Source organism: Zootoca vivipara, chromosome 2 (assembly GCF_963506605.1).
Source record: "Zootoca vivipara chromosome 2, rZooViv1.1, whole genome shotgun sequence".
Classification (NCBI taxonomy): Eukaryota; Metazoa; Chordata; class Lepidosauria; order Squamata; family Lacertidae; genus Zootoca; species Zootoca vivipara.
In genome coordinates this window covers 13,262,006-13,332,539 of record NC_083277.1, presented here as the reverse complement: position 1 = coordinate 13,332,539, position 70,534 = coordinate 13,262,006, and the positions used below count along the sequence as shown (strand labels likewise).

The 70,534-nt window shown below is 45.8% G+C and overlaps 4 protein-coding genes across 6 annotated transcripts in view; all 4 read right to left on the bottom strand.

The window, feature by feature from the left end:
* Positions 1-14,324: 14,324 nt before the first annotated feature.
* LOC118080129 (butyrophilin subfamily 1 member A1-like) lies at positions 14,325-16,767 on the bottom strand. The gene is made up of 2 exons (XM_060270816.1): positions 16,739-16,767; positions 14,325-15,293 (listed from the first exon to the last, which is right to left on the bottom strand). The coding sequence occupies exons 1-2, from the start codon at positions 16,746-16,748 to the stop codon at positions 14,770-14,772; spliced, it is 534 nt and encodes a 177-aa protein (XP_060126799.1). The 5' UTR covers positions 16,749-16,767; the 3' UTR covers positions 14,325-14,769.
* Positions 16,768-30,177: 13,410 nt separating this feature from the next.
* On the bottom strand, positions 30,178-39,356 carry LOC118080128 (E3 ubiquitin-protein ligase TRIM39-like). Its single transcript, XM_060270990.1, has 7 exons — positions 38,949-39,356; positions 38,248-38,343; positions 35,584-35,814; positions 34,380-34,402; positions 33,961-34,079; positions 32,223-32,255; positions 30,178-30,695 (listed from the first exon to the last, which is right to left on the bottom strand). Exons 1-7 carry the CDS (start codon positions 39,354-39,356, stop codon positions 30,178-30,180), a joined length of 1,428 nt encoding a protein of 475 aa, XP_060126973.1.
* Positions 39,357-49,712: 10,356 nt separating this feature from the next.
* Positions 49,713-63,275, bottom strand: LOC118081056 (zinc finger protein 862-like). 2 transcript variants are annotated; one of them, XM_035107181.2, is made up of 8 exons: positions 63,090-63,275; positions 61,473-61,555; positions 60,700-60,826; positions 59,727-59,816; positions 57,452-57,637; positions 57,100-57,195; positions 55,726-55,773; positions 49,713-53,466 (listed from the first exon to the last, which is right to left on the bottom strand). In XM_035107181.2, the coding sequence occupies exons 1-8, from the start codon at positions 63,235-63,237 to the stop codon at positions 51,374-51,376; spliced, it is 2,871 nt and encodes a 956-aa protein (XP_034963072.2). In that variant the 5' UTR covers positions 63,238-63,275; the 3' UTR covers positions 49,713-51,373. The 2 variants fall into 2 exon arrangements, with proteins under 2 accessions (XP_034963072.2, XP_034963073.2); XM_035107182.2 differs by having other exon boundaries at positions 60,700-60,823.
* Positions 63,276-65,965: 2,690 nt separating this feature from the next.
* CSNK2B (casein kinase 2 beta) overlaps positions 65,966-70,534 on the bottom strand; it is a 5,340-nt gene continuing 771 nt past the window's right edge. The window contains exons 2-6 of one of the 2 annotated variants that reach the window (XM_035107179.2): positions 70,145-70,247; positions 68,676-68,791; positions 68,309-68,384; positions 67,845-68,034; positions 65,966-66,354 (exon numbers count right to left, since the gene is read on the bottom strand). In XM_035107179.2, the coding sequence (XP_034963070.1) occupies positions 66,264-66,354; positions 67,845-68,034; positions 68,309-68,384; positions 68,676-68,791; positions 70,145-70,247 (576 nt within the window). In that variant the 3' untranslated portion in view covers positions 65,966-66,263. The remainder of the gene's footprint in view (positions 66,355-67,844; positions 68,035-68,308; positions 68,385-68,675; positions 68,792-70,144; positions 70,248-70,534) is intronic. The other variant, XM_035107178.2, reaches the window with a different exon arrangement.

Genomic DNA, 70,534 nt, shown 5'->3' with positions numbered 1-70,534 from the left:
ATTCATCTAGTCCAGCCTTTCGCATGATGAATTCTGCATATAAGTTAAATAAGCAGGGAGACAATATACAACCTTGTCGTAATCCTTTCCCAATTTTGAACCAATCAGTTGTTCCATATCCAGTTCTAACTGTAGCTTCTTGTCCCACATAGAGATTTCTCAGGAGACAGATGAGGTGATCAGGCACTCCCATTTCTTTAAGAACTTGCCATAGTTTGCTGTGGTCGACACAGTCAAAGGCTTTTGCATAGTCAATGAAGCAGAAGTAGACGTTTTTCTGGAACTCTCTAGCTTTCTCCATAATCCAGCGCATGTTTGCTATTTGGTCTCTGGTTCCTCTGCCCTTTTGAAATCCAGCTTGCACTTCTGGGAGTTCTCGGTCCACATACTGCCTAAGCCTGCCTTGTAGAATTTTAAGCATAACCTTGCTAGCGTGTGAAATGAGCGCAATTGTGCGGTAGTTGGAGCATTCTTTGGCACTGCCCTTCTTTGGAATTGGGATGTAGACTGATCTTCTCCAATCCTCTGGCCATTGCTGAGTTTTCCAAACTTGCTGGCATATTGGGTGTAGCACCTTAACAGCATCATCTTTTAAAATTTTAAATAGTTCAGCTGGAATATCATCACTTCCACTGGCTTTGTTATTAGCAGTGCTTTCTAAGGCCCATTTGACTTCACTCTCCAAGATGTCTGGCTCAAGGTCAGCAACCACACTACCTGGGGTGTACGAGACCTCCATATCTTTCTGGTATAATTCCTCTGTGTATTCTTGCCACCTCTTCTTGATGTCTTCTGCTTCTGTTAGGTCCTTACCACTTTTGTCCTTGATTATGGTAATCTTTGTACGAAATGTTCCTTTCATATCTCCAATTTTCTTGAACAGATCTCTGGTTTTCCCCATTCTATTGTTTTCCTCTATTTCTTTGCATTGCTCATTTAAGAAGACCCTCTTATCTCTCCTTGCTGTTTTTTGGAAATCTGCATTCAGTTTCCTGTATCTTTCCCTATCTCCCTTGCATTTTGCTTGCCTCCTCTCCTCCGCTATTCGTAAGGCCTCGTTGGACAGCCATTTTGCCTTCTTGCATTTCCTTTTCCTTGGGATGGTTTTCGTTGCTGCCTCCTGTATAATGTTACGAGCCTCCATCCATAGTTCTTCAGGCACTCTGTCCACCAAATCTAAATCCTTAAACCTGTTCCTCACTTCCACTGTGTATTCATAAGGGATTTGATTCAGATTGTATCTTACTGGCCCAGTGTTTTTTCCTACTTTCTTCAGTTTAAGCTGGAATTTTGCTATAAGAAGCTGATGATCTGAGTTACAGTCAGCTCCAGGTCTTGTTTTTGCTGACTGTATAGAGCTTCTCCATCTTTGGCTGCAGAGAATATAATCAATCTGATTTCGATGCTGCCCATTTGGTGATATCCATGTGTAGAGTCGTCTCTTGTGTTGTTGGAAGAGAGTGTTTGTGATGACCAGCTTGTTCTCTTGACAGAACTCTATTAGCCTTTGCCCTGCTTCATTTTGAACTCCAAGGCCAAACTTGCCAGTTGTTCCTTTTATCTCTGGATTCCCTACTTTAGCATTCCAATCCCCTGTAATGAGAAGAACATCCTTCTTTGGTGTCATTTCTAGAAGGTGTTGTAGGTCTTCATAGAATTGGTCAATTTCACTTTCTTCAGCACCGGTAGTTGGTGCATAAACTTGGATTACTGTGATGTTAAAAGGTCTGCCTTGGATTCGTATCGAGATCATTCTGTCATTTTTGAGATTGCATCCCATTACAGCTTTTGCCACTCTTTTGTTGACTATGAGGGCCACTCCATTTCTTCTACAGGATTCTTGCCCACAGTAGTAGATATGATAGTCACCCGAACTGAATTCACCCATTCCCTTCCATTTTAGTTCACTGATGCCCAGGATGTCGATATTTATTCTTGTCATCTCATTTTTGACCACATCCAGCTTACCTCTATTCATGGTTCTTACATTCCAGGTTCCTATGCAATATTTTTCTTTACAGCATCGGACTTTCCTTTCGCTTCCAGGCATATCCGCAACTGAGCGTCCTTTCGGCTTTGGCCCAGCCGCTTCATCAGCTCTGAATCTACTTGTACTTGTTCTCCGCTCTTCCTCAGTAGCATGTTGGACGCCTTCCGACCTGAGGGGCTCATCTTCCAGCGTCATAACTTTTATATGCCTGTTGTCTTTGTCCATGGAGTTTTCTTGGCAGGGATACTGGAGTGGCTTGCCAGTTCCTTCTCCAGGTGGATCACGTTTAGTCAAAACTCTCCACTATGACCTGTCCATCTTGGGTGGCCCTGCATGGCATAGCTCATAGCTTCTCTGAGTTATTCAAGCCCCTTCGCCACGACAAGGCATTGATCCATGAAGGGCTTACCAGTATTATGTGTGAAAAGGATCTAGGGGTCTTAGTAGACTACATGCTTAATATGAGTCTACAGTGTGATGCTGCAACAACAACAACAACAACAAAAAGCTAATGTGATTCTAGGCTTCATCAAGAGAAGTATAATGTTAGCCAGGGAAGGAATAGAACCAGTGGTTTTTTTCTAGAAAAATATGTGCCTGAACTCACCATTAAGTTGTTAAAGTAAGTACCACACGTTATACAAAAAGAAAAGGGGGGTGCTGGTACTGCGTACCCTTGAGTACCCCTGAGGAAAAAAGCACTGAAAAGGACCACTCTTTTCTGCCTTGCTCAGGCCACACCTGGAGTACTGTGTCCAGTTCTGGGCTCCACAATTTAATAAGGATATTCACCAACTGGAATGTATGCAACCAAGATGATCCAGGGTCTGGAAACCAAGCCTTGTGAGGAACGAAGGAGGGAGTTGGGTATGCTTAGCCAGGAAAAGAGGAGAATGAGAGGAGATATGAGAGCCATCTTCAAATATCTCAAGGGCTGTCACATGGAAGAGGGACAACGCTTATTTTCTCCTGCTCCAGAGGGTAGGACTTGAACCAATAGTTTCATGTTACAAGAATGGAGATTGCGACTAAACGTCATTAAGAACTTTCTGATCATATGTTGGGCAGTGGAACAGACTCTCATGAGAGGTTGTGGAATCTCCTTCACTGAAGGTTTTCAAGCAGAGACAGAAAGGCCATCTGTCATGGATGGTTTAGCTGCGATTCCCCCATTGCAGGGGTTTGGGCTAGATAATCCTCGGGGTCCCTTCATACTCTACAATTCTATGATTCTACAATTCTGAAGCATCAAGCCAGATACATCAATGTTTGTGGATGTGAGTAATATAGGGGAGTTAGGATCGCAGCATATGCTATGGAAGCGTGATTTTGCTGCTGACTTGCTAGGACCATAGGATGCCTGGTCTGAGCTAAAAGAGAGTAAGGTGAAACTGATAATTTCCCCTACCTGTTTGAACCATCTGGGCCACACAATGGCATTCTGGTCAATGACAAACTTGATCATCTCTGGAGATGCTGCTCTCTCTACACTCCCAACTTTCAACCCAACAAGGGACTTATTGGGAAACGCCACCCAGTTGACAATGTCAAAGTCAGCTGCAAGCTCCCCATTCTCATCCCAATATGCTCCGTTCATGGAAAAGTTGTAAAGGTGGAAGTTTCTTAGGAGAGAGTGTAGCTAAAATGGTATAGAAAAACACACCCAATAAGGAAACGAGGGACAAAATTGCATACGTGAGCCTTGCCCACTTGGAACTCCGATTTCCAATAGCACAGTCCCTCAAAGACTCATTTGTGGCAGCGGCTCTTATTTGGAGGTGAAGTGTGTCTATTTCTGGTTCTTCTTTAGACTCATTAATGAAAGCAAGTTTGGTGTAATAATTATGGTGTTGGAATAGGATTAGGAAGACCAGGGTTCAAATTCCAGCTCTGCCATGAAGATCACTGGGTGACCTCAGGTCAGTCCCCACCTTGCAGTCAGGATAAAATAGGGAGGGGGGAGAGCCATGTGCTCCTTTTTGGGCTCCTCAGAGGAAAGGCACGATACAAATGCAGTCATAAATCAAATATAAACTTCATTTTGCATCCTGGAGGGATTAGGCAGTTGGGAGCAAAGTACACATAACTCTGCTCTTTTTTAAAAAGTGTGCTTCAGCCAGGCAATCTGATTTGGGAGGAAAAATAAAATGAAAAATTTCCTTCCAGCAGCACCTTAGAGACCAACTAAGTTGTCATTGGTATGAGCTTTTGTGTGCATGCACACTTCTTCTTATTTTGGAGGGAAAAGCAGCTGTGGGGCCTCGATCTGCAACATGCTCCTGCTCTGGATCAGGGCCACTTTAGTTTCCCATCAAAAGCCACCATCCCTCAGGTGTTATTTGCTCCAATGGTACGGCTGCTGGCAGCTCTTTCATGGCCCTGCGATGGGAGGTGCGCTCCCGTTGCTCTGTCCCAGCTCCTGCCAACCTAGCAGTTCGAAAGCACACCAGTGCAAGTAGATAAATAGGTACCACTGTGGCGAAAAGGTAAATGGCATTCCCATGCGCTCTGGCTTCCGTCAGGGTGTCTCGTTGTGCCAGAAGCAATTTAGTCATGGTGGTCACATGACCCAGAAAGCTGCCTGTGGACAAACGCCAGCTCCCTCGGCCTGAAAGCGAGATGAGTGCCACACCCCATAGTCGCCTTTGACTGGACTTAACCGTCCAGGGGTCCTTTACCTTTTTACCTTTATAGGTTGTATTAACATTCAAGATTGAGTAACTGTGAAAGAAAGGATCTTACCTGCCATGGTTGTAGTCTTTTAAGTTCCATCTTTCTATTCCCTACTGTTGCCTTTGGGCTTGGCTTGGCTACAGCACTGAGGACACTTGCCAAGGTTTGGATAGTGTTGTAAATACTGTAGCTGTCTTGAGATAGGATTCTTTCGATTAGGTATTGTGGCAGGGTCCCCAGTTCACCTCTCTTTCTACATCTTAACCGGACTCGCTCAGAATTCTTTGACAGGGAACACCTAAATGCCATCCTCGCAAACTGTTTGATTTCAAGGTCATGTGGGTCAAATGTTTCATATTTTGCCTTCTTTTTCATCTGGACTAAGAAAGACAAGGACGCAGGGACACGCTGGGGATCATAGTGAGATGCTTCACTTATACTGAGATCCTGCAAAGCTGTCGTGACCCAAACTTTCCCCATCGTTTTAAGTTCATTTTCAATTTTTATAACAGTTGTCATTAGAATTAAAGTAGATTGAAGCTCTGCGTGGTAGACAACTACATTGATTTGTTGCTGCAAGAAAAACAAAACCAGGTGCTCTATATTAGAATGAGTCACAATTTTTGTGATGCGTTCTGAGAAGGCCACACAAATATCATTCTTTGTGACCACAGCTGTGAAGGTCCTCATGAACCTTTCTCCATTGTCATTGTCTGAAGCAATGAGACCGATCCATGTCCATTTGAAATGCAAGAGCAATTTGACCAAAGCCAGGTGAGGAGGTTCTCGTTTTGGGACCATCTGGTAGAGGAAAGGGAACCGAGTTTTATCAGCAGATGCATAACTAGCAAAACTATAGCTGACCTAAAAGAGAAAGGAAGAGTTTCGTTTTTTCTTTTGTTTTCAGCATAAATATGCATTAACCTAACTGATTAATAACTAGGAAAATAGTTGTCATTACGATGAGTTGAGAGCCCAGATTTATTTATTTCTAGTTAAAAGATTTATCACCTGCTTTTTGTTCCACAAAGGGGTTCACTACGTCAGCTAAATGCACAAAGCGAAAAACAGCATGGAACCATTTCAAATATCCACTAAGAACAACAACAGTAACCCTGAACGCCAACACAGAAAATAAAATGAAACATCAATTATGAAAATTCACCCAGGTTATGATCCTAATTTATACTACACCCGAAAGGCTTTGGTGAAAAAGTATTTCTTCACAACCTGCTTAAAGACTACGTGAGGCGTGGTTCCTCCCTCACCTTAAAAAAGTAAAGGTAAAGGGACCCCTGACCATTAGGTCCAGTCGTGACCGACTCTGGGGCTGTGGCGCTCATCTCGCATTATTGGCCGAGGGAGCCGGCGTATAGCTTCCGGGTCATGTGGCCAGCATGACAAAGCCGCTTCTGGCAAACCAGAGCAGCACATGGAAATGCCGCTTACCTTCCCACAAAAAGTTGACAGAAAGTTTGTAAGAGGCAAACTAGCTTTTCACCATCTAATGCTTAGGCGGACGGGGGCAGGGGGCGGGGACATTGCACTCAATCTTCCACTGAGATGCTGTTCTCAATATGTAAGAGGGAAGAAGGCATGGGAAACGAAGCTTGGGGCTAGTAGAACATGATGGTGGAGTAACATTGGGCTTCCTCTTCTCAGTGGGAAGATGGAAATCAACCTTCTTCAACTGCATCCAGTGCAAAATTCACTGCAGTGTGAGCACCCCCTGAAGCACCCCTACAAAAGCCCTGTCAACTAGAGTTTGTAAGGGGTTGCTGGGAATTGTAATTCTAGGGGAGGTAAAATACAGTTCCCAGGATTCTTGGTGGTAGATGCTTTAAATATATGGGGTCTATGCAGCCTGTGAGGGTTGTAGCAGCAGCAGCAGCAGCAACAACAACAACAACTTATTATTTATACCCCATCCATCTGGCTGGGTTTCCCCAGCCACTCTAGGCAGCTTCCAACAAAAGATTAAAAATACATTAAAACATCAGTCATTAAAAACTTCCCTAAACAGGGCTGCCTTCAGATATCTTCTAAAAGACAGATAGTTGTTTATTTCCTTGACATCTACCGAGAAGGCCCTCTGCCTGGTAGAACCTGCTCCATAGTTAAAATTGATTATTGATCACAATGTACCTAATACTCAAGTCCATGAGACTTGCTTGAGGGGATTCATGAATCTGAGAAAAATGACAGTACAGTATTCCAAATTCTATTTCCAGCTATAAATCATCCTGTCTGACCCTCTCATGGACTAGAACAGGATGCATAGTGAAAGGGGCTCTTTATAGGCTACCAAATCTTTCCTACACAAGCACATCACCAATGTCTTTCCTAAGGATAGTATTTCAAACCATTTGAAAGGTTTAGGTTTTATAGGCAGGCTAGCCCCTTTGCTAGATGTTCCCATCAGCCCCAGCCAAGCAAAGGGCCAGGGATGATGAGAAAGGCAGTCCAGGGACATCTAGTGGCCCACAGGTTCCCCACTGATGCTTTGCATGGAAGCTTGCATGGACTCATGCCCACTTCCTCCAGGGAAGCAAGAGAAGTTATCACAATGCAAGGAAGCATTCTGGCTAGGCAAATGGACTCATGGAGGGTACGCAGCGGGGGCTTTTGAGGTGTGGCCAAAAGAAAATGCAGAGCCTGCAGAGAATCTCAGGAGGCATGGCCACATTTGTCCCCTAGGCCTGAGGTTCCAGAGCAGATTTGCCAATCAATGAAAAACAATCTAAAGTAGATGGCATAAAAGGAAAAGGGAATAGGGAGGCAGGAGGAAAGGAGCAAGCTCAGGTACTAGTTCTTAAAGGGATCATGGCATGGAAACAGTGCCAGGGAACTTGATAAATGACTGCTGCGAGGTGACAGTTGTGGAAAAAAGCCAAAGGCAGCTGTGAGCAGCAGTGACAGAATAACCCTGCTTCCTTCCTATCTCTTTCTCCTCTGCAGCCTGGTGGGAAAATTGGCATTTGCTCAGAACCATGTATGTCTTTTTCCAGCATGGCTTACTTTTAAAACGTAAGTAAGTGTTTTAGGGATGCTGCCAACAACATTTGGGGTGTGAGTATCTTCTAGGCAAAACACTCTGGACCTTGTTTTCTCAACCGGCCAGGAAGAGGGTGATCTAAAAGTGGGGAGGACAGAGTACAAGCTTACAGTTCTGGGAAAGCCCAGACAAAAAGATGCATTTTTACATCCAGTCTGATGCAACCAGTGGAGAGAAACTGCAATACGGAAATTGGCTCAGCACCCAACCCACCCACCTCCCCCCAATTCATACCTGTGGGATTTTATAAATGCTCAGAATGGTTGAAATCAGGTTGGAAATAGCAGAGTCGCCTCCTTCTAGAACGGCCAGCTGCTTATTCTGTTTTTCACAGATGTAGTTTGGACCATTCATCTGCCCACCAGAAAGCAGGTCTAGCACAGCTTCATAAGTTGTTATTTCATGAAAATAGTTCTCGTAGAGGTTGTAGCCCAGGGTGATGTTGGGCAGGAGCCTGGGATTCCGACTGATCTCTTGAATAGCAAACAAGAAGGGCAGGATGTGCCAAAACCTTTGATCGTACACGCTGCAGCAAAATAATGATACTGTCTTTCAGTATCAAATGAGGTGTTATAATGATAATTTCACTATTGAGCTAACTTCAGATCTGGGAAGTTGCTTTTAAAATCTTGCGGGAGATTACTTCATCTATAGATAGTGGTGGCTGAAATTACAGTTGAATAGACTTGCGAAATCTCCTATATATTTAATAAGGTTCACTGCCACGGCAGTGTTCAAAACTCCCATTGTTCTAGGCTCATATTGCCACGGGGAATTTCATTAGCGTGAGCAGTTTCTAAGCTCTGGGCACAGTACTGCGCCTAAGATTTCAGATTAAAACTGCAAAGTGAAAGGAAAGGAGGGCCCATTTAAGAATATTGGTGGGGTGGGCAGGGAAAGGACTAGACCCTGTGAAAAAGGAACAGGATATTTTAGCTGCAATTCATTCATTTTCAGCTCTGTATTCTTGTTACAAAAATGTGCACCTAGACATTCTGTTGTTACACCCATAACCTAGGTTTAAGGTGCCATTTCCCCTAGCTCTCATATCTCAGTTTCTTACACTGTTGCTAACACTGCTAACTCCACTATTCCAAATCGCTCAAGGTGTTTGTTTTTTTGCTGTTTCTACAATACAATTAATTCTTGAGTCATAAATTCACCATACATTCCTTGTTTTAAAAAGCAGAGGACAAAGTTTAATACCACATAGGAGCCAGTGGCATTTTCTAAACAGCATCAGCAGCACCTTAGAGCACATTCAACCACATTGAGTAGCCCCTTGGGCAGCTACACTACAAACCGTGGGGAAGCAGTGGCTGGTGTTTCCTGGCTAGGCTGCTGCGTGAGAGATGTCTGGCTGCGCACTACATTCCTCTGTGCACCCAGGAAATATGATTTCCCTGGAAGCAAGGAAGGACAAGTTTGAGCTACGGTGTATTTGGAAAGACACCAGAAAAATGGGAGAGTGTGAAATCTCGGTTGAGAGAAGCAGTAGTAAATTTTTATCTACATAATAACATACATTTCCAAAGCATTAGAAGGAGGCGTGAAGAAATCATGCAACTGGGCTAGAACAGTGCCTGTAGATAAGATACCAGTTATGCGGTGGTCCCCTGGCTTACAATAATTAATTGCATCTTTTCGATCACTTATCACACCGAATTGGCATTTCCCCTTCAGCATCTCGCAGGACGCATGAGGCAGCAACAACAATAGCAAAAGAATTAGGGAGAGGAGTGCCATCATTTCACTCTCTGCTGCTGTTGCATTTCTTTCTGCCCTGGCTGCTCTCAACTGCAGATCTGCTGCAGCACCTTCTTAATCCAGATGAGAGTCCAGCTGTGGCTTCACAATCAAAGAATCATATACTCTTGGAGAGTTGGAAGGGACCCATGGTTCATCAAGTCCAACCCCCTGCAATGCAGGAATCTCAGAATCCAGGACAGAGGGCCATCCAACCTCTGTTTAAAAACCTCCAAGGAAGGAGAGCCCACCACCCCTCGTGGGAGTCTGTTTCACTGCTGAACAGCTCTTAAGGGGCTAATATTAAACCTCACCTCTGCATGGTCCCTGCCTGCCCTGAATCTGAGACCAGGCTCTCAGTGGACCAGGAGATATTTATGCACCAACCCTTTCACAGTGGGCATGCAAACTTATTACATGTTCTTCTTGCTTCTGGCATTTTTGTTATTAGTTTCAAAACCAGTCTTTGGAACAATCCCCAGAGCTTTTAAAAATAACAATAATAATAAATAATTAGAATGGTTGTGATAATGATTAGGGACAGAGCACACTTCAGCATCCTCAATTCTCCCTCTGTGGCTTCGATGTGCAGGTGTATATTAGGAGAAAATATCATAGAATCGCAGAGTTGGAAGGGATCCCAAGGGACACCTGGTCCAACTCCCTGCAATGCACTGCAGGAAGAGCCTTCCCAATGTGTGTCCATGCACTGTCCAGTTTCATGGCTCAAATCTCTGAGGTTGGAAGGGAGAAAATATCTTCAAAGCTCCAGCAGAAAAACAGTCGCATAAGTTTATGAACATATCAATCTGCCTGGTGTGGAAAAAAAGCATTGGTTTCTTTCGCCCAAAGTTGTATATATCTTTCTAGAATCCCAGATATACTTTACTAGTTCTGTTACTTATGATGCACATAAAGACCTATAAGCTCAGCTAACTAGCCAGGCTAGAGGCCTTGTGCTAGGAGTAGCTTTAGTCCCAAGGTTGTAAACAACATTCCTAAGTGTTTATATTTGAAAGGAGATGTGCCTTGCTGTTCTGAGATGTATCTTCAAATGTGCAAACACCCTCAAGGTAAACCTGTTTAGGGAAAGCAATGCAAAGAGACCACATGCAGGGGGGCTGCTTAGAGAGAGAGTCCTTTGTTTCCTTGCCTAATTAATAGGAAATGAAGGAAAGACCATACATGCAGCGGCATCGCAACGGGGGGCGGGCGGGGGAGGCGGTGTGCTCCCAGCGGCACGTCTCCGGGGGTGACAAGGCGGCGCCCTGCCACAGCAGCGCAAGCAGCCATCATGCCGCCGCAGCCACATGTAGAGGATCCTCTGTTCAAGGTTGCAGCCAAGAGCAGAGGATCCCGCCCCTCCCAGCCTCCATAGAATAATAGAATCATAGAGTTGGAGGAGACCACAAGGGCCATCCAGTCCAACCCCTTGCCAAGCAGGAAACACCATCAAAGCATTCTTGACATATGCCTGTCAAGCCTCTGCTTAAAGACCTCCAAAGAAGGAGACTCCACCACACTCCTTGGTAGCAAATTCCACTGCCAAACAGCTCTTACTGTCAGGAAGTTCTTCCTAATGTTTAGGTGGAATCCTCTTTCTTGAAGTTTGAATCCATTGCTCCGTGTCAGCTTCTCTGGAGCAGCAGAAAACAATCTTTCTCCCTCCTCCATATGACATCCTTTCATATATTTGAACATGGCTATCATATCACCCCTTAACCTTCTCTTCTCCAGGCTAAACATACCCAGCTCCCTAAGCCGTTCCTCATAAGGCATCGTTTCCAGGCCTTTGACCATTTTGGTTGCCCTCTTCTGGACACGTTTCAGCTTGTCAGTATCCTCTTGAACTGTGGTGCCCAGAACTGGACACAGTATTCCAGGTGAGGTCTGACCAGATACAGTGGTACTATTACTCCCCTTGATCTAGATGCTATTGATGCAGCCCAGAATTGCATTGGCTTTCTTAGCTGCTGCATCACACTGTTGACTCATGTCAAGTTTGTGGTCTACCAAGACTCCTAGATCCTTTTCACATGTACTGCTCTCAAGCCAGGTGTCCCAGAGACTCAGATGGGACTTTTATTTGGGAAATAGCTGGGCTAGAGATGTTAATATATTGCATGTTAAAATTAGAATCACGAATGACAGCCAGTGCGGTTATGACGTTGTACTAGGATTACGTTGTGTGGTCCCATTCCAGAATGGAAGAACAATCTAAATTGGGGCACAAGGTGGCAGCCTTTACTCAATGTCCTTTAAATATATTGGGTGGAGGCTGAGAAAAGAACTCACTTGTAACTGTACCCCTTCAGCCCGGGAACAGGTAACATCTAGTCAGTGACCTGTCCCACTTTCACCACTTGAGCCAAAACAGGAAGGTGTCATCCACCCCCACCTGAAGCTTTGTTTCCCAGGGTTGCCTCAGTCCACCTTCATGGGCGCAATAGCCCAGCATCTAGTTTGTGAACGCCTCTCCCAACTGTAGTTTGAAAGAGGAGATTGTGCACATTTGGCAAAAGTGATTTGGGTGGGGACACTTGGGGGGAAGAAGAGTGGAAGCTGGAGGGCAGGGAAGTGCTGAGTGCCTCAGAGAAAGGATTTCGCTTTTCACACACAAGTTCCAGCATTGCTCTCCAATACTGTTATCAGATGGGAGGGGTATCATCATCATCATCATCATCATCATCAAAACAAGAGCAGATCGGCTTTCACTGGAAAAGGGGACGGTGAGAGGCCAGGCACCTCTTGTGGCCAGGCTCTCTCTTGTGGAGAGATTTGCTAATTGTATTATTGAGCTAAATCTGATCCTGCCTGCATTGTATAATTCTGATTGTGTGGCTTAGCCCCTATATTCCTGGGGTGCTTTTCTCCTTAAAATGCTTTTAGTGCCTCTGTGTTAAAGTGTAATGAAAACATTCAATAGCTAGACAGGATGGCCTTGCCAGAGAGCACAAGGTCTGCAGTCTGCATCAGGAGATGCTCAAGGTCTACACCAGGAGATGACGCATATATCAGGCACAAGAGGCAAGATAGTCAGGGACTCAAGCCCCCCACTCAAGGCTGCTTGAGGATGCTACTGGGGTAGCATGAGTCAGCATGTGTTTACAAGAAGAACCAGACACAGGAAGATCCTTATATGTACTTGTGATCCCCCTTGTGTTTATAAGGACAGGATATGGATTTTCCTTATATGGACTTGTAACCTGTGACCCCCTTGCGTGCGCACATTTACAGAGGAGGGGGAAGGAGCCCAAGAAGTGTATAAGAATCTTTGCAAATTTGTGTTTCTTTACTCTTGTCGTGAGCTGATCACCAAGAGTCTCTTAAATTTAAGAATTAAATTCTCTCTCTGGATTCAACCCTCGGTGTCGTTGTTGACCGTCTCTGTCCCTGCCTGGGCGCAACTTAAGGACCCTTATCAGCTAATAAGGCTCCACTCTCAGCTGCCGATCTGCTGCAGTGCCTTCTTAATCCAGATGGGATTCCAGCTGTGGCTTCAGAATTAAGGTGCTCATATTTAAACCTCACCTGTGCATAGTCCCTGCCTGCCCTGAATTTGAGCCCATGCTCTCAGTGACCCAAGAGATATTCATGCACCAACCTTTCCACATTGGTTATACAAAGGTTTTTTTACGTGTTGTTCCTGCTTGTGACTTCTTTGTTATGAGTTTCAAAAGTGATATTTGGAAAACTCCCCAGAGCTTTTCAGAAGAAAAAAAATTAAAATTGATTACAATAGTTTTGCTAATGATCAGGGGCAGAGTACACAGCAAAGTCTTGATTCACTCTGCGGCAGGTGTATAGCTGGGGAAAATATGTTTATGAAACACTGCGGTGTGGCTTTGGGCACTCAACTTTCACAGCTCAAATCCCTGAGGTTGGAAGGGATGTTCAATCCTCCACCGCATTAGGAAGGATTCAGATTTACAAAACATGCACTCGTTCTTTATAAATTTTATGAATGTATCAAGCTGTCTCGTAGGAAGTAAAAACACCCCAAAGTTGCCTATAACTTCCTAGAAAGACTCAAGATAGTCTTTCCCAACCCTGTTACTTGAGATACTTTTGGACGAAATAATAATGGGATAAAAATATTGCTTGGGGCACATTCTTCGTATGCAAACAGTTCCTGGGCCAATTTCTCACAGCCCCAGGTAGGCAGGGGCACAGTGTCGGGTGTGTGTGCCAGGGGTGCCATGGCTTCAGGCGCACAATTTTTGAGGGGCCTTTAATTAGGCACCCCCACATAGCCACAATACTTAATTGGGAACCATTGCTTTAAAGGGGTTCAAGACACACACTCGTTTATGCAGCTTCAATATCCTGTTCCTCAAACTGAAACTTGCCTAGAGAAGTGGCTGGGCGTTGCTTTTACCATAACAGAGCTTTGGTCTTAGAATTAAATGAGTGGCTGAGGAACACTGCAGGCACACCCTACATTTAAAGTACATTGGCTTCCCCCAAAGGATCCTGGGAACTCAAGTTTGCTACTTGCAGAGCTACAATGCCCAGCACACGTAGCAAACTACATCTCCCATGATCCTTTGGGGGAAAGCCATGCGCTTTAAATTTATGCCGCTCTGTGCATGGTAAGTGGTTACAGAAGCTGGTCTTCCCTTCCTCCTGCTCATTGCTTAACCTAGGTGACCCCACAAAGTTGTTGTGAATATATGCTGAGAGAACCACCACCCAGATCCATTACAGGAGCAGATTTATTTTTTGGGGGGGGGGAGAGAGGCTTTGTAGAAAGAAATGGTCTGCAGACATTTGAGCGTGAATGGCGAGGGTGAAAGAATTAAAAGAACCAACCACAAAAGTACAAACCTTTTATTGGATCAGTTCATTAAAAGTCACCCCAAGGCCATCATTCACATGCCCTAAACAAAGGAAAAGAGTGAATAGATGTGCTCTTTGTTCTTTAAAAAATGAACAGCTGGATCTGCTTCATTCTCAACTATAAAACAGATTATTGTGATTAATAATAATAATAAAGGAGTGTTCTCTTATGGAATACTAAACCCTGAATTTACTGGGTTCAACCCCCAACCCTCCTCACATCAGGATCCGATTCTCTCGCTGGGAAAAACGAAAATCTCACAGGGGGTTCCTCATCGGCTGAGAAACTCCCTTAAACATATTAAAGTGAATACAAAGATTCGGCCTACAATGTCACACGAGAACCGTCATTTCCATGGGTGGTAGAGTTAGGGGTGAAGAACAGTGGTAGAGGGAAATGTGAAGTGAGGAACAAGAGGCTGGAGGTCAGTGGGCAGGAGGGCCTATGGGGTGAAACATGGCTGCCTCAGGAGGGAAAAGAGAGCTTGGTGTCTCCTTCCACCCAGAAGATGGGGTGAAGGGGCTCCCCCAAGAATGAAGCTGCCTGGAACTTGGCAAGGACAGTGCCACTGTCAGCGTTGGCAAAAGACACCTGCTTCCCGTCGCAGTTCAAGGACACTCGGATTCTCTTCAGCACCTCGCCGTTCATGGGCACAGGTTCTTTGGGCGAGCTGAACATTGCATAGCCGCCTTCCCACTTGCCTATCGCCCAGATCCCTCCTGTGGGGCTAAAGACGCCCCTGCTTCTTCTCCCGTTCCTCCTCACAGAACTCCTGGCCACGCCCACAGCCCAGTCATCCTCACCGACAACCGTGACTACCCAGCAGTGGCGGCCTGTGGTGAATACATTACACCCCAACACATAAGGAAGGAGGTTGGGGACATCACCAGGCCCAGAAAGATCTATAGGGACATCTTGCTTCAGACGTATATCACCATCGGTTAGGGAGTACTGCGGGCTACCCATGTCTGGATCCAAAGTCACGCTTACTAGAAGGCAGAGAGAAGGAGAATGCAAATTATTGCGAAACCAGCAGTCGGGCTGTGAACAATTCATATCCTGAACTAGGGAGAAAAGCGGTCCAGCTGTGGCTGGCTCCAGAGTCTGTCTAAAGAGCACCCTCCACTCCTCATCCTTCGTACAGTGCTATTTTTTTTTCTAGAAAAAGAGGTGACAGAACTCACTGTGAACACTTCCCTTCTCCTCTTAGAATGGCAATGGTGCCCCACCTGAGAGGTGCCAGAACAGAGTTCCAGAGAGTTCCGGCTGAAAAAACAACAGCCTTATGAACAAGTTGGGGGCCCCAGGTCATTGTGCTGCTGTTCGGGGCTGCCTGGCTAATAATTTATCATAGGCCTATACATTGTTCTCTTTTTCTTCATAAAGGTCAACTCAAAGTGACTTGCAAGCAAGAGCAAGCACAAGCTAAAATGCACCAATAATCTATCTTAAAAGAGCAGATCAAACTCAACTAAAAAACAAGCAGAAAATTAAGATCCAGAGGCCTGGGTAAATAATAGTGTATTTTTGCCTGGCAATAGAAAACAGCAATGGCACCATAATGATGGTGTTGATTTGTGACCAATTTCTGCCCAATTTCTGGAATGAGGTACCTGAAGGAGTGTCTCCACCCCCATCGTTCTGCCCGGACACTGAGGTCCAGCGCTGAAGGCCTTCTGGTGGTTCCCTTGCTGCGAGAAGCCAAGTTACAGGGAACCAGGCAGAGGGCCTTCTCAGTAGTGGCACCCGCCCTGTGGAACGCCCTCCGGTCAAATGTCAAAGAGAAAAAGAACTACCAGACTTTTAGAAGACATCTGAAGGCAGCCCTGTTTAGGGAAGCTTTTAATGTTTAATAAATCATTGTATTTTAATGTTCTGTTGTGGGCTGGGTATAAATAAATTATATTATTATTATTATTTAGACTTTTAGAGGACATCTGAAGGCAGCCCTGTTTAGGGAAGCTTTTAATGTTTAATAAAATAAAAAAAATCCTTCAATAGCACCTTAAAGACCAACTAAGTTTATATTTTGGCATGAGCTTTCGTGTGCATGCACACTTATTCAGATAGCACACGAAAGCTCATGCCAAAATATAAACTTAGTTGGTCTTTAAGGTGCTATTGAAGGAATTTTTCTATTTTGCTTCGATTCAGACCAACACGGCTACCTACCTGTAGTGTTTAATAAATTATTGTATTCTTTATTTCTGTTGGAAGCCGCCCAGAGTGGCTGGGGAGATCCAGCCAGATGGGCGGGGTATAAATAATAAATTATTATTATTTATTATTATTATCGTTGCCCTCATTAACAACTTTTAGGAGGAACTCTTTCTAGAGTATTCCTCTTCGGCCCGGCATCTGATGGCTGAAAGGCATTGTTCCCACCAGCCCCCTGTAAATTTGCCCCCCCCCCAATTGGTCTCAAGATGTTTACCTTCCTTCATTTGATATCCAGATACCAGAGCGCCTGGGGAAAGAAAGAACACAGATTAAGCAAAAGCACTTAAGTCATTCAAACAGTTCTCTCTCCACCCACAGCTTCATACTCAGAGTTTTAGCCCATCTGCAATGTGTCCTTGAACTCGTCACAATGCCTCTTGCCTGTGTGGAGGATAGAGAGGCACATGAGAATGGGTGTAGAAACATCTGCAGATGCTGCTCCACCACCTCCTGCTTCCGGCCCCCTCCATCACTGGAATGTGGCCCTCAGGAAGTCATCCAGAAGGAAACCTGGACTGCAAAAGCTTCCCTGACCCTGTCCTAGGTAACAAAATTCCAAAACAAGACCTTAAAAGAAGCCATTTTGCCCACCGTTCTCTGCACAGTGAACTATCGCCCGCTTCTCAAGCAATGCTCAGAATTGCCCATTCATCCTGCCAGGCTCAAGGACTAAAGCAGCAGACACACACTTTTAGAGTACTATGCTATGGGGCCATTTTAACTTTTTTATTTGCCCCATCCCTTCTCTCACCTTTGAATGTTTCTACAGCAGAGTCCAGAAAGAATGTCAAATCATGCCAATCATAGAGTCCCCAATGCTTTACTGGTAGAAAAGCCACTGGACAAGCAAACTCCTCCTCAAATCTGGAATGGGAGATATTTTTTAAAGCAACCAACCTCACAATACAGAAACAGTAAATGGAAAGGAACAAATGACCTCAATCTGGACTACAGTCAGAGACCCAAATTCAATGGGATACTCCTATGCATAGCAGTGAAGCATTCTGGCTCCCCTCTCTCATTAGTAAAGGTAAAGGGACCCCTGACCATTAGGTCCAGTCGCGGACAACTCTGGGGTTACGGCGCTCATCTCGCTTTATTGGCCGAGGGAGACGGCGTACAGCTTCCGGGCCATGTGGCCAGCATGACTAAGCTGCTTCTGGCGAACCAGAGCAGCACACGGAAATGCTGTTTACCTTCCTGCCAGAGTGGTACCTATTTATCTACTTGCACTGACGTGCTTTCAAACTGCTAAGTTGGCAGGAGCTGGGACCGAGCAACGGGAGCTCACCCCGTCGCGGGGATTTGAACCGCCGACCTTCTGGTGGGCAAGCCCTAGGCTCAGTGGCTAGCCTTAACCCACAGCGCCACCCGTGTCCCCCTCTCTCATTACCTGGCCTAAATTACAGCCTCCACTTCCTCTGCTCCAAAGAGAGGCTGTGGGGACAGGGAATAAAGTGTAGGGTTTATTCCAAGGTTTTGGGGAGTCATGGGTGTAGCCAGATTTATTTTGGGGGAGGGTGAGGGCAGGGCAGCCACCTGTCATCAACCTCTCTGTCTAGGACAGGCATCCCCAAACTTCGGCTCTCCAGATGTTTTGGACTACAATTCCCATCATCCCTGACCACTGGTCCTCTTCGCTAGGAATCATGGGAGTTGTAAGCCAAAACATCTGGAGGGCTGCAGTTTGGGGATGCCTGGTCTAGAAGATTCGGAATGAAATTGTCTTGAAAACAGTTGTTTTCCATTCCATTATCTTTTGACCTCAAGTGCTCAGAAAAATCTGTCAAAATCTTTCTACAGTTTCTACTTTTAGTTAAGTTTATTTACAGTGGTACCTCGGGTTACAAACACTTCAGGTTACAAACGCTTCAGGTTACAGACTCCACTAACCCAGAACTTTGTTTCAGGATGAGAACAGAAATTGTGCTCTGGCGGCGCGGCGGCAGCAGGAGGCCCCATTAGCTAAAGTGGTGCTTCAGGTTAAGAACAGTTTCAGGTTAAGAACGGACCTCCGGAACGAATTAAGTTCGTAACCAGACGTACCACTGTATTTATCTGTATTTACCCACTTGTCCCTTCCATGTTGGGCGTGGAGCAGCAGCAGCCGCCAACTGTGTTTGGTACGTTCATCAGAAAACCTCAAGTTTACAGGCAGGGTATGGAGGTAACATGGGGCTGGGACTATGGCTTCTAGAGACCCAAAGGCCATCCAAGCCTAGAACGAGGTGGAAGAAAGGACAGGAACTATCCAACCTGGTCCTGGGACAAGTGTCCATTACAAACCCACAATATTAAGCCAGAACTGCCAACAAGTTTTCTCTGTAGGATGTGTGTTGCTACGGGATCCACTTACTTCTCCAAGGTGCTTTTAACACCCTATAAGAGAGAGGGGGAGGGGGGGGGGAGAGAAAGAGATAGGAGTGGTTCAGTTCCTGCTTCAGGCAATTCTGGAAGATTTCAGAGAGCAATACTCCCTGATTTGACTGCAAATGAAAATCGACATAGAAAACTAATAAAACAATAAATAGCAATAAGCAATAAAGAAACAATACATAGAACATCACAAACACAGCATAAATCATATAGAATAATTAACCAATCAGCAAAACAATTATGATCTGTTAAACAAGGCAGCAGCTAAAAGAAACAACCAAATCATCATAATTAAAGCAATATTCGCATTATATGATTAACTAATCAATACAGCATTTATAATCTATAAAGCAATATTAACAACGTTCACAAAATAGCAGCTGGCGGCAGTCTACTTTGTATGGCGAGGAAGGGAACCTTCGCTTCCAACATTTTGTGGCACAGCAGTGAGATACGTTTCACAAAATTTTAGCCAACCCCAAAACTCTCCAAGCCTATATATTTAGGGAAGCTTTTAATATTTAATGCTGTATTGTTTTAATATTTAATTGAGAGCCACCCAGAGTGGCTGGGGAGACTCAGCCAGATGGGCAGGGTATAAATAATAATATTAATTATTATTATTAATTATTATTATTATTAATTCATCATTTCCTCCCAGGAACTTGGAACAGCATATGTGGGCATTTCTCTCTTATTATCTTAACATCAACCTTGTGAGGCAGGTCAGCATGGGAGATATATGAGGCCCTGTCCAACCCCCAGAAATTTTAATATTATATATTTTTAATGGTTGTAACCTTCCCCAGGGTCCCCATGGTGAAGGAGAGGTAACAAATCTAACAGAAATAAATTAGAAATAAAGTACTCAAAAAGATATCCAGAGGCTCGTCACTAGTTGGCAACAAGAAGAGCCTGAGAATTGCAGAGTAAAAACAGATGTGTTTTTAACAAGCAGTGGAATTCCAAAGTGGTCATCAGGCTGCCTATGGTAAAGTGAATTAACAGTTTTGTACCAGCCCACCCCAAAGAGAAACAGCCCCGCCATTTCGGCCACAGCCTAACCTTCAGGAGCTCATTTGGCGTCTGGTGAGACTTCTCCATCTCCTTGAGAATGCTATCCAGAAGGGAGACACGCTGAAACAGTCTGACCACGTGCCTGTCCCTTCCCTTCACGATGTCCAGCATTATCTCCGCAAGTTGGGCAAGAAGGAGCTTCTCTTGTTGTGCCAGAAACTCGTTTATTTCCTTGAAAGCGGAAGTCATCCTTTGCTTGACTTCTTCTGCCATTTCCTTCAAGAAGCAGCAGGTGGAGATGTGTTGGAGGTGAGGATGTGGGGAAAGAAGCACATCGCAAGACAGGAAGTTGGTCGGCACAGCATTAGGACGCAAGCGGTATGCAAAAGAAATTATTTAAACATAACCAAAGCACACACACACACACACACACACACACACACACAGAGCCCTACAAAAGCCTCTAAGGAAGGAGGGTATGCCTTTTAAAACGATTCACATATATAATAATAATATAGCAGTACCTCGGGCTTCAAACCTAATTCATTCCAGAGGTCCGTTCTTAACCTGAAACAGTTCTTAACCTGAGGCACGCTTTCACTAATAGGGCTTCCTGCCGCCACCGCGCCACTGGCGCATGATTTCCGTTCTCATCCTGGGGCAAAGTTCTTAACCCAAGGTACTACTTCTAGGTTAGTGGAGTTTGTAACCCGAAGTGTTTGTATCCCGAGGTACCACTGTAATAATAAATATATAACTCAACATGCTCCCCAACCCCATAAAATGCATCAGGTTGTACATTAACAGGAATGATTCTTAACAGCCCATCCATATTACCCAGGTACCCAGCATTTTATGTCTTGGGGCCAGCATAAAAGTTGTCTTATTTGTCACCAACAGTACGTTTCTAGGAAAGAACATAGTTCAGGCGGAACTGTTCAGGATAGGTAATATGGTACCCCGCAGATGATGTTGGACTACAGCTCCCATCAGCCCCAGCCAGCATGGCCAATTTTCAATGAAGGGGGGAGGGGAGGTGCAGACCAACAGCATCTGGAGAGCGCAGCATTGGCTCTGGCAAGCTTTCATTCCCAACTTCCAGAAACAAAACACAAAGAAGCCCAGAAATAAAACTACTCAATTTATAATGGGACCAATAAGAATGTGCAAGTCTTTCCTTCCAATAATCCACAAGACCGTTTGAAGAAGCTGAATTCTACTTGTTAGCTTCCCAGTGGAAGCGGCTACCTACTAGCATCAATTGGCTTCGCAGTTCTGTGCTTAACTTGTGTGCCATTATCTCTTCTCTCTCCTTCTTTATAATGCTGGCGTACTGAACGTAACGATCCTGAAAAGAAAGAGCGGGCCTTTTAGAAGTTTTGTTGCAAGTACTAGAGGGCAAGGCCCCAAACCAAAGCAATGACCTTCCAAAAACTAAACCCTGTAAAATTGTCCTCATTCTCAGTTGCTTGCATTTTTAGTCAGTCCTCCTCATTTTGATTTCCTCTTTCAAGGCATTTGCCTCTTCCCCACTCATCTTGCTCCTGGACTCCAATTCATTAGCTTCCCAGTCTCCTATGCCCTCTTCCCAGTCCTCAGCAAACCACACAGTGCTCCCCTTGTCCCTGAGGCCAGGACAAGACTTTCGCCCTAGCCAAGCTGACAACTTCATTAGACACAGAACATAAAAGATGCTTTCAAATGACTCCATATATGATATACCTTTAAAGCACATTCAAATAACTTCCTTCCACCCCACAAAGAATTTTGGGCATTGTAGTTTGTGAAAGGGTTGCTAGGAATTGTAACTCAGTGAGTGGTTAACTACAGTTCCCACAATTCTCTGAGGGGGTTGGAGAGCATGCTTTAAAGGTATAATGCAGGGGTCCCCATACTAAGGCTCGGGGGCCGGATGCGGCACAATTGCCTTCTAAATCCGGCCCGCGGACGGTCCAGGAATCAGCATGCTTTTACATGAGTAGAATGTGTGCTTTTATTTAAAAATGTATTTCTGGGTTATTTGTGGGGCATAGGAATTCGTTCATATTTTTCCCCAAAATATAGTCTGGCCCCCCACAAGTTCTGAGGGACAGTGGACCGGCCCCCTGCTGAAAAAGTTTGCTGACCCCTGGTATGATGTGTACACAGCCTCAGTGAACAAGCTCCCTCCCTATCCAGTCTTTCTCCTCTAGCTCAGCCACCTTTTTTAGAACATGCAAAGATTATTTCTCCCCACCCTGCAAATATCACCTATAGAGGAACCCCACCTTGTATTTTTGTACAGCTTCTGCCACGCCCAGAACAGCTGGAGACTCCATGGATTCAACACATTTCATGCAGAGGAGGGCCTTGTCGCGCGTACAAAAAAGAATCAAGGGCTCCTCATGCCGGCTGCAAATTTCACCCTCTCTTGATGCTTGTCTTGCACACAGCTGCTGGAACAATTCAGTGACTGTGCCCAATTTCATGTTCTGTTTCGGACTCGGCTGAGGATTTTTGCACAGAGGGCAGAGGACTCTCCCGCAAAAATCCTCGCACTTCGCAACGCAGGGATCGCAGAAATTGTGTCCGCAGTCTAAGATCACAGGATCACGGAAAAACGTCTGGCAGACAGAGCAAGCTGTCTCTGAGAGAAGCATGGACCCGATGTTTTCTTTGTCCATGGCTCAATTTTTTTAAAAAAATGTGGTGCAGATTAAAATACAGGATTTGGTTTTTCTTATCCAGCAGAGTTTGGAGACACCTTGACGGAACAAGTTGCAATAGACTCTTCTGTCTTGAACTGCTACAGAGGAATTGCTCCAGTCTGCAATTGGGTGGGGGGGGGGAGAGAGAGAGAGAGAGAGAGTGAGAGAGAGAAGGGGTTGGAGTTATCATCTTGCAATTCCCAAAGGACAACTCCACCTCCACCGTGTCAGGCTCCCAGGGAAGGAAGGGAGGGTGCAATGAAAAGATCAGCAGAAACAGGAGCGGGTGGTACAGGATAACAACCCAGCAGACCTTGCCACTGTTATTTAGTCACCATAACATTCCACTCCCCCAGTTCACTCACATCTCCATCCCCACCCCAAGAATGTAGAATAAAGTGGAGGAGTTTTAAGTGACCAGCGAGCCTAAATCAGCCATAAAACTCACTGTGTGAGCTTGGACCACTCCACCATCTCTCAGCCAGTGGGTTGCTACAGAATAGCATGGAGGAAATGAGACCCACAACTGCAGCCTTGAGCGTGGATACTGAGAAATAAGGAACAAACAACATCCAGCCCACATGCCCCTGTGCATTAGATTCAGGTCATGGCAATTCTCCAGGAGTAATAATAACAAAGTAATATATTGTAGAATTTACTTAAAACGAGACACCCGTACTCTTAGTCCATTATTGTACATCACTACTCTCTATCATGTAGTTGTAGCACATAAACATTCGGCATTAAGGCAAAAGTACCAGCAGCTCTGGGGGGGGGGGGGATCAATCAGCAAAGCACCTGCCTGCCAGATGTTTGGGGCTACAACTCCCAGCTCAGGAATTGTAGTCCAAAATCCAAAACATCTAAAAGATCCAAAACATCTAAAATCCAAAACATCTAAAAACATCTAAAAGAGCATTAGCGTGGTTATAGGACGTTCATACTGCGGGCGGCATCACCCCACATTGTTGTGTTGTTGTTTAGTCGTTTAGTCGTGTCCGACTCTTCGTGACCCCATGGACCAGAGCACGCCAGGCACTCCTGTCTTGCACTGCCTCCCGCAGTTTGGTCAAACTCATGTTCGTAGCTTCGAGAACACTGTCCAACCATCTTGTCCTCTGTCGTCCCCTTCTCCTAGTGCCCTCAATCTTTCCCAACATCAGGGTCTTTTCCAAGGATTCTTCTCTTCTCATGAGGTGGCCAAAGTATTGGAGCCTCAGCTTCACGATCTGTCCTTCCAGGGAGCACTCAGGGCTGATTTCCTTAAGAATGGATAGGTTTGATCTTCTTGCAGTCCATGGGACTCTCAAGAGTCTCCTCCAGCACCATAATTCAAAAGCATCAATTCTTCGGCGATCAGCCTTCTTTATGGTCCAACTCTCACTTCCATACATCACTACTGGGAAAACCATAGCTTTAACTATACGGACCTTTGTCGGCAAGGTGATGTCTCTGCTTTTTAAGATGCTGTCTAGGTTTGTCATTGCTTTTCTCCCAAGAAGCAGGCGTCTTTTAATTTCGTGACTGCTGTCACCATCTGCAGTGATCAAGGAGCCCAAGAAAGTAAAATCTCTCACTGCCTCCATTTCTTCCCCTTCTATTTGGCAGGAGGTGATGGGACCAGTGGCCATGATCTTGGTTTTTTTGATGTTGAGCTTCAGACCATATTTTGCGCTCTCCTCTTTCACCCTCATTAAAAGGTTCTTTAATTCCTCCTCGCTTTCTGCCATCAAGGTTGTGTCATCTGCATATCTGAGGTTGTTGATATTTCTTCCGGCAATCTTAATTCCGGCTTGGGATTCATCTAGTCCAGCCTTTCGCATGATGAATTCTGCATATAAGTTAAATAAGCAGGGAGACAATATACAACCTTGTCGTACTCCTTTCCCAATTTTGAACCAATCAGTTGTTCCATATCCAGTTCTAACTGTAGCTTCTTGTCCCACATAGAGATTTCTCAGGAGACAGATGAGGTGATCAGGCACTCCCATTTCTTTAAGAACTTGCCATAGTTTGCTGTGGTCGACACAGTCAAAGGCTTTTGCATAGTCAATGAAGCAGAAGTAGACGTTTTTCTGGAACTCTCTAGCTTTCTCCATAATCCAGCGCATGTTTGCTATTTGGTCTCTGGTTCCTCTGCCCTTTCGAAATCCAGCTTGCACTTCTGGGAGTTCTCGGTCCACATACTGCCTAAGCCTGCCTTGTAGAATTTTAAGCATAACCTTGCTAGCGTGTGAAATGAGCGCAATTGTGCGGTAGTTGCAGCATTCTTTGGCACTGCCCTTCTTTGGAATTGGGATGTAGACTGATCTTCTCCAATCCTCTGGCCATTGCTGAGTTTTCCAAACTTGCTGGCATATTGGGTGTAGCACCTTAACAGCATCATCTTTTAAAATTTTAAACAGTTCAGCTGGAATATCATCACTTCCACTGGCCTTGTTATTAGCAATGCTTTCTAAGGCCCATTTGACTTCACTCTCCAAGATGTCTGGCTCAAGGTCAGCAACCACACTACCTGAGGTGTACGAGACCTCCATATCTTTCTGGTATAATTCCTCTGTGTATTCTTGCCACCTCTTCTTGATGTCTTCTGCTTCTGTTAGGTCCTTACCATTTTTGTCCTTGATTATGGTAATCTTTGTACGAAATGTTCCTTTCATATCTCCAATTTTCTTGAACAGATCTCTGGTTTTCCCCATTCTATTGTTTTCCTCTATTTCTTTGCATTGCTCATTTAAGAAGACCCTCTTGTCTCTCCTTGCTGTTTTTTGGAAATCTGCATTCAGTTTCCTGTATCTTTCCCTATCTCCCTTGCATTTTGCTTGCCTCCTCTCCTCCGCTATTTGTAAGGCCTCGTTGGACAGCCATTTTGCTTTCTTGCATTTCCTTTTCCTTGGGATGGTTTTCATTGCTGCCTCCTGTATAATGTTACGAGCCTCCATCCATAGTTCTTCAGGCACTCTGTCCACCAAATCTAAATCCTTAAACCTGTTCCTCACTTCCACTGTGTATTCATAAGGGATTTGATTCAGATTGTATCTTACTGGCCCAGTGGTTTTTCCTACTTTCTTCAGTTTAAGCTGGAATTTTGCTATAAGAAGCTGATGATCTGAGTTACAGTCAGCTCCAGGTCTTGTTTTTGCTGACTGTATAGAGCTTCTCCATCTTTGGCTGCAGAGAATATAATCAATCTGATTTCGATGCTGTCCATTTGGTGATATCCATGTGTAGAGTCGTCTCTTGTGTTGTTGGAATAGAGTGTTTGTGATGACCAGCTTGTTCTCTTGACAGAACTCTATTAGCCTTTGCCCTGCTTCATTTTGAACTCCAAGGCCAAACTTGCCAGTTGTTCCTTTTATCTCTTGATTCCCTACTTTAGCATTCCAGTCCCCTGTAATGAGAAGAACATCCTTCTTTGGTGTCATTTCTAGAAGGTGTTGTAGGTCTTCATAGAATTGGTCAATTTCACTTTCTTCAGCACCGGTAGTTGGTGCATAAACTTGGATTACTGTGATGTTAAAAGGTCTGCCTTGGATTCGTATCGAGATCATTCTGTCATTTTTGAGATTGCATCCCATTACAGCTTTTGCCACTCTTTTGTTGACTATGAGGGCCACTCCATTTCTGCTACAGGATTCTTGCCCACAGTAGTAGATATGATAGTCATCCGAACTGAATTCGCCCATTCCCTTCCATTTTAGTTCGCTGATGCCCAGGATGTCGATATTTATTCTTGTCATCTCATTTTTGACCACATCCAGCTTACCTCCACTCATGGTTCTTACATTCCAGGTTCCTATGCAATATTTTTCTTTACAGCATCGGACTTTCCTTTCGCTTCCAGGCATATCCGCAACTGAGCGTCCTTTCGGCTTTGGCCCAGCCGCTTCATCAGCTCTGAATCTACTTGTACTTGTCCTCCGCTCTTCCTCAGTAGCATGTTGGACGCCTTCCGACCTGAGGGGCTCATCTTCCAGCGTCATAACTTTTATATGCCTGTTGTCTTTGTCCATGGAGTTTTCTTGGCAGGGATACTGGAGTGGCTTGCCAGTTCCTTCTCCAGGTGGATCACGTTTAGTCAAAACTCTCCACTATGACCTGTCCATCTTGGGTGGCCCTGCATGGCATAGCTCATAGCTTCTCTGAGTTATTCAAGCCCCTTCGCCACGACAAGGCATTGATCCATGAAGGGGTGGCGCCCAACGTGGGGACCCCACATAGAGGATGCAAATGAAGAATTTGCACTGGGAGTCAGCCTAATTTGTATTGTTGAGCCCGATCGCCCTGTTCGACGCAGATTTACCTGATAGGACAAACGCATAAAATAAAATAAAAATACTTTAAAATGCCACAGCTCAGTTTACCCAGACAAGCAACTCACAGTCAACCCAAACTGGCGCCCTGGAAAGGGGGCTCTCCCGTTCAAAAGCAGCAGAAACCGCAGCCTCCGCAGGGGAAAACTTCGAAGACTTTTGACGAACAAACGCAGGAGCGCAAAGAAATTGCAATCAAGCAAGCATTGCAAACTCTCGCCCGCTTTAAACACAGCGCTGCAATTACCCGCCGGGCGCGCCAAGTAAGAACACCGAACTACAATTCCCAAAAGCTTCTGCAGCACCTGTACTCGCCCGCTTCGCTGGCAGCCGCGCAGAACGGCCTCATGGGAGCTGTAGTCTTTTCTCCGACGCTTCCCTTATTGTAAAGAGAACTCCGCCTCTCGTCTCTCCCTCCGCGCAAAGGGCGGATTCGGCATTTCTGATTGGCCGGGATTGCTAACAGCTGTGTCCAATGGAATCTCCGCTTTTCCTTTCGCTGCTCGCCGCTTCCTCTTTTGCTTTGGAAGGCTCTGCAGAAGCGCAGGGAGAGGCGTTGCACGTGGGAGGCGTTGCAAGCGCTGCGATGCCTCCTCGTGGTTATATCGCTCCGCGTAGCTCAGCTTCATTATATTATAACCTCCTAGCGCTACTGCTTTTTCTACGAAGGTCCACCTGGCTTAGTTTGCATTCATTCACAAGTCCTTTTTTAAAAAAAAGTCGTAGACATGGGCAGATGCAGAATGGGAACGGGGCTCCTTCGCTTTTCAACAGTTTGGAGACAAATCAACAGGTGTATTGTAACTCGACACGCAAATTGCAAATGACGTGGGCTTCAATGTTCCCTCTCTCCTAATTTGCACAGCTGTTCAAGGTGCGGGAGCCCTCTCCTCTTCTGCTGGCCACCAAGTTCAAAATCGCTGTGTTTCCCCCCATTTAATTTTCTGTTCTCGACACTGTTTACTATCCCCATCCCAAATCCGAGCGTAAATGCTCCTGCAATAACTGTGGTTTGCATATCACATAGCTGATGATGCGGATACTAACCCACAAAACTTCATGCTATAACAAACCTGTTGAGATTTAAGGTGATACCTCCCCAGACTCTTTGCTACTTCTCTTAATTTATGGAATAAACTGCTCCTCCCTGCAGTTACCAAAATCTGCCCCACCTTCACCACACTCTTATTTTTGTTTGTAGGATAGTGTCTCTACCAGACTCACTCCAGTGCAGTGGTTCCCAACAGGTGGTCCGGGGACCTCCAGGGGTCCGCGAGCTATGCCAGAGGGGTCCGCAAGATGCTATTAGAATAAAAAATATATTAAATATATTTTGTATGATAACAGATTTTTTGTTTTGGCCGCTTCCTGCATGAGCAGAGTCTAACGCAAAACTAGAATTAGATAGAGGCAGTAGTTCTGCTGTATGCCGTTAGGTGGCGCTTTACGCAAACTGTAGCTTCCGCGAAAAACAACGCTTTGTTTACAAACACTACTGTTTTGCAAAGAAGCAGCGCGCGCATTCTACTAACGCTCACCTCCCCAAGATGCTTTGCGCGCGTCGGCTTCATTTTTGCGCCACTGCGCAGGTACCCTATCTTCTCCATTCCCCTCCCTCCTCCCTGGCGCGTGCTGCCTCTTTGCAAAACAGTAGTGTTTGTAAACAAAGCGTTTTTCGCGGAAGCTACAGTTTGCGTAGTTAAAAATGGACCGTTGGTTAAAAAGTGGTTCGTTAAAACGACAAAGGCCTACAGATGAAGAGGAAGATAATGCATTTGATGTTCAAGCAAGTAAGTCAGTGACTCTCGAACCGATCTTGTCAGTGTCCATTGAACCTAAATCGTTGGCGTCCCTTGAACCGAACCCTTCCAAGATTAGATTAGGAATTAATGGGGGTCCTTGTCACAATAGCGGCTCGATGAGGGGTCCTCGAGAAAATTTTGTTGGGAACCCCTGCTCCAATGCAACTCACAGGAAAAACCTCAACGTGTCATGTTTGTTTGTTAAAAAAAATTAAATACCCAGAGGCAGACTTTGGGGGAGCTGCAATCTGTCACTTTTCCTATAATGCAGAGTTGAGTTGAAAGCTGATCAAAGTTTCCACCAAGAGGAGCAGAACCCAGCTCCATCCCTTTCAGCCCCCTCCCCTCATCTGTTTTTCTCCCTTCTTCCCTTCCCTTCCTTGTGTTTCCACCTGCCCACCACATGGAATTAGGCCAAGGGCTGAATATAGCCTTTGGAATGCAGGTTCCCAACCTTAGAGCACTTATGGGGAACATTTATGCCCATCAGCCCCAGGAAGCATGGTCAAGAGCCTGGGATGATGGCAGCTGCAGTTCAGCAACATGAGGGAAGCCAAAGGTTCCTCGCCTTCCTTAAAGGAAGCAAGATTCAAGGGAAATATGCATCTGCAATCGTTTTTGAGCTTGGAAAAGAAAACAAGGCAGCAATAAGAGAAACAGAAGCCTTTAATACATCTTGGTTTAGCAAAAATCATCCCATAAATACGTTCACTCTTCCACATAAAACCTATGAACAAAAGTTCTCTTTAAAAAGTTAACATGCAGATCATCAGCTTTACTGTTTATTACAGATCTTGCAAAATAACTGTGAAAATATGTGTTTTCACCCCCTTGAAATATAAACAGTGTCAGGATTGGTTAAGGTTTCATTTCAACCCCAGAATCCCCTTCATCGGAGGAGGGAGAAGCCAAATGACCACACTGAATGTAGCCTAGAACAGCCTTTTCCCAACCCTGTAACCCTCCATATTAGAATATAGGGAACTTTTGTCTCCCCCCAGGAGTTGCTGAACTACAACTACCAGCAGCCCCAGCAAGCATAACCAATGGCCAGGGATGACGGGAGTTGTAGTTTAGCAATACCCAGAGGCCCAAAGGTCTACATCTGCTCCAGATGCTTCCAGCTACAACTCTCATCAGTCCCAATCAGCACAGATGGGACTGGTGGGAGTTGCAGTCAAAACATCTGGAAGGCTGGCCTAGAACAGGGTTTTCCAAACATGGTTGCCCAGCTGTTGTTGGACTACAAATCCCATCATACCTAACTAGCAGGACCAGTGGTGTCAGGGATGATGTAGTCCAAAAACAGATGGGAGATCCAAGTTCGGGGGGGGGGGCGGGGCGGGGCTAGCCTAGATCAGCCTCCCAGGGAAGACACGAAAGTGAGTTGCTCGTGTTCTGTGCTCCATCAACCACTGAGTGGCCAAAGTCGTAAGTGTGAAGAAGGTTCTGACTGCCTTAGGGGGGCAGTGTTAGAACGGCTTTATTGGAAACATGAAAGAAGGGGAGGAAGGACTCTCTGGCAACAGTAGTTATTGGGGTCTGGAAAAGCAGGGCTGCATCGTCGGCATCAAAGAAGGCCACGTGCCTCCCATCGCAGTTTAAAGACACTCGGACTTTCTTGAGCTCCCGCACAGAGCTCAGAGGAGGGAAGTCGGGGGGGTTGAAAACCGCATACTGGCTCCCCCGCTTCCCTATTGCCCAGATCCCAACCTTATAGCTTATGGCAGCCACGTCCTTCCTCTTTACGGACTTCCTGGCCACCCCCACGGCCCATTCACCCTCGCTTCCCACAGCGACATCCCAGTAGTTCCTGCCCACAGCAAACTCCTCGCATCCCAGGAGGAAGAGGTTGGCTTCAAACCGCTTCCGGCTCTTGGGCAGCTCTTGAGGTTTGTCCCCCAGCGTCACGCTTTTGTGGTCCTTGGACAGGATGAGCCGGGGATGCGCCGTCTCTGGATCAAAGGCCACGGTCGCTGAAAGAAGATGGCGGAGAGAAATGAGTTACAGTGGTGAGCTTGGAAGGGCTGGGAGGAGAAGCGTACCATTGAAGCAGTAACATCACGATCTCCGATATGTTTTTGGGAAATTGTTTGCTATACATCTAGACACCTCTTAAGATATCACAGCCAAATTCTGCATGATAGTTCCCAAAGTCAAGGAACAGATTTTTGCTGATGGCTGGATACCATTTTGAATTATGATGGTGGACTGAACGCTTCAAAACTGTATGGATTTCAAACAGCAATTTCAAAACTGCATTGAGTTTTGGGTTTGTTAGAGTTACCAAGTAACGTTGGGTATGAGGCTGCAATGGCATGACGAATATAATTTTACACATAGTGTAAGTTTGATTGCCCAGGGCTTATTGGTAGGCCATGGAAACAGACCCAGTCAGACAGGGCAGGGACACTCGAGGTGCACATTTTTAGGCCCCCAATAATTCTTTCTTTTTCTTTACAAGATCTGCTGTTGTGCCAGATCTTAACCTATTACAATATTTGTAAGAATATATTCCAAATATCATTGAATTTGTCCATGGCAAGTCTGTGTTTATATGCAAGTTGTTCATATGTTGCAAGTTTGTACAAGTCTTTAATCCAGGCATCCCCAAACTGCGGCCCTCCAGATGTTTTGGCCTACAACTCCCATGATCCCTAGCTAACAAGACCAGTGGTCGGGGAAGATGGGAATTGTAGTCCAAAACATCTGGAAGGCCGAAGTTTGGGGATGCCTGCTTTAAAACAATCGTAAAAGGGAGCTGCACCCCCCCCCCAATTAATCAGTTTCAGTCTTTTTGCTGTGGTTAGGGCATGGAGAGTCCACTCATATTGTCCTTTCCTTTTAGGCTCCGAGTAATTCTAATTCTGCCTCTATCCTCCTTCCCTGCTGAGATCTACAAGGGAAATACTGATCCCAAGAAGGGGTAAGCTCACAGCCAGTTCCACCCTCTCAAGTGGATGGAAGTAAGAAGACAGGCAAGTAGGTGGTGGCTGAGGGTAGACTGAATTTAGAAGGGCAATCCATTTGCACAAATGAACCAGTCTTCACTGACTGGAACTGACAGAACCTGGAGCCTACCACATCTTGAGGGCTGCAGGCTTACAACATAAAAGCAATACAAAATAAAAACAAAACTTAAGAATATCTCACATTCAAAACCAGACCTGCATAGTGTCCAGAGTGTCAGACTAAGACTGGGATTCAAAACCCAACTTGGCCATGAATCTCACCCCTTGACCGTTGGCCAGTTGCTGTCTCCCTGCCTAACCTACTTCAAAGGGTTGTGGGAATTAAATGAGGGAGGGGGGAAACCATGTCCGCCACCTTACGCTCCTTGAAGGAAAAGGTGGAATGCAAATGCAAGTAATAAAAATTAAAACCAACTCATAAAACAGCAAGCAGATAACCCAACACAGTGCAATCCAACAGCAGTCTACAAAAATATACGCCCTCCTTGTGAGTTTCCTTTGACCCTTCGCACGCAAGTCCCAGAGGTTTACCTTCCTGAAGCGAGGATCTAGACTCCAGAGCATCTGAAGAAGGAAAGGGAAAATACCTTGATCACCACATCACTGCCTTCATCACACAGATCAGTTTCCCTCAGTGTGTTACTTGTCCCCCTCCCCCTTATTTCCGGTGAAGAATTAAAGAGGAAGCTGAGGAGATTTGTGCAGGTGGTGGGGGGAGAATCGTCTTCACAGACCAGCCTTTCTCAGCCTCGAGTCCCCAGACGTTGTTGGACTACAACTCCCATCATCCTCGACCACTGGTCCTGCTAGCTACGGATGATAGGAGTTGTAGTCCAGCAACATCTGGGGAATGCCATAGATCAATACCAAATAGATCGGGGTGGGGAATCTGTGGCTCTGCAGATGTGGCTGGACTCTATTTCCCACCAGGCCCTGCTAGGACAGTCAGTGGTCAAGGATGATGACAGTTGTAGTCCACCCACATCTGCAGGGCCACAGGTTCCCTATCCTGGGATAGACCCAGGCCTTTTTTCAGCTGGAACTCACCAGAACTCAGTTCTGGCACCTCTTAAGTGGGCACCATTGCCATTCTAAGAGACCATGGTGAGTTCTGGTACCTCTTTTTCTAGAAAAATAGCACTGATTAGACCCATCCAAGCGTCTTCGCTTAGGTGGGCAACAGCATCACCTCCCACAGACCAGAGTAGATAAAAATCAATGGTTTTTTATTTATTTATTTAAATCGGATTTTGAAAATAAAATGCTTTGGAGGAACAATCTTTCCAAAGATAGTTTTCTATACAAAGTCCAAAGGAAATAAGGATTTGTTTAAAGTTTTTCATGTGTGCTAAAACTCAGTCTAAGGTGTTTTTTTTTAATTGTTTAACCACATCAGTTGAAAAACATGGATACATGTGCTTTAATGTTATTGTTTCAGTTAAATAAAATGTTTAAATTGTTATCAAGGAAATGATTGTTTTTCTCCTTCCAATAAAAGTCCAGCAGAAAAGTTGTCCAGATATAAACAGTTAACTTATTAATCCTCACAACAGTTTCATAGTTATCTGTCTATGTATTTCTAATAGTATAACCAAACCAGAAATTTTTGATATAACTGTAAAAACTACTGTGAAAATTTATTATTCCAAAAATGAAGCCTTCATCTGGTTGTAAATATTAAGATTATACCAGCAAAAATGAGTCTTTCTGTAAAAAAAAAAAGGATTTAAATCAAGTCTTACGTGATTTTAACTGTGATTTAAATCAATTTGATTTAACTCAAATCCATGGCCAGCATCAAAAAAACCACAAGAGGTTTGCAGCAGTTCTTTCCTTGGCTCCCAGTACGTTTCCGAGCACAATTCAAAGTGTTGATGCTGACCTTTAAAGCCCTAAACAGCCTCGGCCCAGTATACCTGAAGGAGCGTCTCCACCCCCACCGTTCAGCCCGGACACTGAGATCCAGCACCGAGGGCCTTCTGGCAGTTCCCTCATGAGGAGAAGTGAGGTTACAGGGAAGCAGGCTGAGGGCCTTCTCGGTAGTGGCACCCGCCCTGTGGAACGCCCTCCCACCAGATGTCAAAGAGAAAAACAACTACCAGACTTTTAGAAGACACCTGAAGGCAGCCCTGTTTAGGGAAGCTTTTAATGTTTGATAGATTATTGTATTTTAATATTCTGTTGGAAGCCGCCCAGAGTGACTGGGGAAACCCAGCCAGATGGGCGGGGTATAAATAATAAATAATAAATGATAATTATTATTATTAACCTTTGAATTGCTTCATGGCACTCTCCAGAGAGATGTTTGCGTCCGTCACATCCCATATTTCCCACAGCTGCTTTGGCGAAAAAGGGCTCACACACTGAAACGGTGTTGCCTGGTGGAACCTGGAGGGAAACAAACCAGGGCTGAACCCGCTATCCGTATCTCCCAGAGACAACAGAGATTCAATGGAAAACTAGGCAGCAAGCAGGGACGGCTCCGCCACTCAGAACATTGGGGGACATGCCATGCTTGCAGGATCAGGCCAAAGACCCATCTAGTCTGCCCCTCTGTTCCCACAGTGGTTGACCTATGGGAAGCCTGCAAGCAGGACCCGAGCACAGCAGCCACTCTTTGCCCTCGGTGATTCCCAGGACCAGGCCCCTAGGCAGGATCGGTCTTTGGTTGTGATGAGCTCCACTTACTTCTCCATGGTGCTCCCAGCATCCTAGAAGGGAGAGAGCAAAAGAAGAAATTGGAGCCTGATGCACGCCCTTTGGGAAAAAAAACCCCTTCTAGCTATGCTTGTGCCCATCAGTGGGCCATCTGTTTAGCAGAAGCCATCAAAAAAGACTGGTGGAAAGGTGTGTTTTAACCCAACACAGGCAACTGTAAAAAAATTCCTTCAGTAGCACCTTAAAGACCAACTAAGTTTTTATTTTGGTGTGAGCTTTCGTGTGCATGCACACTTCCTCAGATACTCTTGAAACAGAAGCGTCAGACCCCTATGTATATACAGAGGGTGGGGGTGGGTGGGGGAGAATGGGTGATGGGCTGATGAGAGTGGTAAACCTGTAGATGGCTGTTAACGACTGCTGATGGCTGCAATTGGTCCTGCGGGGGGGGGGGGGGAAGCAAGGGCTGAGGCGCTAAAGAAAGCTTGATCATGCATAATGAGATAAGAATCCTATGTCTTTATTCATCCCAGGACATTCTATACAAGATCTCAAAGCAGCTGTTTTATTACAGAAAAAAATTCAGGAACAGACTGGAAAGAGAAATTGCTGAATTGGAACTCATTACCAAGCTTAAAACCATGGAGCCACCTGGGATGAATAAAGACACAGGATTCTTATCTCATTATGCATGATCAAGCTTTCTTTAGCGCCTCAGCCCTTGCTTATTTTTGTTTCGACTCAGACCAACACGGCTACCTACCTGTAACTAGAACAGGCAATTATGTGTGACTTGAGAACACTGGACAAAGCAGCTAGTGCTTCGTGCTACCCAAACCTTTCAAAATTGGTCACTATCATAGCAGCATATAATTGGGGACACTCTCCCCCCCAATGCATCCGCATCCTCACAACAACCCTCAGAGGTAGGCAGATTTAAATTTCTTATCCCCTCACAGAGCTGCAGTTCACAGGGTGATCAATCCATCCCTCTCCCAAGGGAACTCTAGGAACAGAAGGTGAGGGGGATAGGGGTATCCTCATAGCTCTCAGCACCCTTAAACTACAGCTCCCACAAGTCTTTGGGGGGAGCCATGGCTGTTTACAGTGGTATCAGAGGGCTCTAAATGTATGGTGTGGGTGCCGCCTAAGGAAAGGGTGCATGAAGGTTTGGGTACCAGACTGCCCTTGGGGGGGGGGGAGCCTTGTCTATTTCTTGCCACTTCCGCCTTACCTGCAGGAGTTCACTCACTGACTGGCAGAACTTCTTCTCCAGCTCCCGGATGAGGATTTCGCAAGAGGAGACTTCCCGAAAAAGCTTGCTCATGTGATTGTCTCTCCTCGTTACGATCTCCTTCAGTATGTCTCGGAGCTTGCCAACCACAGTGTGCTCTTCGGATAACAGGAACTGGCGCAGATCGTCGAACTTGGACACTGTTTCTTGCACCAACCTCTCTGACAGTTTCTTCAATAAGCCGATGGAAAGAGAGCAGGGAAAGGGGGGGGGTCAGAGGAGGCAGGAATAAGGTCGGTCCTGGCAACAGTAGGATACTAATTATATAGAAAAGGACATTTAATGGCCAGGAGCTGGAATCAGGCATAGGTCAGCAATACAGTGGTACCTTGGTTTTCAAACTTAATCCGTTCTGGAAGTCCGTTCCAAAACCAAGGCATGCTTTCCCATAGAAAGTAATGCAAAATGGATTAATCTGTTCCAGACTTTTAAAAACAACCCCTAAAACAGCAATTTAACATGAATTTTACTATCTAATGAGACCATTGATCCATAAAATGAAAGCAATAAACAATGTACTGCAGTCACACAATCCATCCATCAGTAGCTGAACTGCGTTCCACACAGTCACAAAAAAGAGCCGCAAAAACAAATAGCAAAATAAATAGTAAAAACAGACAGATCTCAGCATAACACACTCAAAACGAAAGCGTGGCACTCAAATCGGAAGTGTAACACTCCGAACGAAGCATGTTCGGTTTCTGAAAAAAGTTCGCAAACCAGCAGTGGCGGAGCTTCATGCTCCGGCACTGGGGGCAGAGAGCAGGCGGGGCCGGGGCTGGCGCGCGTTCTGGGGGAGTGGTGCGCATTCTGGGGGTGTGGCCTGCCGCCTGCAGGGGCAGGGCACCCTCGGGATCGCACTGCCCAGGGCGGAGCGCCCCTATCGCCCCCCCTTCCTACGCCCCTGCAAACCAGAACACTTACTTCCGGGTTTGCAGTGTTTTGGTTCCAAGTTGTTTGAGTACCAAGGCGTTTGAGAACCAAGGTACCACTGTAAAACAACAAAGAAGCCAAGACTTCCCCAGCAGCCTAAGGCTCCTATTATCTTGTATCTTGTTGCTCCGCCCTCTTCATTTCTCTGCATGTTCTAGGAGACCAGGGGGTAGTGGAGCTGGTTCCAGCAGGAGGAGGAGACTCCCAGGATTCTTCAGCAGCCTGCCTCATCCCTGTCTCCTGCCCCCTCTCCTCTCCTGCCTCCGATTCTGGACTGCTCTCTGCCAAAGCCTCTTCCTGCTCACTAAACCCTGTTGCCTCTTCCACTTCCGACACCTCCTCCTCCCAGTCAGCTCCCTCTGACCACTCACCATTGTCCCACCACCGATCTCCTGGCTCTGAGCACTATTCCCTTGGGGGGTTCCCCAACCAGTGCCTCCCATCACTCCTCTGCATTCAGCCAGTCTGTGACATTAACAAGATTAAGCATCAAGGCTAGCCATAGCTGCCAAGTTATCCCTTTTTTAAAGGGATTTTCCCTGATGCTGAATAGGCTTCCTCGCGAGAAAAGGGAAAACTTGGCAGCTATGAGGCTAGCCCAAGGCATTTTGCCGCCTGAAGTCCAGGACAAAATGGCACCCGGCCCCCATTCCATGGGTAGACGATGAACCATATAGGCAGATGAATCTTAATTCGGCAATGGCAATGGGGGCGGCATCCTCCACTATGCTGAGGGCAGCAGGCCAGCTTAGGGGGTGCCCAGCTCTATCCTCCCTACTCTTTGCTGTTGCTTCTCACTCCCCAGCATCTGCTGCCTCTTTTGCCTAACAACAGAGCTTGCCCTGTTAAGAACGGAGGGGTGTTCAAAACAAACAGCCTCATACACTCTCACGTTAACCATTATAAGCAATTCTTGAAGGGAGAATAATGTTATTAACCACCATGCTTCAAATGGGGAAAGGGAGGAGGTTGATCATAAAGCTGAAGGTCATCCCGTTGAGCTCGCAGCTCAAACCCTTAACCACCGTGACTGCTACGACCAATTCTCATAGGGCTTCACTCAGCATTACAGAGGACAGGCAGGCACCTACATCAATGAAGCAGGGAAACACAGTGTGGAAAGCCATCAGTTATGTGAGTCATTAACTAATAATTTTACAACGAGATGGATAAGAGGCATTGACTGTTGTCAGTTCCCCAGCTCTTAAAACCGGTGATTCATCCCTAAGACAGAGGTTCCCAGCTCCAGTCTTTAGTTTACACCAAACTCAACCTGATGCCTTTGAACTGCAACTTCTGCGAGCCCCACCTAACACAGGGGTACTGGCAGAGACTGATATCACAAACAAGGTGTTGGGTTTTTTATTTATCAGATTTCCTTCAGAGAGGATGACCCCAGATTAAATTGGGGGGTGGGGGAAAAGGGTGGCATTTTTACAACAACAATGTAGTGCAGTAGCTGTGAAAAGTTTGCTCACACTTTGGAGTTTGCATGAGAAATGCTCATCCCACAAGAAGGACAGAAAAACCTGGTTTTGCATGCAATAGGGAAAGAGTTTCCAAAAAGGGATCTCCAACTTGGAGGTTATTTTATGTGCTCCTTTGTTGGCAATTACACTTTTTTTTTAAAAAAGTGCTACTTGCAGACTTGCCAGTAACAGTGACACTTACAAGCAGGGTTTGAGTTTGTTTTTCTGCAGCTGATCTACACTCCAGAATTGTGTCTACCCGGTTCTCTAGAGCATTAATGCAGTTGACTACGCGATCCTGAAAAGAAAAAACAAGCATGCTTTAGTAGAGTAGGTAAAGGTAAAGGTAAAGGGGCCCCTGACCATCAGGTCCAGTCGTGTCCGACTCTGGGGTTGCGGTGCTCATCTCGCTCTATAGGCCGAGGGAGCCGGCGTTTGTCCGCAGACAGCTTCCGGGTCATGTGGCCAGCATGACAAAGCTGCTTCTGGCGAACCAGAGCAGCGCACGGAAACGCCGTTTACCTTCCCGCCGGAGCGGTCCCTATTTATCTACTTGCACTTTGATGTGCTTTCGAACTGCTAGGTGGGCAGGAGCTGGGACCGAGCAACAGGAGCTCACCCCGTTGCAGGGATTCAAACCGCCGACCTTCTGATCAGCAAGCCCTAGACTCTGTGGTTTAACCCACAGCGCCACCTGGGTCCCTAGTAGAGTATGTAATAAAGTTAAAAAACATTCTAAGCTCAAAGCATTCTCTCAACCAGTGATCCCAGGCCTGCCATGAACAGGGACCTTCGGACACCAAATGCCTGAGTAAGCAGGAATGTTTTTTAAATTCCTCCTGTAAATCAACAATATGCATTCATTATTCCCAACCCAGTCCTAGAAACAAAGGCCTCTCCCACCTTGGTCTCTTGGGCAGCTTGCTCCATGGGAACTACGTCGTGAGCCTTGTGCTCTGCGGATTCGACACATGCTGAGCAGACTAGGGCTTGGTCAGTCTTACAGAAAGATGTGGGAGGCTCGGAGTGCCTGTAGCAGGTTATCTCCCCTCCTTTTGCTTGTTTTGCTCGATCTCTGAGGAATCCAGCCAAGTTTTCCAGCGGCTTGTTCGTAATGAGCTTGTCAGGCTCAACTACCCATCTGCACTCAGGGCAGCTCCGATCACGCACAAAGTCTTTCCAGTACTTGATAACACAGTGGTGGCAGAAATTGTGCCCACAGTCTAGAATCACTGGGTCAGTGAAATATTCCAAGCAAATGGAGCAAGTCACTTCCACCTCAAACATCTTCAGGGTATCCTCAGCAGCCATTGCTCGATACAACAATTTTTATTTTTAAGTTGAATTTAAGTTTCCTTCTCCCCAAAAGGTGCAAAAGCCCTTGGCTTGAGGTTTTAGAGGGAACTCCTTTTATCTGAACTGCTGCTGAAGTTGTGTGCAACGGACAACAGCAGTCTGGGGAAGGAAAGAGAGAAATTACCTTAGATAAGGATTACCACCTTCTAACTAAATTGTGCATTCAAAATGTAGCAAAGTTTGGTTTGGGACTAGCCATTAAAACATATACATTTATCTATCATTGTTCTTGCCAGTACATACCCAGCTTCCTGACTATGGGCACTCAGTTGCAAAAGGCAAGCACTCTGCACATGTTCAAGAAGACTAATTTGTAGCTGTTAGTATTTCCCTGGACTGAGCAGGAAACACTTTAGGGCGAAGCCTCAGGTACACACAGAAAGAAAAGAAGTATTATTTGTGTACCACAGAACTGTCGAGTTGGAAGGGACCCCGAAGGAAGGTTATTTAAGTCCAACCCCCTGTGATTGGGAAATATCTTGCCAAACGACCCTAAGATTAAATATCTTTACGGACTGAGCTACTCTCATCAAGGGGGAGGAAACAACAGCCGCTTCAGAGAGAGAGGTAAAATAGACTGCGAATTTGGGGGGGGGGGAGTTAGCACGCTTCCCATTCAATCTTACCCCAACAACAAAAGACAGCATAGCCAGACAATCAATTTGAAGCTCTCACAAATTCGATTGCCCCTTTCAGGAGAGGGAAGAAAAAGCAACACACTAGAAGGACCAGGAAGCTACCAATCAATAAACAGATATATTTAAATCCCAGTGTTTCTCCCGGGATGAAAGCCCCCCCTCTGGCCACGCCCTCACTTTCGCTTTGCTCAGTCTCGACGCGGGCTTTTCGCAAGCGGGCGGCTCCGGCAATTCGGATTGGGTGAGGCTGGCAACACCCGCGGCCAATGGCGCCGCTCCTTTCCTTTCCGCTGGATGCTCCACCAGCGCCTTAGGGACCGCGGTTTGCTGCGCTGGAGGGGAGCGCTTGGAAGGGGCGGGTGCACGTCGGGGATCTCTCTTCAGGCGTCGTGTCATGTTAAGAGCCTGAAGCAAACTGCTCTCCCTCCCCGCTCCCCCGCACCTGGATCGCTTCAATGAGCCATTTCCAGAGGGGTAGCTGTGCTAGGCTCCTGGTCATGTCACCCGCCCTTGCAAAGGCAGGTTTAATAATAATAATAATAATAATAATAATAATAATAATAATAATAATAATAATAATAATATATTAGTACCCCACCCATCTGAGTGGGGTGCTGGACGGCCCTTTGCTTGGAAATTAAACAAAGGGTCTGCTGGTTTCTCTTTAGGGTTTCCAGACTCAAAGGAGAGCAGGGCAATTAAAGGCACAGAAGTCCTGTCCTCTATTGAGTCTGGCAACCCTACCCGCATCCCTTATAATCAGCATAGTAAAACATTAAACCTTAAAAGGATTCCCTATACAGGGCTGCCCTCAGATGTTTCCTAAATGTTATATAGATTCTCACAGGGAGCATCCACCCCGGTCCAGAAAAAAATAGCTGTTCTTCTAAGGGAGCCACACTGAAATAATGGGGATTTGCTGTGGAGCAGGGTTTGCTGTGGAGAAGCTGTTGGTTTTGTTTTTGGACTACAATTCCCATCCTCCCTAACCAATGGTCCTAGCTAGGGATGATGGGAGTTGTAGTCCAGAAACCCTGCTTTGGCGGAAACCAGGCATCCCCAAACTTCGGCCCTCCAGATGTTTTGGACTACAATTCCCATCTTCCCCAACCACTGGTCCTGTTAGCTAGGGATCATGGGAGTTGTAGGCCAAAACATCTGGAGGGTCGCAGTTTGGGGGTGCCTGGCAGAAACTCTGCATTAACCTGTATTGCTTGCAAGTCCAGCAACATCTGGAGGGCCACAGGGTCCCTCGCCCCAGTCTTTGATGGAGGGCCCCAAAATATTGTTTGCAGCATTTCTCAAAGTTATCCGTAGATGGTTGCACGCATTGTCACATCTGCAAACTGCACATACCCTAACGTGTGGCTTAATGGGAAGCGTTATTACATTTTAGAACTATTTGGGATGGTTGTGTTCTACCTCTGCTGATGACCCTTAGGGTCCCTTGCAACTTGACAGTTCTATGATTCTGTGCTGTCGGAGGCAGTATACATTAGCACCAGTTGTGGGGCTTCCCGTTGGCCACCGCAAGAATTGGACGATGGACCAGACAGGCCTTTGATCCAGCAGGGCTCTTGTTACATTCCTTAAGTTGCTGTGTCCCATTTCTTGCAAAAGGATGCATGCCCCTTAACCAAGTTTTCCCTTTTCTCGCGAGGAAGCCTATTCAGCATAAGGGAATTTCCCTTAAAAAAAAGGGAGAACTTGACAGCTATGCCCTTAACAGCCCCCCCTCCATGTTGCTAAACCAACCCCACCTGCAGAGAGCCAGAGGGAAATTGGTAACCAGAATTTCATCCCTGATTGGCCAGAAGAAGGAAACGCTCACACCTGAGGACGATTTAAAGGTTGGGGGTGTGAGAAATGTACACCATTAAAGCCCAAGAAGGAAGTAGAAGCCCGCAGGTGGTGGTGGTGTTTTTAAGTATTTGTATTGTGAAGCAATGGCATTGGTGAGTTGGCAAAAAAAAAGCTATTTGCTTATTGTGAGTGTGAAGTTTAAGGGTATGATAATTATCCATGGCAGGTGTGGGGAATGTTTGATATTTCAGGTGAATTACGACTCCCATCATGCCCGGCCATTGGTTTTGCTTGAAGGGGCTGATGGGAGTTGTAGTTCAGCAACATCTGGAGAAACAAAGGGTCCTCACTACAGAAAACTGGGACCGATTGCTTCTTGTATTTATCTTTTTGCGGATACATTATTATTATTATTATTATTATTATTATTATTAAGCTATGCAGGTTTTCTATTTGTTCTTGTTTAGTCGTGTCCGACTCTTCGCGACCCCATGGACCATAGCACGCCAGGCACTCCTGTCTTGCACTGCCTACCGCAGTTAGGTCAAACTCATGTTGGTAGCTTCGAGAACACTGTGCAACCATCTCGTCCTCTGTCGTCCCCCCTTCTCCTAGTGCCCTGAATCTTTCCCAACATCAGGGTCTTTTCCAGGGAGTCTTCTCTTCTCATGAGGTGGCCAAAGTATTGGAGCCTCAGCTTCAGGATCTGTCCTTCCAGTGAGCACTCAGGGCTGGTTTTCTATTTAGACAATGTTTTTGTCTTTTGTTGGCTAGCATTCTCCTTCTGGCCTGACTACGGCAGAACTTTATATAGAACACAAGATTGATTGATTGAATGAATTTACATATCACCCTATACCTGGAGGTTTCAGGGTGGTTCACAGAAAAGATCACAATATATAAAATTAAAATTAAAGCAGTACCCCCCCAAAAAAAGAGTCACTCTTTAAAATCAGGTCACGCAAAGGCCTGGTTAAAAAGGAATGTTTCCCCTGGTGCCTAAAGGTGTATAATGAAGGCACCAGAGAAACTTCCCTGGGGAGAGCATTCCACAGACATGGAGCCACTGCAGAGAAGGCCCCGTTCTCGTGTTGCCACCCTCCGGACCTCTCAAAGAGGAGGCACATGAAGGAGGGCCTCAGAAGATGATCTCGGGGTCCGGGTAGGTTCATAGCTAGTCCTCATGGAGTTCTTCCACAAAGTGGGTGAGATGGGAAAATCCAATAGCAATCAAAGGGCAATCAATACCTTGATTAGGGTCAACCAGAATGGGATAAAAATCACGGACTGGTTCCTGTTTCAGTATAAATGGCTTACTGAAAAGACTTGGTATTGAGTTTAACTCATCTGGAAAGATCTTATATTAACCACAGTCATGTAGGATTAAAATGATTGTTCACAATTGATTCCTCTCCCCATCTGAAGTATTCTGTTCTCCCAGTAAGAACAAAAAGGGGGAAACTGTGAGGAGCAGGCACCCCCAAACTTCAGCCCTCCAGATGTTTTGGACTACAATTCCCATCTTCCCTGACCACTGGTCCTGCTAGCTAGGGATCATGGGAGTTGGAGGCCAAAACATCTGGAGGGCCGCAGTTTGGGGATGCCTGGTGTAGAGCATCTGCTTTGCATGCACAAGTTCCCAGGTTCAATCCCTAGCTAGGCTGTTATCATATCAGTATATACGTAATTGACACTTAAGAACAAGATGAGCCAGATTCTCCAGTACTACTTCCCCACAAACAAGTAATCTGTATTGGGTTATGGTATACCATAAAATTTTCCCCAACTGCATCATTGTCCCTGGCAGTATTGCCAGTTTGTGTTCCTACCTCCCAAACTGTGTTTAAATATATTTCTAGTGACATTTTCCCATGGATTCCTTGCCTATACAAAGAATCCAAAGTTTGGAAATTGTTTTGAAAAATTTTGTAACCAAGTTTCCTTGCACATATATGCCCTTTGTTCCTCTGGATTTCAGAAGCCAGTCTTCTTGGCAGCTGATTTATTATGTACCAGTGACTTACCATTTTAAATTTACCATATTATTTAACCTGAAATCATTTTCATGCCTAGAACTGCTCTGATTAAATACACTGGGGGTAGATTTCGAAAACCCTAAAATCACGCACAAAATCAAGTCTGAATTATTTTGATTTCAGTAAAATCTGCCCAACCCCTAATTTCAACACCAAAGATTAAGATTAGTATCACATTTGTTTTAAAAAAAATGTTTAAAATTGGGTGTAATGACCCTGGATATCTGAAAGTCATCAATCTGTTTAGAGATCATAAAGAGGCAGTTGGCTTTAATTTGTTTATCTTTATTTATAAAGTCCAAGAACCTGAGGCTGGAAAAGATTATACTATGAGAAATGGGAGCCCTTGAATCTTTCACATTTTTTTTCTTCTTTTCTTTTTTTAGCAAATGGTTGCCCGCTTGAATTTGAAGTCTGGGGAACGCATTGAATTGAAAGCAAAGGTGCCCCGAGAGGCCAAAAGGTCTGTATTATAAGTGAAAATGGGATATTTACATTTTCCCCTTGTGGCAGAATGAAATCAAATGCAATTAGCAAGCATAGAGCTAGTTTGTGCATGAAGGGGTTAAAACGATAGAGCTGTGATTCCTAGACACAGGTCATGCCCCTTCTTCTCTGATGAGGGAGGAAGTGACACCGCCTCTCCCTGTTCCTATCCCTTTCCCTCCACCATATAAATCAACCAGGTCTGGGCTTGAGTATTTCAAGCACAGAACACTTGTTCAGAACTACAATCTGTATGTTGTACTCAATAGTATTCAATCTGTGTACTTTTTGCTGCTGCTTGGATATATGCATAATCCTGACCTTTGGAACATTTTTGTAAGTAAAGCATTTTAAACTTACTAAACTGGTATGGTCTGTTCAATGCTAAGAGGGATAGAAAACAGAGAGCACCGTATGCAACAAAATGGGATATGGAAAAGATTTAACAGCCCAAATTCCCACATTCTACTGCTGCTTAACTTTGTGAGTTTAAACTCTGCTACCAGAGGCTCTCTCCCACTGGGGAGTGTGTTAAGCCCCACATTTTGAATCTAGGCACCCAGTCAATCATTTTATTATTCACCCCACGCACATGGGCCACAACGATTATATATCTCCCCTCCTTCGATACCCTTAATATATGCATTTTGGAAACATTCTTTGGTTGGAGAACTGCATCACAAAATTAATGCAAGTGCAAATTTTGAACGATGGCTACATGTCAGTTCTCATGTTGCTTCAGAAAGAGTCAGTTTGATAAGATTGAGCCTTGAATGCAAACTGAATCGAATTTCTACCCCCATCCCTACTGGGAGGGCCTGGTAAACCTTGCATCTATACTACAAACGGTCTCTTTGTGCTAATATGAACAGGCATGGTATTCCACAGGGTACCCTTGGGGCTGTTGCCTTCTAGTAAAGACAATGCTGAGTTAGATGGACCAGTGTTTTAGCTGAGATTTCTGCATTGCAGGGGGTTGGACCAGAGGACCCTTGGGGTCTCTTCCAACTCTACAATATTATGATTCTTTGACTCTGTATAAGGCATGTTTTCCCATGTTCCTACCAGCTTTACCTTTGATATAGGCCAGAATCCCTCGAATCTGCTTCTTCACGTTAACGCTCGATTTGAGACTTACCACGGAAATAGGGTCGTTATTTTTTCCTCTGATACGGGGAGAGAGTGGGATCTTCCCTTGGACCTGGGACTATTCGTCACAGTAAGTAAGAGGAGAGCCCTATTGCAGGAATAACTTGCAGGGAGAACAGCTGAGGATGTATATCTGAGACCTAAAGGACAAACCAAAGCTCAGTAGGTCAATATAATGAGGTGGAAGTGGGGGGGGGGACCTTGATATGAAACAGGAATGAAGAATCTGTGGCCCTTGAGATGTTGGACAACAAGTTCCCATAATTCCTAATAATTAGCCCTGCTAGCTGGGACTGAGGGGAGTTCAACCAACAGCTGGAGAACCATAGCTTCCCAGCCGATGATATAAGATGTTCTCATCTGGCATATCAAAAACTTTGGACTCTTCCAAATGGCCTGTTTACTGAGCATTCATCCTGATTTGCAAAGCTTACATGGAAGCTAGGCTATATGCAGTCTCCAATTAAAGCTGCTTGTTATTTTTAGGTTGGGTAGAATAATACCCCTTATATCTGGATTATGAACAGCTTCGTGGTTTTTGATGCCCGTCACTGCTTTTTCTCCGCAGTAAACGCAGCCTAGTTCAAGCAACCAGGGCTGCATTCAGACGACACTTTATCTCATTGACATTTCCTTACCTGCTCCCCCCCCCAAAAAAAGTTTATGTGATATTTCACACACTGTAAAAGCTAAAATCTGGAGGAATCTAGGAGAAGTATAGATCTCATTTCCTTAACCGTTTCCAGCAAAAATCCATTTGCAAACCCATTAACTCAGAAAAATTGAGGTGTATGTTTACAAAATCTGTGGTGGTATACCAGCATACTGCTCTTTCCTGCCATTTAAAATTTAGTGTGGCATCCTAGCATCTTGATCCAAAAGTCACAGATCAGTGACACATCAAGGCTTTGCTGTGTAAAAACTATGTTAGAAATCGGGACAGAAACTCTAGCATTTTAACCAGTAAAACTAACACAATCAACCCCACATCTGAATGCAGCCCTTGCATTAAACTCATGCCTAACACTATGTAAAGGTAAAGGAACCCCTGGCCGTTAGGTCCAGTCGCGGACGGACTCTGGCGTTGCGGAGCTCATCTCGCATTATTGGCCGAGGGAGCCGGCGTACAGCTTCCGGGTCGTGTGGCCAGCATGACTCAGCCACTTCTGGCGAACCAGAGCAGCTCATGGAAACACCGTTTACCTTCCCGCTTGGAGCGGTACCTATTTATCTACTTGCACTTTCAAACTACTAGGTTGGCAGGAGCAGGGACTGAGCAACAGGAGCTCACCCTGTCGTGGGGGGATTCGAACCACCGACCTTCTGATCGGCAAGCCCTAGGCTCTGTGATTTAGACCACAGCGCCACCTGCGTCCCTCTAACACTATGTAGTTAGGCTTGTATTCTCTTGGCAAGTCTCTAGCTTGCCCTCTTGTCTGCCTGCTAACATCATAGCAATGGTTCCTATTCATGCAAATCAACATGACCAAAGATGATCTAACTCAGGCATCCCCAACCTGCGGCCCTCCAGATGTTTTGGACTACAATTCCCATCATCCCTGACCACTGGTCCTGTTAGCTAGGGATCATGCGAGTTGTAGGCCAAAACATCTGGAGGGCCGCAGGCTGGGGATGCCTGATCTAACTCTTCATTTCTCTTTCCAGGTAGCGTTCTCTTTTAACGCCCAAGAGATGGTGTTGGAAGCGTTCAACCGGCCAATTATTAAACTCCCAACCCCACCGGGAATGCAAGTGGTGAAGCACCTCGCTGTAACTGGTGATATTGATGTTAAATCCATTGCGTATGATGGATGACTCTCTTCGGCCATCTCTCTCTTGCCTCTAGAATGGTAACTTAATAAAGTGAGGAACGTGATCTTCGATTCTTCCCATTAGTTCTTGCGGTGGTTTAGTATGCAGTGTAAGTTTCTTTTAAGAAAGCCGAAGCAGATTTAGCCATGTAAAAGAGTTGGGAAGTAGCAATGGGGAGTATACTTGCTGACTTTTGTTACCACTGTTGCTTTTATTTTGGAATAAAGCTGCTCTTCTCTACCTCTCACTGCCTTGGTTCTTGGATACAACAATTCTGTTGGATGAGTATCGCTCAACTTCCAACAGATTCCTCTTGCTGTTTACGCAGTATTCCACAAGCTTTGTTTTCCTCACTAAACGCCATGCCACCACAACTCCCTGTTTCTGACCAGGACAGTAATAATAGCTCAGAATTCAGAATACAGTGGTACCTCGACTTCTGAATGCCTCAACCTCTGAAAGGTTCGACTTACGAAGTCAGAAAACCCGGAAGTCTTTTTGCCGCACGCGCGTTCTGCGTGCTTCGCACATGCGCAAAATGGACGCTTCAACATCCGAAGGTTTTGACTTACGAAGAGCGCCACGGAACGGATCGCCTTCATAAGTCGAGGCACCACTGTACAGTGGTACCTCAGTTTACGAACTTAATCCGTTCCTGAAGTCCATTCTTAAACCAAATCCATTCTTAAACTGAGCAGTGCTTTCTCTAATGAAGCCTTCTGCTGGTGGTGCCCTTCCACTGTTCGGCTTCCATTCGTAGACTGAGGGAAAGTTCGCAAACCGGAACACTACTTCCAGTTTTGCAGAGTTCGTAAACTGAATAGTTCGTAAACAGGACTGTTTGTAAACCGAGGTACCACTGTACTTGTAATGCAAAGGGCTTGATCTCAGTGGTAGCTGGTGCCCATGGGGAATGGCATGCCATTATTTATGCTCTAGTTATCTCCCCCTTGGACTACTGCAATGCGCTCTACGTTGGGCTACCTTTGAAGGTGACCTGGAAACTGCAACTAATCCAGATTTCGGCAGCTAGACTGGTGAATGGGAGCAGCCGCCGAGACCACATAACACCGGTCCTGAAAGACCTACATTGGCTTCTAGTACATTTCCGAGCACAGTTCAAAGTGTTGGTGCTGATCTTTAAAGCCCTAAATGGCCTCAGCCCAGGATACTTGAAGGAGCGTCTCCACCCCCATCATTCAGCCCGGACACTGAGGTCCAGCTCTGAGGGCCTTCTGCCGGTTCCCTCCCTGTGAGAAGTGAGGTTACAGGGAACCAGGCAGAGGGCCTTCTCGGTAGTGGCGCCCGCCCTGTGGAACACCCGCCCATAAGATGTCAAGGAAAAAACCAACTACAGTGGTACCTATACTTACGAATTTAATGCGTTCCGAATGCACATTCGTAAGTTGAAAAAAATTGTAAGTCGAATCCCATAGGAATGCATTGGGAGAAAAAATTCGTAAGTTGAAGCAACCCTATCTAAAAAATCGTAAGTAGAAAAAATCCTATCTAAACCGCATCCAAGATGGCGGATGGAGCTCCATTCGTAAGTAGAAACATTCATAAGTAGAGTTATTCGTAAGTAGAGGTACCACTGTACCTGAGTTTTAAAAGACACCTGAAGGCAAGGGACGTTTTTAATGGTTGATGTTTTATCGTGTTTTTATATTCTGTTGGGAGCCGCCCAGAGTGGCTGGGGAAACCCAGCCAGATGGGCAGGGTATTATTATTATTATTATTATTATTATTATTATTATTATTATTATTATTATTATTATTTTATTATTATTTATTACTGTATTTATCAGTTGCTTTCCTCACAAAAGTGACCCCCAAAGGGACTGATACAAAAACAGTATAAACACCAAAACCAGCATAAACAAGAAGGCAAGGGAGGCCAACGAGCTGACCAAGCCACAGGGGCGTGGGGGACCATCAAAATTGCCCTATTGGAAGGACTTGGTGGCTGATGTGGATCTTAAGGAACTGGGAAGGCCTTAATGTACTTAGGCCCAAGTGGCTTCAGTCTTTATTAAATATCACCAGAACTTTGAACCCAGCCTAGTAGAAGAAGAAGAGGAGGAGTTTGGATTTGATATCCCGCTTTACCACTACCCGAAGGAGTCTCAAAGCCGCTAACATTCTCCTTTCCCTTCCTCCCCCACAACAAACACTCTGTGAGGTGAGTGAGGCTGAGAGACTTCAGAGAAGTGTGACTTGCCCAAGGTCACCCAGCAGCCGCATGTGAAGGAGTGGAGACGCGAACCCGGTTCCCCAGATTACGAGTCTATCGATCTTAACCGCTACACCACACTGGCTCTCATCAGCCAGTGACTCAGCAGCCAACGCGGCTCTCTGAGTAACCTGCTAGAATAGCTTATGTGTTTTGTCCATGTCAGTCCATGTCATGTCCATGTTTGCAAATAGGCCCATGCCCCCCTCCCTGCAAAAAATAAAGCAATCGTGTCCCCTGGATTATATAACTTGCATGCATTGATATATACAAGAGAGATGCCCTCTGTCTGACATTTCTATGTCAAACTCAATTGCACATAAGAGAAGATACTTGCACGTTATAGCAGTGACCCTCACTTTTACTAGCTGTGGGAAGTAAATCTCCTCATTGTGATTGAAACTTAAATGGACTGTGTCTAACTCGCCAGCTGCACAATCACTGTGACACGCAATCTGGCAAATTATGCTTTAATGCTGTCACATAAATCTGTCTAGCTTTACTCTACTAGTACCTGGCTGGAATATTTGGTCCTAGTTCCCACCAAAAGACCTTTGAGGCGAGAGTGCTGTATAAACATTCCCAACACCAATTCATTTTGTAGCTATTTTGTATTTGCTGACGTCATTTCTTTACTGCCTCAGCTTGCAAACCCTTCCACAGCTGTGTGCAACAATAAAAAGAAACAAATCATACAAGTGTTTTGTTCTTTTTAGTACCCCATGGTACCCAAAGCACTGCGACAAAATTTAAAGTGACACCAGTATTAACAACGTGGCCTCAAAAAATTAGTAAGGAAACGTAACAGGTGGAAGCATCTGTGCCGAGCCAATGCCTGGGGGCCGGATGCGGCCCAGTCGCCTTCTAAATCTGGCCCATGGGCGGTCTGGGAATCAGCATGTTTTTACATGAGTAGAATGTGTCCTTTTATTTAAAATGCATCTCTGGGTTATGTCCTTTGATTTAAAATGCATCTCTGGGTTATGTCCTTTGATCTAAAATGCATCTCTGGGTTATTTGTGGGGCCTCCCTGGTGTTTTTACATGAGTAGAATGTGTGCTTTTATTTAAAATGCATCTCTGGGTTATTTGTGGGGCATAGGAATTAGTTCATTTCCCCCCCAAAAAATAGTCTGGCCCCCCACAAGGTCTGAGGGACAGTGGACCGGCCCCTTGCTGAAAAAGTTTGCTGACCCCTGTATGTAGGGTTCCCCCCCTCTTCTTTGGCTTTTTTAAAGGATTGGCTTTGAAAACCATTTTTTAACTAAACAAGGAAGCTGCCAGAGCATCCTGAGATCGTCACCAGACCTGCTCAAAGCATCTGTTGGGCGCAGAATACTTTTCATGTGTGATCAACTCTCTTCCCCCCCGGCCTGTGATCTAGGTCCATACAAGAACCCCTTCAAGCCCTGCGCACCACAATGGGTTAATACTTGTGTTGCTAGGTAACCCTAGAGCAGACATCCCCAGACTTCGGCCCTCCAGATGTTTTGGACTACAATTCCCATTATCCCTGACCACTGGTCCTCTTAGCTAGGAATCATGGGAGTTGTAGGCCAAAACATTTGGAGGGCCGCAGTTTGGGGATGCCTGCCCTAAAGGCTTAGTTTCTGGCCTGCTGCCTTTGGCTCAAACATGGCTGTTCTCCCTTTTGAGCTTGGTCAGACTGACACAAGGGGAGGGGAGAGAAAAGGAGGGGGAGAAATCAGGTGCTGATCTCTTGCACGAATGCAACTATAAGTCACATTCACACCCTGCACACCCTGCTCCAGGCCACATCCCATCAACGACGCACGTGGGGACGGCGGCCGAGTTGTCAACAACGACGGCCTGATGATGTTAAGTACCAGTGCTCGATTGCAGGCAAAGGGTCAAAGTCTGGCACTGCCACCCCGTTGACAGCTACCATCACGAGAGAGTTTGCCACTTCGTTGGAAAGCTTCAACCTCTCGTAAGTCCTTATCAGGTTCATAACAACGCAGCCCCACTTACAGCTTCCTGTGGAGATTCGTAAGCATGCAGAAATCGAGGCAAGTTTGCTCAGCAGAGGAAACGCTTGGCGCTCCGCAATGGCCTTCTTGCACAGCTCTGAAAACAAAAGGTCCTTGGCCACGTTTTTAAGTCCCGCCCATTCACCCAGCAGCCTTTCCTCGCTGTAGCTCGGGGGGAGAGCGTACTCAAAATATTTCGCCATGGAAAGTACCTCGGCATCGCCAAAGTTGGCAAGGCGGCTCCCAGCAGCAGGCCGACACACGGTATCAAACACTTCTGTGCTTTTTAAGAGCTGCGGCGACGTCTCGCCGTCAAATCTCTGGTGCAGGTATTCCGCCCCGGTCAGGATGATTTTTGCTCGGTCCACTTGTAACCGAAACTCTCCCATCTCGACCACATCCAAGGAGACCCCTCTGAAAGAGCCATCCTTCACGGTGGCATTAAACTCTTCCTCCTTCGGTCCCGGCTGTTGGAGGAGGTTTTGCAAGGCGAGGTATGCAGCCTCCAGAGCAGCAGTCACTTGCCCAAGCAAGACGCTTTCTTTCTGGAACACTTCCGAGAGGGGTTTGTAGAGCTGAAGGAAGTCGATCAAGAAGTGGGAAAACTTGACAAAATGGAAACTCCTCAAGAACGTCAACATGCCTTTCGCCTTCTGCCCCTCGTGGCTGCTGGATTTCGACAGGCGCTCAACGTGAGCAACCAAGGCCGGCAGGCTTTCGAGAAGGGCGCTTAGAGTTTGCCTCTTGCTCGCCACCCACCTGACACTGTTGGATTCCATTAGTTTGGCCACTTTCTGGCCCAGGCGGGGAGCCGCAACCTGCAGCTCCCTCAGTCTTTCAGGGGAGGCTTGGAAAAACTTGAACATTGCCCTGATGTGCTTTTCGCAGTCCTTCACAAAGTCAACATCCCTGTAGCAGGCACCAATGGCTGCATACTGCAGCTTGGGGGTGACACAATGAGCCGGCGACAGGCGAGGGATCACCTCTTGGAACTTGGCGACGAGCGCACTTTTGCAGCCCGTTATGCTGGCTGCGCCGCCTGTCGCAAGGCCCACGAGCCACCCAGGTTTCCTGAATGGGATCTGCAGCTCATCCATGGCTAAAACGGTGGCAGCAAAGCAGGCGTCAGCTGTGTTGCCGGGCAAAGACGCCAAGCAAAGGTACGATTCCTTCACTTCCACTCTCTTTAGGTAGCGGATGTAAACTGCCACGCAGGGCTGGTCGGACGAATCCGTGAAGCTGTCCAAGAGGAGGCTGGCGCAGGGTGAGCGGCAGATGCTGTCAAGTATCTCCTTCCGCAGCGTGTCCGCGATGCACCTTATGAAGAGCGTGCATGCGACCCTGTTCCTGTACCTGGGGATGATGGGGGCTCCCATGACTTGCAGGAGGTCCAGCGCTTTCTCGTAATCGTTCAGCGGCTTCGAGTGGTAAGCAATGTCGTAAGCGGCACTAAAAAGGTGCTCCATGTTTTTCAGCACGTAGCTGGACATCTTCGTCAAGCGCTCGGCCGCCGGAGCGCCGTCCGGGTCTTCCTTAGCTGTCAGCGCTCGGACACAAAGCTTGTGGGTGTTGCTCTTGTCGTGGTGCTTCAGAGTCTCCACTTTGAACGGCCTGGTGTACCCCGTTACTAGTTTGGACACGGGGCCGTGAGCGGGCGGGTTCTCCTTGCACACCACGCAGTAGAGGGTGGTCTGCCCTTTGTCAGCCTCCAGCCATGGGAATTGAGAGAACCATGAGTTTTGGATAGATCGGGGGCCTAAAGTCTTTCGGGCTGCTCCCGCTGCACCAGTTTCCCTTCCACAGCCCTCTGGGTACAGATCTGGAGGCCACACTTCCATCGGGGGGCACAGCGAGAGAGCATAGTCATCCATCGGATCTTTCTCGTCTGGGTCGTCCACCATTTCAACCTTGATTATTCCTTTTGGAGAGAAATTGGAGAGATAATGTAGGTTGCCTGGTGTTTTTAATTAGATCAGGTTCCCAATTAGCTAAGTACTGTACTGCAGGCCCCATTTTTCAAAATGAAACAAATTATTATTATTATTATTATTATTATTATTATTATTATTATTATTTATTTCTATGCCACTCATCTGACTGTTGCCCCTGCCACCACTCTGGGCAGCTCCCTACAAAATATTAAAAGCACAATAAAACATCATCCTTTAAAAACTTCCCTGAACCACAGACCCCCTACTTTTGAAATTTTTGCTATCTCTATGGTAGTTTTTGTTACGTGAATGGTGCCACAGTTCCCCTGGGTGGGTTACAACCAGAGCAGTGCACGTAAACGCCGTTTACCTTCCCGCCGGAGCGGTACCTATTTATCTACTTGCACTTTGACGTGCTTTCAAACTGCTAGATTGGCAGGAGCAGGGACCGAGCAATGGGAGCTCACCCCGTCTCGGGGATTCGAACCGCTGACCTTCCGAACAGCAAGCCCAAGAGGCTTAGTGCTTGAGACCACAGCGCCACCCGCATCCCAGAAGACGTGTAAACACCCTGCAAGCAAATCAGTCTGGAAGCAAGATGAAGGCGCATTGCTGTATAGCCTCCCTGCAAAATTCAGAGTAAATGGTCTATAAAGAGTACATTAGAGTAAATACAGTATCTACATACCTGCCAAGTCTTCCACTGAAAAATGCAGGATCAGCAGCGGCGCGGCACCGGAAGTTACGTAGAAGCAACTTCCGGGGCTGCTCTGCCCATGTGTGGGCACTGGAAATCGGGCAGAGCGGCACCGGAAGTCGCTTCTACGCATGCCCGTTGGCCATCTTGGTGATGGCCGCCGCCATGCGGCCACTGCCAAGATGGCCGCCAGGCTTGCGAAGAAGCGACTTCCGGTGCCGCTCTGCCCCAATTTCCGGTGCCCAGACATGGACAGAGTGGCACCCAAAATGGAGGCTCCCTGGCAGGTAGGAAATCCGGGGGATTTCTGGGATTTTTCTCCATTCGGGAGAACAGCGGGAAACAGATTAAAATCTGGGGGTTTCCTGCGAAAAACGGGATACTTGGCAGCTAAGGGTTACAATAGACCTCCTGTGGTCCATGGACCACAAATTGGGAGCCACTGAGCTAGATCATTAATGTGTGAACAACAAAAACCCCAGCTACCAACATAAACTGGTAACTGACACCACTGCAATAAATTTTTGCAAGCCCTGTCATGGGTGTAGCCAGGATTTATGTGGGGAGGGTGGGGGCAGGCCTCATGTTAGATGGGCAGAAGTATTTTTATAGATTTACTTGATGGGGGGGCTGCCTCCCTCCCCGCCCCCGGCTACACCCATGCATCTTGTGTAGGCTCTCCGAATTCCAACCAGGTGATGGTTGGACCTTCGAAGTGTCACCCGCTATGCATAATTTAATTTCAATCTATGTGGGCTAAAACTGGCCACCTGATGGCAGGTGATAGACAGGTGGGCAGCCCCACCCACTTGTCAAACTTGGCCTGCAGAGGTGAGTTTCCCAACTGCACTGATGGCTGTAGTACTAAGGAAGAGGGGGGAGCAACTTGTTGAGACACCCACCCACCCCATAATAAAAGTACTTGTGGCCCTGATAACACCCTCACTCTGGAAACTGCTGTTGCAAAAACCCATACACTGTGCAAAGGAAGCAGAGACTCGACAAAAACAAAAGGGGATGAGACAGGTCACTCTATGGACCATATAACACTGGTCCTGAGAGATCTGCATTGGCTCCCAGTACGTTTCCGAGCACAATTCAAAGTGTTGGTGCTGACCTTTAAAGCCCTAAACGGCCTCAGCCCAGGATACTTGAAGGAGCGTCTCCACCCCCATCATTCAGCCCGGACACTGAGATCCAGCTCCGAGGGCCTTCTGGGGGTTCCCTCCATGCGGGAAGTGAGGTTACAGGGAACCAGACATAGGGCCTTCTTGGTAGTGGCGCCCACCCTGTGGAACACCCTCCCATCAGTTGTCAAGGAAATAAGCAGCTATCCTATTTTTTAAAAGACATCTGAAGTCAGCCCCAGTTCAGGGAAGTTTTTAATATTTAATGCTGTATTGTTTTTAACACTCGATTGGGAGCCGCCCAGAGTGGCTGGGGAAACTCAGCCAGATGGGTGGGGTAATAATAATAATAATAATAATAATAATAATAATAATAATAATAATATGTCGTTGTTGTTTTGTTGTTGTTTATGGAAACTCACCTCCAAGGTAGCTTGGCTGAGGCACTGAACCATCCGACATTATGTAATCTGAGTGGATAGAAACAGAATATTTAAAAAATACTTAACTAGAAGGGAGGAAAGAGCTTTATAGACGGTGAACAAGCTTTCTGAATATCGCTCTGGGGCATAGAAAGCAGGGAATGATGACCCCAGAAGCGGCAGCTGTTATCATTAATTAGGTTTTTTTTAATCCCCTCTGTCCTCCCAAAGATGCTCAGGGTGTCGAACAATAAAAACAAAACAAAACCGGAGCCCAGTATGGACTAGAAGTCATTTTCATTTCTGGATTTGGATTTACACCACTCCCTTCCACCAGTTCCCAGGGCAGCTAATAAGTGGTACTTCGGGTTATAAACTTAATTCGTTCTGGAGGTCCGTTCTTAACCTGAAACTGTTCTTAACCTGAGGTACCATAGAATCATAGAGTTGGAAGAGACCACAAGGGCCATCCAGTCCAACCCCCTGCCAAGCAGGAAACACCATCAAAGCATTCCTGACATATGCCTGTCAAACCTCTGCTTAAAGACCTCCAAAGAAGGAGACTCCACCACGCTCCTTGGCAGCAAATTCCACTGCCGAACAGCTCTTACTGTCATGAAGTTCTTCCTAATGTTTAGGTGGAATCTTCTTTCTTGTAGTTTGAATCCATTGCTCCGTGTCCGCTTCTCTGGAGCAGCAGAAAACAACATTTCTCCCTCCTCTATATTACATCCTTTTATATATTTGAACATGGCTATCATATCATACCACTTTACCACTTTAGCTAATGGGGCCTCCCGCTGCCACTGCACGATTTCTGTTCTCATCTTGAAGCAAAGTTCTTAACCTGAGGTACTATTTCTGGGTTAGTGGAGTCTGTAACCTGAAGCTTCTGTAACCTGAAGCGTCTGTAACCCGAGGTACCACTGTATTGTTGTTGTTGTTGTTACTATTATTACTATTTATGCCCCACCCATCTGGCTAGGTTTCCCCAGAATATGAAAAACACAATAAAACAAAAACATCAAACATTAAAAACCCCTAAGTTTTCATTCCAGCATATATAAAAACCAAAAGTTGAAATTACAAGGAATTACAAATATTACAATATAAAAGGTAAGTGGGAAAGCTCTCACTAGAAGTAAAACACCAAGCAGCATAAAAAGGATTCACAACAGGCTTCAGAACCTTGGAAAAATCAAATTATCTTTGCCTGAGGGCAGAGGCCAAAAGTGGCATCGAGGTTGACACCAGGCGAGCCTCTCTGCGGGAACATTCCGTAATCTGGGAGCCACCACTAGGTAGGCCTTTAGCCCTGTATCTGCCTGCCACAGGCAAAGAAGTCAGGCCATCACAGAGGTTAGAAGCACTTACCTTGATGTTCTCGTCCCCCTGGCTGGTTATGGCTAAAAGCAGATTCTTTACAGGAAGCGGTTTCTTGGATTAACTGCGAGTTTGGCACAAGCTGTTCTGCAAGGAAGCAATGTTTGCATATTTAGACTCGTAGGGTAGGGATTGATTGGTGTGTTTCTTTGAACTCCCACCTTCCACCAAACACAATCTCACTGTGGGGTAAATTACATCTCTGCATGCAAAACGCAGGGAGACCCATTGCGTCCCTACCCACCCACCCACCCACCTGGGACCCCTATACCATACAGGCCCTCTTTCCGCCTCCCTCACAACAGGTTGGGGGCAAGTTACACCATCTCCACGTTCTGCTTACTCTGGTGAGTTTTCTGGTGCAGGGTCAGATTCTTCCGCAAAGCAAACGTCCGCCTGCACTCAGGGCATTCGTAAGGCTTCTCTCCCGTGTGGGTCCTCATGTGCCCGATAAGAGCATATTTAGAAGAGACTATTTTCCCACACAGGAGGCAGGTTGCTTTTTTCTTCGCCGTCTTCTTGTCACTTGCTGTTTTGAAGCGAGAGGAGGAAATACAGGAAGCTGTCTTAGACAATAACGTAAGGAGATTTTGCTGGATCAGGCCAATGGCCCACCTAGTCCAACATCTGTCAGCCTGCATTTCTTAGTGCATAAAGTATAAAGTATTGAGCTGATGTGTAAAGATCTTTCCAATTCTAAAGAATACAAGAGGGTTCTAGAAGCTACTAGAAGCTTCTCTGTGTGAGAGAAGCAAGCAGAAGGGTCCTGATTGTTTGGGTTATACCTTCTGGGAAGCTGGTTCGAACTAGTTCTCTTATCTCTTCCAATTAAGGTCATGCTGACGACAAATATAGGCCAAAGGGAGCCTGGGCTTCACTTTCTCTTTCTATCTCTCTTCCTTCTGGTGTGGTGTTCAGTACATAGGACAGTGGTACCTCGGGTTGTGGACCCAATCCGTTCTGGGGTGCCGTTCGCACCCCAAAAAGCCCGCAAGCCGAGCGGCGATAGAGCGCATGCGCGAAGCGCGCAGAACACTTCTGCGCATGTGCACACAGCGGAACCCGGAAATATTTTTAGGGTGCCAGTCCTGTATGCATTTGGATTTGTGACCATTATACTCATTTGCCTTCAGTAGAAAGTAAAGCTTTGGTGGATGAAGTACAATTGCCTCTGGTCTATTTTTTGGAACTCTGCAACGTGTTTTTAGGTTTTCCTCCACATGTATGACAACATCCTGTCCTCAGGGCCGTCTTAAGCTCATCGGGCGCCCTGGTACAGGGATCCCTCGGGCGCCCCCACCCCCACTCTTAAAAAAATAATAATCTCGACCTCCAGCTCTTCCCCTCCATTTTTTTTTTAAAAAAGGAAAGCTCTTACCTTCCCTGGGGGTGCTGGGAGGCTTCCCTGGAGGCGCTTGCCGTTTCCCCCGCGCCGGAAGGCCTCGGGGCTCCGCCTTGGCTGAGCCGAGAGCCGCAGGGCCGGGAAGGGGAGAGCACAGCCTGCGGAGAGGCCCAGCGTCCCGGCCACTCCGTAGTTTTAAGAGGGGGGAAAGGACAGCCCTTTCCCCTCATGGCTCCCCCCCCCCCCCGTGGAGCCTTCCCGCTAACAGGGATGACCCTGGCGCTGTGTTTCATTGGTAGAGCTGCTGCCATGTGGCGTCGCCTCTACCAATGAAACACAGCGCCGGGGTGAGGGATGACCCTGGCGCTGCAGAGCGGAACAGGGTCCTAGAGCCCCTGCTCCACTTGCTTACCTCCCTGCTCTCCCCTGAGCAGCGTGGCTGGCAGAGGGAAAAGGGAGGCTGCCGCGCAGCTCCCCCACTTGCTGGGGCACCCCCTGAGCGCCCCGGCACCCTGGCGCCCCGCGCCACTAGAGTCAATGGGCGAGACGGCCCTGCCTGTCCTTACAGGGGCCACCCAGAAAACTGTAGGAATCCTACAAGTAGGACCCAAGCACAAGAACATTCTTCCCCCCTGCAGTTTCTGGCACTCAGAAACATCACCGCCACCCACCATGAAGGCCGGCCATAGTCATCATGGCTGGCAGCTGCATAGGGAATCAAACTAATTATGTACCCAGCCTAGGATTGTACCCCCTTGGCTGGCAGGGGCTCTCCAGTTGATGCTTGTTCCCACTGCCTGCTACTTGAGCCTTCACTAGAAATACCAGGGATTGAACAAAACAGATGCTCTTTCACTGAACTTCCATTCCGCAAGCCTTGACAACAGCGATGGGGAACCTGTGGCTTTCTGGGTATGGTTGCACTTTGATTCCCATCAGCCTGGGATGGGACACCTTTCCCTTGGTGGTTTCCTAGCTGGTTCCTCCCACCATTCCTCCATGCCTATCCAGCCCATGGCAAGAGCAGAGACAATGGAGGTAGGGAGACGGTAGGGAGAAAATCACACAGGACTAAAAAGAACAGGAGAGGGGGAAACCCTGAGGGAGATAGTGAGAATGTTTTCAAACAAGTGCAGCATCTCACAGTTCAACTGCTAGGTTTTGCACACCATTGAGGGAACAGATGCCTCCCCCAATTTTCAAGGAGGGGGCCAGGCCCCCTTAATACTCCACGGTGGGCCCCGTTGGGCCTCCACATGCCTGGGGCAGGCCTCACCTTTGATTGCTTTTTCTCCCAGATCTTGAACCCAGGGCTCCGCTTCTTGCTCCAGCCAGAAGATCAGGGTCGGTTTGGCAACTGGAAAACCTGTTTGGGAGCAAGGCAGAAAAATAGAAAGTCGTCAAGAGGAAGACAGTGACACAAGAGGCAGGTATAATATAGACCCCCTACGCAAACTTTTAACATCCCTGGAAGCAGCGGCGGAGAGCAGGCGCGCTGGCCCCAGTGATGTGGTGCGTGTTCTGGGGGTGGGGTGCACGTTTGGGGAGTGGGGAGCAGCAATGGCGCCCCTGGGATCGCGTCGCTCGGGGCACACTGCCCCCATGCCCCTATCTTCCTATGCCCCTGTCTGGAAGTTTAAGGAGCAGAAGCGAATGGAAATGTGTGCAACAGACAGTGCAATCATATGCATGTATGCTCAGAATTCAACCCCACTGATCTCAATGGGGCTTTCTTCTGGGCAAGTATAGGATTGCAGCCTTACACTGGCAAGGTCCTGTTACTTATCTTATTTCCCCCAAACACCAACACACACCGTGTCTAACTCTGCTGATCGCTCACTCTGCACCATGCATGGGTGAATGTCACTATAATGTAAAACTGAATCCAGCCATTTGTGCAAGAAGGCAACACAGGTATGGCAGGATGCAATGATTCATGGTATAATGTCTCCTTCATAATTTTATAATTCAGGGTTATCATGTGAAAGCATTCATGCAAAATGTAATTCGCTTTGGGAATACATTCATTGCTACAGCGTGTGCATTAAGCTTAGAAAGTTTTTTAAAAAACCAACCAGTATCTAGTCTGGATTAATTAAGTGGCCATTTATTGGCATCTGTACCATACATTCCAATGACCAGTGCCACATATACATCTAGATCTTTTACATAAATAAAACTGCTGGGAGACATAGGCAATTCAGAGTTTCCCAGGTCCTGTGACCTTGGGAAATACAGTAGTTCCTTACCCAGGGAGGCCACGTTTTCGTAGTTCTCTTGCATGACCTCCTTGTACAAGGCTTTTTGCTCTGGCTCCAGCAGATCCCACTGCCCCTTTGTGAAACAGACAGCCACATCTTCAAAGGTCACCGGCTGCTGGAAGAAGACGAAACAAAGCTCAGCCTCAGGCACATCACCCCAAAAAACCAAATGCCCATACCCCAACCTCAATAGAGGAACAATAGACGCAACTCCCTGCAACTTGGGAAAAATGAGACCTGGCCCGTATATGCAGCATGCAAAATAGGCTGCACCACTGCTAGTGGGCTGGGGGGGGGAGGTGTTATTTTTAAAATATCGCCCTACACTAAGAGTCACCTGTAACAATAAAAACAACAATGGACTAGCAGGCAAAGGGCCAAGCTGCCTTTCCCTACTGATGTGCTTTTTTCTATTTGCAGGGTGTGGTGTTTCTTTACAGGGAAGCATTAAAAAAAGACATTCCCACTGGGATCAATGTTCTCCCATTTTATTCTATTGTATGCAATTTCTCCCTCTGTGTGTGTGTTTGTCTGTTTGTTTGTTTGTGTGTGTGTGTGTGTGTGTGTGTGTGTGTGTGTGTGTAGGAATTTAGGGTGGGAGGGTGAGGAAGGTGGTGGGACAGTGATAGCAGACTACAGCTGGTTCCACAGATTAAAAACAGACTTGTAAAAGGGGCTTTGAAGCTTCCTGGTCAAATGAGTGAAAGGGGTTTGGGGTTTCTCCCATATAGCCAAAAACCATGCCATGGTAGACCACACACCTGGACAGACTCTACCGCAGCAATGTCCTTTTCCCAAGGAGGAGATGTTGACCTCGATTGAAACATGGAACAGTTTTCAGAGCCTGTGTGAACAAGAGACAAAACTGAGGACAGTTTTACCACTATTCGCAGTGGTTTATGAAAGCTATATGTAAAACCATACAACTATTATTATGGCAGATGTATTTTTAATTTTCTGCCTAAACCTGATGGAATGGGAAAGCTTTGAACAGGTGCTTGAAGGTTAAAAAGGAAGTTGCCTGCTGAATCTCTATTGCCAGAGTATTTCACTACATAGAGCTGGTGATACAAAAGGCCTAGTTTCTTGTCGTCAAATGAGCCTTGACAACTTGGGGAACAACCAGTGATGCTCTTGGAGATGATCTCAGTGACTGAGCTGTGATATGGGGGTTCAGGCAGTCCTTGAGATACCCTGGACCTAAGATGTTCAGTGCTTTGGCTGATGAGCAGTCTATGTCCTTTTAAATGTGTGTGGTGGGGCATTGGTTTGTTTTGTTTTCTTCTTGTTTTTATTATGTACTTTATTATGTATTTTTATGTTGTGGATGAAGGGCAGTATACAAATTTAATAAATATAATAATTGTAATAATAATAATTACATCTTTTCTTAAAAAAATATTTGAAGCTGATAGGAATGATGGGGTGGGACACAGAAGCGGTGAAGTAGTATTAATGATGGGGTGGGACACAGAAGCGGTGAAGTATTATTAATACTATTTTGCCCTGAAGAGACAGGAACAATCAGGTCCGCCTCTCTTTTTTGCCGAAGTGTACAAAATCAGGAGACATTGAGACCTAGTCACTGTCTCTCAGCCTAGCCTACCTCGCAGGGTTCTTGTGGGGAATCTGGGATTAATTGAAGAGGTGGGGAAAACCATATGCACCACACCTTGAGCTCCTTGGAGAAAAAGGTGGGATAGAAATGCAAATACTGTTAGTCAGTAAAAAGAAGAGAAAGACCCTTTTGTTTGATGCAGCCCAGCGCTCCTCTCGCCTTTTGAAATGACAGGAGCGCAGCATTGCTCTATGCTTCAGGCGCCCTAACACAAATTGCTAATGAATGAAAAGAATTTCAGCGGTCCCGGAAGGCAAGCAGTCGACTCTTTCCAATATTTTTGTCTGCAGATACGAAACCAACAAAAACGCTACTGAGCGCCGGGTGTGTGGGGAGAGGACAAGAATGAATGGACCGTCATTCAGGAGGTGAATGCGCCCCTGAAACAACCGGAGCTTGGAGCAGGCAGGATTTTATCCAAATGAAGTCCTTTCCTCGTTTTAAAGTCGAGGTGAGATCTTTGCTTTGGGGGGTGTCACTACGACACTAGACTGTGCCTGATCCTTCCCCAGCACCTCCATATGGATTCAGTCCAATTCCCCCAAACAATAAGCCCCTCTCCATCCCATTCGCCGCCGCACACACCCTACAAATTTCTATCCCCATATTTCCCTTCCTTGCCTAGCACCACCGCACGTCGAGAAAGACAAAAGGCAGCCGGGAGCCGACGCCGCCACCTCTAAACTGCAAAAAGAAGCCTTACATAAATAAAAAAGTGCATTGAACCCCCTTCACTCCCGGGCGCTGGGTCTCTGCTTGCCTGCAAAGCTGAAGCTTTCAGCGCAGTCCTGCCGCTCCTCGGGGCCGCGCTCTGCTGCCATCGGGGGCGCATCGAGAAAATCCCAGGCAGGGATCCCTCCAGCAAAGGGATCGCCCCTCTTTCCTGAGTCGGCGGCTACCCGCTCCATGGCTCCGGATCTTCATCCGAAGCTCGGATCCATTAAAACCACACACGCACGCACGCTGGAAATCTATTGGCTACGGCGCGCCGGGCGTCCCCTTTCCTGCGGCTGCATTGGAGGCGTCGAGAGCAGCCGGCCTGGTCCCGGGGAATTCCGGGAGCTGTAGTCTCCGAAGCCCGACCTTTCCCCCACTAGTTAATCTGATTTAATTCAGCGCCAACATGCTGCTCGTGCTGATGCTGTAGGCAAGCAGCCCTGCCGTTTATAAGAGCTGCCAAAATAAAAGGTAAGGGAGCGAGCAGTCATTGATCCTGTCATGTGCATGACAAAGAATGGAGATTTCCCGCTGGAAGGGGACGTGGGCATCGGAGACAATGCATATAATCATAGAATCATAGAGTTGCAAGATCTCTATGCATGCACACGAAAGCTCATACCAAAATAAAAACTTAGTTGGTCTTTAAGGTGCTACTGAAGGAATTTTTTTATTTTACTTCGATCCAGACCAACACGGCTACCTACCTGTAACCAGAGTTGCAAGAGACCACAAGGGCCATCCAGTCCAACCCCCTGCCAAGCAGGAAACACCATCAAAGCATTCCTGACAGATGCAAAGTATTTTTGTTTTGAAAAAACAGGTGCAAAATAGGTCCCGTTTTCTTCTCCGCTTTCAAGGTGGGATATTAGAAGCTACCCATCAGCTTGCAAGGCAATGTGGCAAGTTTTCCTCAGCTTAACACAGTTTTAAGGTCCATTCATAAGTAGATTCGTAAATATGCTTCAGTTGCAGTTTTGAATACGCCTCCAGTTAGAACATTGAAGTGTTTATTTATAGTATTTGCTTAGCAAAAACTTATATACCACTTGAGTGTAATAAAAACTAAGCAACCTACAAGAATTGTTATTAAAATCATCCATAAAAAATAGTTGGACACAAATAATTAAAACATTTTAAATATAATTAAAATAACAGCAAGAGATTAAAACATGTTGATGTCTACATGTCTGGGTAGGTTTTCAGTGGGTGCCGAAGAGTATAGCAAAGGTGCTGATGTCAAGTGGCAGGGAGTTCCAAAGTGCAGGTGCTCTCACACAAAGATCAATTTCTTACAAGTGCAGAATGCATGTTATGGGGAACCTGTAACAGTAGCAGTTCCACAGAACAAAGCAGTTGAGTAGATACATATTGGGTAAACTGTTGATATGTAGAGGCCACAAACAATGCATTTTGCTCCTGTTGGCCACTAATTTTACTTTGACATTGTTGCTCTTTTTAATTTGATAACATACGTCTTAAAGGTTGGGACATTGTTACTTTTGATTGCTTTTATATTTGAGAAACTACTGTGTGGAAAGCAGAGTATAAATTTTAAAAAACAAAGTAAGCTTAATGTACAATGTCCATAAAGTGAGTGATGTCTCCAGACAGTGTTGAAAATAGCATTCAGTAAAAGTTTATTGGATCCACTACACACTTTGCTATAGCATCACATAGTGTGGATGTGACCTTTGTGTTTGCAGGCATTTTTGCCTTGTGGGTTGTATGCGTGTGTGTCTCTGTTTTTAGCCAAGTGAAGGCTGGTCTCCAGGTTTCCATGCTGACATGACTGCAAAAGGCGCTAAGTGCCACCCATCAGGAAAGGAAACGTTGCCCCAGAGAACTGTGTTGGCACCCCCCTTTTCCAACTGTGACACCACTTCCCATACTAGATTGTCATTGTGAGGTGCAGCACTGCAGGAAATGAGAGAGTTGCCTGCTGTTTTCATGCCTGGCAAATTCAATGCACCTCACATACAGCCTGGTATGGGAAGGGGTGGTTAGGGCTGGGAGAAAGCTAGTGATCACTAACAGCATGAGCTAGGCAAGTGTGTAAGGGGAGTGAAGTTGGGAGAAGAGAAGGAACTGCTTAGGATTTCTGGCCAGATGTGAACACAGTATGCTACCAAGTTTGTGCACATGTAGCAGTTGTTTTAAAAAATATAAAAGCATTACAGGGTAAGACCACTAAAAAAAAAGACGCTGGGAAGAATAGCAAACTGCACAGAGTGTGTGTGGAAGCTACTGGAAAACCTTCAACAGACCACACTCATCCTGTGTACAATTACTGAGGGGACACTGTAGTTACAAGTATGTATGACTACAGTTAGTGGTTTCTGGATTATAAATGAAATGAATTATGAATTCAGCTCCTACTCAGCAAGTTAAGAGCACACATATAAAAATAAAGACAATCAACACTAGAAGTCCCCCGAAGTGATTTTGAGGCACATTTCCCTCTTTCTAATCCACACTCTCTTCTTAAAGGATGTAGTCTCAGTTACCCAAATTACTTCTGATATTCCCCCTTTTCAGTTAAACACAATGAATATTCCAAGCTCGGTGTAAATTATAGCAAACCTCTTTAACCACAGTATTTCCCCAGCATGTGACTTAAAAACATAAGCAGTGATAATTAAGGGGTTGGCGCAAATGTCCTCCCCACCTTAGCACTGAGTTATCACAGTATATGTGAGTTGTCCACCACAGAAGTCAACATTACACGTATAATGTAGGAGGTGGGAGTCTATCATATTAATTCAGCATCTCCAACTTGTGATGCATTTTAAGTGTAATCAGATCCATGTTTCCCACCACTTTCTTCCCACCATCTATTTTGTAAAAAATATATATCACTTAATTGTAGAAAACCTTAAAGTAGTTTATGTAATCCTCCTGCCCAGAACAAAGACAAATCAAATTCTCATCTTTTACATTTTTAATGTATTTTATTTTTTTAAAAGAAAAAAGCCCCACAAAATCATGACATTCAAGTTGGTTATTGAATTTTTCTGTCACAGTCTGTGTTTCTGGGAATTAACAGAAATTGTTTATTATTAATTTAAACCACACACCAGAAATGAGACTAAAAATCAGGCTGGAGAGTGACAAAGAATAATCTGCAGGGGACTTCATCAAAATCAAAGTATGAGCATCCCTGACTGGGGTAAAGGGAGTTATCAGGGAAGGACCCTGAGCACCTGGATGTAGAAGATCAACGAATAGTTTTGACTGGGCTCTTAAAATTGCTGGCGGCCTGAAGCTGCAGCTGGTAAGCCATAGGGTGGATCTTGAATCCGTAAAGTCTGAAATAGAAAAGTGAAGGATTAAAATGGAAGATTCAGGGAAGAAAAGCTCGAACTGCTACCAGATATTTCAGTAAAAGGTAAACTTTCATTAATTTTCAAACTGAACACCCATTAGGAACACATCACCCATAGCACTGCCTGTGAGGCTGTGTGTAGGGAGGCAAAGGCTTCTCCCTATGGCTGGGGGGGGGGGTTTCCCTCTTCAGCATCTCACTCCATCCCATCCAAGAATTGAGGTTCTGGCTTCTTCCTTCTCCATCTTTCTGTCTAGGGAGGAGTGGAAGGAGTTCGCCTTCCAAATGCAAGGACTTGTCTGCCTCCTGTTCCCTCCTTCTGGCTCTCTTCAGAAAGGAACACAGACTTCTCATCATCATCCCCCCATTAAAAAATAATAAAAAGTAATAAAATTAAGCAAATGATTTCTTTGTGGACTTCAGACCACATCACAATTTGTGGGGGAATTGGCGTGTGAGGGAGTGTTGTTAAGGGAATGTGAGAAGCTGGGATGAATTGCCCTGGATTGCCACTTCTCCGGATGAATTGCTTATTTATGGGGTGACTAGTCTCTCTTCTGCATAGGCTCCGACCTTAGGAGTACTTTTATTATTCCTCTTCTCCATGGGGAAGTAATGTATCTCCCCCCACCCCGGTAATATTGAGAGTAAAAGGCTTCTCCTTATGATTATCTGGATATGGGGGTGGGGGGTGGGGTTTCCCTCTCCAGCATCTCACTCTTCCGCTTTCAGTCTCCACTCCACCTCCATCCAGGAATCAACACAAGGTTTGGCTGCTTCTTCCTTCCCACCTCTCTCTGTCTAGGTAGCAGTTGCCATGACATTATCCCATTTGCTTCTACATGGTTCCATCCTTATTTCAGACATTGTGACATATCAGTATATTGCAATGTTTAGCTGGTGCTATATCATGATGCTGAAAACCAGATGCTGCCCAACCCTACTTCATATGCAAACTATTGGGAGGCAAGTAGCACAGCCCAACCTGAACAGAGCTGGATACCACTTTTGAGCCAGCCTGCATCTCAGCCTTCTCAGTATCTCCATTCAAGTGATGGAATGGGTAGCAATAAGCTGGGCAGGTCAGCTAAGCAGTGCTGGCCCAGTCAAAAGGCAGTCCTGCTCTCAGGCTTTCTTTCACCACCAAGGATACCTGAGGTTTCTACTTTGTGGTAGAAACCTTCAGCAAATCCTCTCTCCTTACTAGTAGGATATTTTTGCCAGGAAGCTGGAATTTTCTTGGTGAAAGTATGTGTGGCTGTGGCTGCATGTGTGAGAGATGACCTCATAGCTGGGTATGGCTGGCCCTCAAGCAGGTTAGCTGGAAAGGATATGAGTAGCAAGCACCCAGTGGAAATAATAAGAGAAAATGTAGCTTTGGTTGGCTAAATTTAAGCAGCAAGGAAGGATAAACCTGTGATCCCAATACTCTCCTAGAATATTTTCACCTGACATCTTTTGAAGCAGTCTTACCTGGGCACAAATTGGTTAGCAGGTCGTTTCGGCCGATACTCAGGGTGCACCATAAACAACATGTGGGGGAAGCCTGTCCCAAAATAGGCCCCATCTGTGTGATGGTGGCGGGAAGATTTGGGGGTGTAGACATCCATGCACTTAGGGCAGTAAAGTTTAACCATGGCCTCCCCTGGGATATCAGATAAGCCTAGGAGTGAAGAAGAAAGCAAAGTTCAAAAAAAGGTGGCTTTGGGGCTCAGACCCACCATCATACTTTGGTGTTAGCAGTTAACAGTTTTCAAGCCTTTTAAACAGATGATTCAACAATAAAAATTCAGAAATAGCCTGTTTGCACAAGTACCCACCCTCAAGTTTTGATCCTACCTGCAACCCTCCTGCAACTCAAGAACACTGACATGCAATTCAACTTTAGACCCCTCCCATTAGCTCCTAAAAACCTCTTCCCCAGTACACAAACTCACCAATGGGCAGCATGGGCTGGTTCTCACAATAAACTCGGGGGCAGTAACCAAAGTCTCCTTGCTGGTATTTCTCAAGCTAGAAAAAAAGAAAGTGTTTGCAATAGAAATTAGGACTTCCTCTCCACATTGTTGGAAGACAACTCCAAAGTAAGATTGGTTAGGTCAGGAGGTCATCAAGAAAGGCCTTTAAGGAGTGCCAAATCTGTTCTATTACTGGTCACTTAGGACAGCCAAGAGGATATTATAGTATAAGTTAAAGTGCCGTTCCCTTCTTGACTTCTTTGCGTCTGATCTCAATGTGGCTATATCAGAGCATTAACAAGTAAGTTACAGGGTGACCTGCTTATACAACAGCATAGACATTCACCATTTGGGCAATTCCACGGTTTGTGAGGATGTAGCGGGCATGGATGAGGCCGTAGAGCATTTCAGCTGCCTGTTCAATCAAGTCACTCTGGTTAGGGTTGTCCTCAAGCTCCTCATCTACAAGAGGACAGGAAAAAGTCAAGAGCTAATATAAGAAAAGTACAGGAGGGCCATAGAGACTCTTACAGAGAAGAATGAAGGTTCCCCTGTCATGTGCTCTAGTCCACTGCTGAAACAATTAATCATCATCATCCCACCCCTCACCCTAAGGACCCAGGGCAGGTTACAACATTAAAACACAGTATTGAAAACATTTTAAAACACCTTACAGTCACAGAAATAAGGTGGGTCAAAAAATTATACACCTCAAGTGTCAAAAGCAAGGGTAGAAAGATGCAACATCCGATATGAACAGTTTCTAAGACCACATTACACCTCAATGCTGGCACTGCACATGTACAATTCTCTCTCGGCCTCTGTCTTTTACTCCCTTTCTTAGCACACCAAATTCTAGCTGTACAACTTAGTGACAAAACATATCCACTAATTTTGCCAGATGTACAGAATAATTAAGGAGGGAAAGTATCAGAAGCCTTTGCAGGTTTCTGATCTTGGCTAATAGACTATGGGTTTTATCTTACAAAGCAACAGCTTGCACAGCTGAACTCTCTACTCCCTGCTCTAGCCGTTCCACCAAACCACACAGTTTTTTGGGGGGGGGGGAGCGGTTCTGTTGTGTGAATGGAAGCAGTTCTGCTCATGCAATGACTTTGCTGGATTCAACCCAATGACATCTATGCTATTTATCAGATACATTAAATAGGCAACTTCATATGGAAAGACAGAATATAAATTAAATTTAAAAATATTTAATTGATATTTAATTAAGAACACATAATCAGGATTTCCAAAATGTATGGTTTCCAAGGCAAGCTGCTCCACAGAACTGGCCCAATAATTTACATCCTTGCAAATACTTAAACTCTGCTTTTACCGGTAATGAAGTCTCAGAAACTTCAATTCCAATTTCCCATGTGCACTAATGCCAGAGTAGAAAATCAGAGGGAGATTTTGACATTCTGAGCAATATACAGAATTTTGTTTTAGCAGAATATAAATAATTATTTTTAGAGTAGTATTTAACTAGCCCCACTCTTGGTTTGTTTGCCATTTTTTTAACAGGAAGTTGTCTCAAGTTAATAATCTCACAGACAGACAGGCTTTCAGAGAACTGTGCTTTATGTAGATAAACAGAAGCACCTTGCCACTAATAATAATAAACTTGTACCCATGCTATGTAAATTCTTATTACATGACAAAATGAAACTTGAAGTCTAGTCATTCCAAAATATGCAATATGTTTTAGGGTAGCAGTGTGCCCTCAGTAGGATAACCCTGTGACCACTGACCACATTTACTCTTAGTCCCAAATGTCAGGTGGTCTGTAAAACAAAAAGCACCCGCTCTCACCTGGTTCCAAATCGAGGATCATATCCAAGGCCTGGCGATAGTGGGGAACTTGCTCATTGAGGCCAGTAAGGTTGAACTTGTCTTGGATGTAATCTTCATCTACCTAGAATAGAAATAAAAAATACTCAAACTCAAGATCAGCCAAATAAACTATTCTCTACCAAGTGACTTATTCAGACTTCTCAGATCCCCTCAGCCTATTTGACATCTCATCCTATACTCACTGGGCAGTAAGCTCCATTGAACTCAATGGCATTGGGGTTGTTTTTTTTCTGAGTAGACAAGTAAAGCATTACAATGCAAGTAACTAGCTTCCTAAGATTTCCATGAACTTCCAACTAATATACAAAACTCTTCATCCTCTCAAGAAACCCAGGAGTCCCTGTTCAC

Excerpts from the sequence above, each read along its gene's own strand:
- LOC118080128 (XM_060270990.1), bottom strand. The coding sequence starts at position 39,356 with ATGGCTGCTGAGGATACCCTGAAGATGTTTGAGGTGGAAGTGACTTGC. Across the intron at positions 35,815-38,247 it reads AACAAACTCAAACCCTGCTT|AAACTGTCAGAGAGGTTGGT; the intron begins GTAAGTGTCACT and ends GGCTTATTGAAG. Across the intron at positions 32,256-33,960 it reads TGCCATGAAGCAATTCAAAG|ATGCTCTGGAGTCTAGATCC; the intron begins GTTAATAATAAT and ends TTCCTTCTTCAG.
- LOC118081056 (XM_035107181.2), bottom strand. The coding sequence starts at position 63,237 with ATGGAGCGGGTAGCCGCCGACTCAGGAAAGAGGGGCGATCCCTTTGCT. Across the intron at positions 57,196-57,451 it reads GCACCAGAAAACTCACCAGA|AACAGCTTGTGCCAAACTCG; the intron begins GTAAGCAGAACG and ends GCTTCCTTGCAG. Across the intron at positions 53,467-55,725 it reads TCAGCCAAGCTACCTTGGAG|GAATAATCAAGGTTGAAATG; the intron begins GTGAGTTTCCAT and ends TCTCTCCAAAAG.